We start from the raw sequence: 72,089 nt of genomic DNA on the forward strand, positions 1-72,089 counted from the left end.
AAAACCCCTCCCAAAGTCAGTGCTTCCAGAGCGGGCATGCACTTCTTATCTTCCACAGTGAAGACAGAAGCAAAGAACGCATTCAGCTTCTCGGCCGTTTCCCTATCACCCTTTAGTAATCCTTTTACGCCTTGGTCATCCAAGGGCCCCACTGCCTCCCTAGCTGGTTTCCTACTTCTAATATATTTAAAGAATTGTTTATTGTTTTTCTTTATGTTCTTTGCAATATGCTCCTCATATTCCCTTTTTGCCTGTCTGATCACAGACTTGCACTTTTTTTGCCACAGCTTATGCTCCTTTTTATCAACCTCACTCCGACTAGTTTTCCACTGCCTAAAAGAATCCTTTTTACCTTTTACAGCTTCTATTACATTGCTTGTTAACCATGCTGGCCTTTTCCTAAACCTATTTGTGCCTTTCCTAACCAGCGGTATATATTTAATTTGAGCTTCCAGGATTGTAGTTTTAAATAGTCTCCAAGATTCCCCAAGTGTTTTGACCTTTTTTACTTTCCCTTTCAGTTTCTTCTTCACGTACCCCCTCATCTCAGAAAAGTTACCCCTTTTGAAGTTAAACATGGCTGTGTTGGTCTTATTTGGCAATTTCCTATTTATACATATGTTGTACTCAATAACATTATGGTCACTGTTCCCAAGTGGTGCAATCACATTTACATCTCTCACCAGGTCTTCAGCATTACTGAGGACCAAATCCAGGATCACCTCTCCCCTAGTAGGTTCTGTAACCATCTGTTCCATAGCACAGTCATTGAGACAGTCTAGAAACTCACTTTCTCTCCCCCGATTCGAACACCCATTGGCCCAGTCAATGTGTGGGTAGTTAAAATCACCCATTACAACACAGTTTTTTTGTTTAGCAGCCATCTTTAATCCTGTCATCATTTTATAATCCTCCTCTATTTTCTGATCTGGAGGGCGATAACAAACTCCCACAGTTAAGTTTCCATTTGGGCCCGTAATTTCAACCCATAGCATTTCCAGAAGCGAATCTAATTCAGTTACCTTCTCAATCTTACTGGAATGTATACCTTCTCTGACATATAGAGCCACCCCACCACCAACCCTTCCCTCCCTATCTTTCCGATATAATTTATATCCAGGAATCACCGTGTCCCACTGATTTTCCTCATCCCACCAAGTTTCTGATATGCCCACAATGTCTATGGATTCGCCCAACACTAAACATTCCAGCTCCCCAGCTTCACTGCCCTTCAAGAGACAAGACCCTCCTCACTTTGCCAGATGTTTACCTCAGACACTTCTAGCATTTGTATATAAACACCTGTAACTTCCCCGGCACACTTTGCCTCGAGACGTAGTTAGGTCATCTGCACTGTTTGTCTCCATCTCAGTTGACAACTCTAATCTATCTCCCTGTAGAAGTGTTATACCTAGCCCTTCATCTCTCTGAGATGAACCATCCTGAACCAGAGACACTTTATCTCTTGTCGGCTTTCCCCTAGCATTTAGTTTAAAAACTGCTCTGCCACCTTTTTGATTTTAAGTGCCAGCAGCCGGGTTCCTTCTCGGGACAAGTGGAGACTGCCATACGCAATGTCACTATGTTCCCCTTTTTTCCCCCTTCTGCTGCCACACCAGGCACTGGCAGGAAGCTGGAGACAAGGAGTATAAACCTTGGTTATAAGCCAGTCATAATAGACAGGCTGTACAGTGGAAGGCGTTGATCAGCCAAGGTGGAAACCTCCTGAGATAAGAAAGAAGTTCTGTCTATGTAGAAAGGTAGATATCCTGAGCTGAAGAGGAGGGTTTCACCACAGGTGTCTCTTGCCCTTACACATTAATGGTAGTCATTGCTTTAATCATGGCAGCTTTGCTCATCTGAACAGGGGCTGTTTCCACATGGCTTACCTTATTCTGTAAAATAGCGAAATCTCACGAGAAGACGCAATAATAGCGTTTTCTCGCGAGATTTCGCTATTTTGCAGAATAAGGTAAGCTGTGTGGAAACAGCCAGGGTCTTCTGCAGTTGCCCCTTTGCACATGGGCAAAATCAACAGCTGTCTGCACATATGCATTCTCTGTGGTTGCACCTGCCTTATGGAACAGCCTACCTGAAGAGGTCAGGAAAGCCCCCACTGTCCTGGCTTTCCACAATGCAACACTGAATTATTCAAGAGGGCCTTTTTACTCAGATAGGAGGGCTGAAGTGTCTTCAAAGAGATGCATAAGTAAAGGGTTAGAGACTATAGACTTTACGTCTATGTACTATCTGTTGATGTAAGTATATTCCTACTGGATAATTTGTATGTTAATATGTCGATCTTAAAATTGCGTTGTTTAGCATTTCTTCAACTCTGTATTGGATTTCTGCTGATATTATTGCTTTGTAAATTTGTATTTATATACCTTATTGCATTATTGAAATTTCCTTGAAACTGACTGTACTAATCTTACATTACGTAATCCACCTTGAGACTCAATGAGAAAGGCAGACTATACATGACATAGAATAAATAAAAATGAAAAAGCCTGTGTTTTTGCCAAGCCTGGAAAACAGTGCATCTTATAAGCGGTAAAAAAATGCTGTTTTCACTGATTCAATGTCATACATACACTGAAAGGAAAACAAAGACCTCCACCCCAATCTGTTCAACTGGAAATAACTGCAACCTGAAATTATGTGTAAAAAACTCTCTCTCTCTCTTCTGCTTTCCCAAGGAAGACTTCTGAGATGCCAACGTGAACTTGATTCACATTGAAATAACTTTCATTTTCAGACTGACCATGTGATGAAGATGTAGCCATGAAATAAATAATGATTCCACTCTAATGTTCAATTTTGTCCCTATTGAGCTGCTCAACCAGGTGTTGAAACCAATAGAATTTTCCTTTCTCCCTTTGAAACGCTATCCCAAGTGCTGCATGACTGAAGAATGGCCACTTACAAGTTGTTCAGCACTGCTCTCTGCTCATGCTGAAGTCCCCAGCAATTGTCAGAACACCAGTTTTGCCAATATGAATCTAGTTCAATAAGTTATGATGACCGTGTGGTACCCAATTATGGAATAGATGGGAGGGAGAAACTCATGCTGTGTTGTCTAATGTCACTTTCTTACTACACTGTGGCTTTTTTTTTTTTGCAAAGCCAAGCACAATTATCTTTTGCCTTTGCTTCATATTTTCTATTCTTTGCCTCATGGACCTGGGTCTAAAAATAGCTCAGTGGAGGAGGGAGAGAAAAGCTACTTTTGTGAGGTTTTTCTCTTCTACTGAAAACCATCAGATTGTGACAGAGAGATACAGAAACATCACAAGGGGGCAATTGGCCATTAAGGCCACAGGGAGTAGTTGGTGGACAAGCAGCATGGAAGCTGTCTTGTTCTACTTGAGTAACTTGCCCTTGCAGCAGATGACATTTGCCTCACCTCACCCAGAGTGGTTTCACGTGAGATAATATTCACATTGCCTGGGGCTGCCTTGCACCAGGCAAGATTGTCCTTGCCTCTCCCTGGGTCAGCCTTGTGCAAGACTAGAAACTCCTCACCTACAACTGCCCTTCAAGAGACAAGACCCTCCTCACTTTGCCAGATGTGACTCTGTGTGAGAAGAGAGCCTGGGACTGTACCACAGGAGAACTACAACCCTGCCACCAGCCAGTCCTTCCTCCATTGGGGCATGGCCAGCGAGGGGGAGTGGCCATTTCCTGAGCATTTCACCTTCCTAATTCACATTAATCATCATCTTTAAGAACCAAAACAACAAAGATCTGCAATTTAAGCTAAAACAACAACAATAATATAGAGAAATTGCATTTTTCTCTTTTTTTCCTTCCTGCTCTGCTGGAAGGACTCTCATATCGAGTGACTGTTGATGAATTTTTGGAGGGAAAGTGATTACAAGCCTCTTGGATCTAACAAGGGATCATGAACACAAGGCTTTCTTCATATGCAGATTGGATAGGTGTCTGGTACGTGATCACTTTATACTGTACATCCGTACCCAGGAAAGAGCTTAATGTGACTCACAAAACCTTTCTGTGACATGATTATGGCCTAGTTCACATAGATAAGGAAGTAAACCTGCTTCTGGGCTGTCTGACTGTAGACTACAGTGGTCATAATCAAATGCTTTTCTATATTAAAAAAATCCTTTCCTTGCACTTAAGAGAACTAGCATGCATTTGACATACTAACCTTCTATGATAAAGGAATTTTTAAAAAAATCTGACATTCCCTGTCACTTGACAAAGCCACTTTCTTGGCATTCTCTAAAATGGTTCCGTCTCTAAAAAGGAATAATCCTATTTGCCATTCATTATTCATCAGCAATATAAAGCTATAGATCTAGTTTAAATGTTCACAAACAAGCCCAGAATGTGCATTTGCACTAATATGGGTTGACCATCCAGTTTTTTAAAAATCCAGAATTTTCCCTTTCCTATTCCCAAGTTTTTTGCACAGTGTCATCAGATCCTTGATAGAAAGGTGTAGGTCCATTTAATGTCTACTTTGGGATTTACTCTTTATTATTTCCCCTGTGTAAAAGAAAACACACACACACACACACACACACACACACACAAAGATGCTTTACACTAAGCTCGACCATAGGTCTGTTAAGGTGAGCATTGTTCTCTGTAGCTACTACTGGATCTTCAAAGTCTCAGGCAGAGGTCTTACACATTACCTGTTATCTGATCTTTTAACAGGAGATGTGACTGATTGAGCCTGGAACTATCTGCATGGAAAAGCAGATGCTCTACTGCTGAGCCACAGCCTTCCTCAAGGGGGCCTCTATTACTTCCCATATAATATGTTGGCTGAGCTTAAATAACATGCAGAAATGGGAGATCTGCAATGGAGAACTGCTCTTATTCAATGCTGTTTCCATCCATCAGGGGCAAGTGGTTTCACTGATAGAAGCAATCTTGTTTTCCTTCCATGCTCTGCGTTGAGGATGCCTCAAAGCATACAACCAACAAACTCTGCCTCTCTATAGAACTTCACAAAAACCTTGTGTATGTTGATTTACTCTACAGTGTTCAGGAGTTCAGATAGTTTATTAATCCTTAATCTTTAATCTACTACTGTCCTCCAAGTATGCAACATTATCATTAAATGCCATCTCCTAAACTACAAAAAGAGTTGTCAAGTTGACCAGTGATCCATCTATTCCTTTTTCTATTGTACTAATTGACAGTAAATTGACAGAGGCTCTCTGACTGCTGTCCAATGGACTTTTCAACTGTCACTTGTCCAACATTCCGCCAAGCTGCCTACATTTCCCATCAAAACTTGAGGGAAGCTGACAAGTGTCCAATCTGTGCCTTTTGTCACTTGTGGTTATGCTCTAATCCAGCATTCTATTTCCATCAGTGGCCTGTCAGATGCCATAGGGAAGCCCACAACAAGGATCAACAGACAACAGCCCTCACCTGCTGACTACTCCCCAGCATTTGATAATCAGAGGCTTTCTGCCTCTGAACCCAGAGGCTCCATTTGGCTATCGTGGTTAATAGCCAACAATAGCCGTATCTTCCATAAATCTGTCCCTCTAACCCAGTGGCATTCACCACGTTTCATGAAGTACTATTTTCTTCCATTTGTCTTGGAGACAATCAATTAGCTTCACAGTGTTACTTGAGCTCTAGTGTTATGGGAGAGGGAGAAAAATTTCTCTCTATCCACTTCCTCTACACAATGCATAAATGCATAGATCTGGAGCAGGTTACCTGTCGGTCTGAACTAAAAAGCCCAAATGCTATCTCTTGGATTGCTAGGACTTCTCACCTCACTTTATAACAACCCCTTCCCCCTTCTGTTTGTATCTATATGCATGTGTGCACACACTTTTCCACCAAATGAGGGTAACATTTCATGCATCTGATAAAGTAAGCTTTACCTTATAAACGCTTGTGCTATCTCGACAACTTCACAACTATATTTTTTATTCTAAACCATGGCACTTTAATATATTTGGTAGAGATCAAGTGTCTGTATTGATTTCTTTTCCATCTATAAGCTCAGGATCTGTCAGCAGGGTTTGGCTTCACTTTGACTTTTGTCAAAGTGACAAACCCCAGGACCAACAAATGTGTGTTAATGACTTATGAGAGTCACTTGTTCTTCCATAAGCCATCGTGACTACCAGAAAATGGTTACCTATGATGACTGAGCTGCCATGGATTCATTTCAGTTCTGAAGTAATTGTCACCAATATCTCAAAAAGGACATTGCAGAGATGGGAAAAGTATAGAAGAGGGCAACCAAGATGATTAAGGAGTTGGAGCACCTTTCTCTGAGGAAAGGCTGGAGACTCAGACTTTTCAGTTTAGAAAAGAGATGACTGTGAGGGGATATGACAAAGGCTTATAAAATTATGCAAAGAACAGAGTAAGAGAGAACTTTTTCCCCTCTCACAAAACAATAGAACTTGAGGGCATCCATTGAAGTTGATAGGCAGTAAATTCAGGACGGACAAAAGGAAATACTACTTTATACAAGGAGCGATTACAATGTGATTCACTACCAAAAGACATAGTGATGGTCACAGGCATTGAAAGCTTTAAAAGGGGGTTAGATAGATTCCCAGAGGATAGGTCTATCACTGGCTACAAGCTTGGTGTCTGAAGGGAGCTCCACATTCTGAGGCAGTAAACTTCAAAATCCCAGTGCCAGGAGGTAACATCAGTGGAAGACCTCAGCCTCTATGACCTGCTCTTGGCCCTTCAGAGTAACTGGATGGCCACTGTGTGAGGCAGGATGCTGGACTAGATGGACAACTGGTCTGATCCAGCAGGGCTCTTCTTATGTTCTTGTGTATGGATTGTTTGTAATAAAGTCATACAGGCAGACATGGAAAAGCAGGGATATATTTCTGTTAATGACACTCATAAACAACCATGGTGATGTGTCTGGAAATATAAATGACACTCACAAAGGTAAAATTATGTATTAATTTTCAAGGAAGGAGGAACATCAAGGTTGCAGGAGGAATAATGGAAGAATTAAGATGCATATGAGGAGGAAACTTGGCACCTACATTTTCATCATAAAATAAATTTAATTTAACAGCCAGTTTAGACAACTTCATTGCTTTTCCAACCTGTTTTTAAAATTTACATCCATATGTTGCCAATAGCAGTGCTTTAGGACTCCTGTTCTCTCACCTTTCCCATGGCTTCAATTTTCACCATAATTACCAGATTCACTATGAATTCATCATATGCCTTTGTACACCAGTAGTTTTTCCTCCTAGCAATAGTCCACTTGGGAGCATAACAACACCTGTCTCTCACAGATTACTTGCACTTCTTCCAACTGCTCACCAGGTGGCAATAGTATTTACTTATCTCCCCCTCCTATCATTCTGTTATCTTCAGGGAGGATATAATCTGTAGGTCTTTTTTGCTTTCCAGGATAACAATATGCCTTCCAATTGTGACTATTTAATAGGGTAGAACTCATTTTTTTTCAGAGAGGATAATTATTACAGTGGGGCAAACCAGGTCTCTACAACAGATCAGCTGTTCTCAGTAAAGATCAAATCTCTGCAGCAATTAGCTTATATTTTGTTTCAGCTTTAATTACATGCATTACATACAGGAGAGGTAGGGAGATCAAGAAAAATGCAGAAGAGTTTTCTTTAAAATCTATGAAGATAAGTTTCTGGTGGGCAGCCTTGTTGGTCTGCAGTCGAAGAGCAAGATCCACGGTCAACAGCACCTTAAAGACCAACTAGATTTTCAAGGTATAAGCTTTCAAGAGTAGATCTCCAGAAACACCCTACATTTAAGCTTGGGGTTTTTCCTCACACACCTGTCCCCCTCCTCACCTCAGCTTGAAGGAGTTTTTCCAAGTGAATACCCCCTGCATCATTCCCATCATGCCTCTTGTGATGTTTTGCTTCTTATGCAGCCTTTACCCTTTAAAACTTGCATCCAAATGATCACAGAGGTTAAAGTCCTGAGAGCATAATATTAAGCAGTAAAGGCTGCAATTCAGTATAAATTTACTGGAGAGTAAATTGCACAGAAATAAGTAGGAAGCTTCCAAGTGAATGTGTCTAGGGCTGTGCTGCACAATTAGTAGTTCTACAAACACCACTGCCATCTAGAGAAGGCAGTGGAAGCTTTTCGTGGCATGAAATTAAATGTCATTACCTGATAATTGTTACAGGTCAGAAAGATATTAAAGGGACAGCTAGAGAGGAGCTGTATACATAAGAATTTTCATTGTGGCTGTGCAGGCCAAATCAAAATCAATCTAGTAAACTCATAACTAGATTCCTTAAAATTTAGAGGGTTATATATTTCTGGTTTTAGTCTCCTGTCCGTATTTACAAATCAATAAAATAACTGATTTCAAAATGTACTTTTCTGACAATAACTCCTTTTTTCAAACAAGCTAGGCAGGAACAGTGCTAATTACCCAATATCTATATCTGGCATTATAATATATGTACATGTAATGACTTGGAACTATGCTTGCATTAAGAGTTTCAGAAGATTTAGTGCAAGATCTGCTATAATAAAGATTCATTGCTAGATTGCCCTAGAGCCATAGCTAGCAGTTTTGTGCCCCAGGCCAGCCACAGCCGGTTGAGATGGTTTTCCAGGGTTTCTGGTTTTGGGGGGAGGCGGGGGATTGCACAACAGGATTATCCCATATGTAAACACCCTGAGAAGCACTCAGGTTGCCCATCTCTAGTTATAATTGTGGGCTGTCTTTTCCCTCCTCTTCTGAGAGGGTAGTCTTAGATCAAATCCACTCTCTCAGCACAAAAAAAATCAGCAAATTTCCCCTAAAAGTAACCATCACAATGCCAAGAAAAGGGCAGGCTTGCAGCTTACTAGCCTCACCAGCCCTACTACCTTCAGAGCAACTATCGTGGTGCAATTCTCTCCTGACGTGCTGGCATTTGGGCAGAAATAAACATAAGGGATTTGTTATCAGAACATAAGAGGCATCCTCCTTGGTCACACATTTATTCATTTATACCCTGCTTTTCTCCCCAGTGGTGATCTAAGGTGGCTTACATATTTCCCCCCTCCATTTTATTCTCACAACAACGTTGAGAGATGGATTAGGTTGACAGTGTACAACTGGCTCAAGGTCGCCCAATTTTCATTGCAGAGTGGGATTTTGAACCTGGGGTTCTCAGATCCCAGTCCAACAGTCTAACTGCTACACCACTTCAGACTGATGGTTCATTTAGTCTAACATTCAGTTTCACACAGTACCTAAGCAGTTGCCTTGGAGGGCCATGTATAAAGGTCCAATCCCCAACTACTGTTCCCAAGCACTGAACACAGCCACTCGAGACCACGAGCAGTCCTCTGGAGGGTTGAGGTCCTTTAATTTGTTGACACTTCCCAGTCTCCGGGTTCATTCTGAGAGAACATGCACACAAGTGGTCAGAGACTCCAGACACAGGCTTAAATACAAGTGTGGTTTATTAATTCAGGAAAGTGTATGCAGCACAGGAACTATTCTATGAGGCACAAGCAAAGGGCAGTAAAATAACAACAGCTTACCTAATTCTTGCTAAAACTATCTAACTAGACATAAATGCTTGCTAACTTGCATTTCTCTGAAGCAGCTTCCAGGTTGCTCATACTCACAAAGTCCAAAACCATGCTAGGCCGCTCTGGTCATTGTAGGGCCTGACATGGAGCAAAGTCTCTCACATGCTGATGGAATAAAAGTAGCAATAGAATAGTCAAACAAGGTGTCCAAGTGAGAGCATGCGTTACTGAGTGCAGTGAGGAGCCATCTTTTCTAGGACTGTCAGCCAATCAGAGCACACTTCGATATCAGCGTTACTAGGCCTGAGAAAGTGGGGAGGGCTACCAGAGCTGAGACTTCCTTCCACCCAAGGACATCTTGGTCTGCAACAACAGGCTGCAGGTGCAAATAATTAAGGAGCTTGTTCATTCCATTCCAAGGGTGGCAAGCCAGAACTGGGTCTGTAAAAATTTACAAGCCTGAACCAAAGTGCTCAGGCTAGGCATGTGTATGTGTGGCTTTCCTAGACAGGCCAACAAACAGGACACAAACTCCAGAGCATCCCCCTGATGCTGTCTCCTAATACTGGTTTAATGCCTCTGGGTGTGGAGGTTCCCTCTAGTTATGAATCGATATAATCCCTAGTGTTCCCAGGTATGTACTGGTGGCAGGAAAATTCCTGACAGTTTGCTGCTCTGTCCAGTGATCGCCTGCCACAAAATTGTACAGCATCAATTTTGTCCGAAACTGACTGACTCTTAAAGAATCGGCTCTGTGTAAAGCATGGGAGTACTCCCACAGCCAGCACAATGATATCACTTCCAGAAGTGATGTCATTGCACCCTGCCCACAAGTACATGGGCAAAGCTTGGCAAGTACAGGGAGGCCTGACGACTCTACTAATTCCCCATTAAAGCTCAACCTTATTTCATTTTTGTAAAACTTAAAAGCAGCTGCTGGGTCTGATATCAATGGGGCAGTGGTGATGGCGATGGAGCGTCTAACACTTTTCCTCATGCTATTTCCCAAATACACTTCCCCCAAGCTGCTATTGGTGCTGAAGAAGAAAATAAAAACAGTTATCTGTACGCCCTCCCCCATGAGGCTAGCAGCAGCTTGCGGAGGGAATTTAGATCATAACTCATAAGAAAATGGCATGGCAGAAAAGTTAAACACCTATTCTTCAGTGCTGTTGTCCCAAGCAGTCTCAAGAAAAAATCATTTCCCCTTAGAAAACCCACCCATCATACACACTTGAACAGAATTTCTTCCTGCCCTACTGGTATCAGTTTGATGCTAACTTCCATATCCAATCAACAGCATCACATCATAATCAATGTCTTTATTGGAGCCAGCAAGAGAATAGCATTGAGGCTTCTCATATAAGTTTTATAGTGGTGCATAAAAATATCAATTTTAAAATTAGAAAGCTCTTAATTGCACTATTCTATTTCCAGCTGTTGGGATCTGCAGCATGAATTTTAATTAATGACTAAATTAATGCAGATCTTAACAGCAGGAAACAGCTACATTATTTAAATAGGCTTTGAAATGATCAGATTTTATCTTCCAGAACTGCTCTTAGATTAATACAAAAGTTGTCTTTGTTCTGTTGAAAAGGTTAGAATTACACAAGAGGTTGGAGAGGGTTAGGAGCTGAGCATTCAAAAGGCTGCTTAACTTGAAGCAACTTCTATTTGTTGCACACACAATTGGAGTGATAGCAGAAGTGGCTGTTCCTTCACAAGGAGTGACTGACTACCTCCTGCAGAAAACCAGGGGAAGGGATGTTCTGTGAATAGGGTTGCCAGGTCCCTCTATCCCCTGGGCTAAATCGGGACCAGATCAGCTTGAATTGGGCCACTGCGGTGCACTCCCGTGTTCCGGGAGGCGCATCCCCCCCCCAGCCAACTAGGTAAGCAGGAGTGGGGGGGAGGGGGACCCCCCCTGGCAACCCTCTGTGTGAAACATCAAGGGACCATTGTCACAAGCATGTATACTATCTGAGCCCACTTCACTCTTTGTCTAGACATAAAGGCTATATATCTGGTGGAATATGAAAATAAGCCATAATATGCACCTTTACCAAGCTGGTGGAACTGCTTGGCCTGCATGTGCAGCAAAATGAGTTGTGTGAATTAGAAAATTGTAGGGTTTACTGAACCACTTTAGATTGTCGATATGAGGGTGCCATTTTTGAAAACTTCCACTATTTTTAAAAAATCATATCAAAAAGGTTGTAAGTCAGCCCAGATGTAAACTACCAGAAATTTTGAAGCCATGGTGGGGGAGGAATCCTGTTTGGGAAAGCTGAAATATATGCAATATTTTCCTATCAATCCTAAACTACTTTTCCTGATTAAACAACGTAAAATGCATCATTTATAATTTAACTAGCATTTTAAAAAGTAGTATTTAGCATAGTTATTGAATTCAAAATGCCTTAAACCCTAGGATTAATGCCAAACCTTGCAGCTCCAAAGAATAATTCCTAGCACTTGCATTCTGTAGGCTCAGGGTATATCAAATATGAGTATGAGTCACCTCCTAAGCACACAGACATTCAGTGCAATAGAAATGCAGATGACCTTGGCCAGCAGAAGACAATTGGCAGCCACAGTCCCACCTAAACCACAGAGCTTCAGTAGGTCAAAGTGGAGAGGGGACATTCCTGTAGACAAGAGTCTCCCAATGTGGGGTCAATGGGGAGATGATAAAACCCTGCTTTTGTTAAAGAAGTGACTCAAGGAGCAGGAGGGAATTCATCTTGATTCAGAAAGTAGCTCTAGGCACAAAGTCTTGCAATCACAAGGTGGAACTCTTACATACGGAAATCAAACTAATGGATGATTTCTACAATGGTTGTTGGGGGTTTTCCGGGCTGTATTGCCGTGGTCTTGGCATTGTAGTTCCTGACGTTTCGCCAGCAGCTGTGGCATCGATTTCTACAATGCTTGTAACTCCAAAAATTATCATCTGTAGGGGTATGTATAGAGTTTGGAATTAGAGAAGTGGTAATCACTTTGTGTTGTTCATAGAGAGCAATATTTGCAGTTAGCATCAACCAAAAGAGCCACATTTACTTCCATCCCTGGCATTTTTTATGGTTTTTTAAAAAATTTATTTAACAAGAAAAATAAATAATAAGCCTAATTCATAACATCAGACCATCAGTTAAATTCCAGGATACAGACAGGCAATTTAAAAGTATGTAAACATCCTCAAAGATCAGTGGGTATTCTATTACAAAATTAATGAGTAATAACTTTCTCCCAAGAAGGCCCATGGCAGTAGTGAAGCTCGCAGCTGTGTTATGATCTACAGCATTGCCACCCAACAGCAGCTTCCAGTGCCCCTGATGGAGGGGCTGGGAGAGGTGGCCTGGGATGGGGCCCCAGCTGCTCCTTCATCTGAGCCAGCAACGGAGCACAGTGACAGGGGTGCAGCAGAGCACTAGCGGGTGACTGAGCACTTTTGGTATGGTGGTCGCTGAATGTAGGCCAGAGTCAACCCACATCACTGATTGCATCAGTCCTGTGCCTGCACTCCCAGCACTGCCAAGAGCTCCAAGCCGCCCAACAGGGCCTGGGTTGCTGGCCCTCCCCCGCAAGGTTAAGGGCCATCTCCCTGTCTACGTGGCTGGTTAGGTCTGGCCTGCCCTGTCCGGATGTGCCCATGTGGGTGCAAGGGGGATGGTCAGATCCCTGCTCCCACCCCCTGCTGCTGCAAAGGATCTCAATACACAGATGAGGGAGCCATCCTGGCAAAAACTGCTCTTGGTTGTGCCGTCAGAGAGGAGCTCACAAGAAACACGCTCCAGCAACTGCCGTGCCTGCCCCAGAACTCCTGCAGCTGCTGGCTGGCTTCTCTGAACCACCAGATGCAGCCACTCGCCGCGACCCAAAAGCCTCCCTGGAGATGATGGGCAGGGATGTTGTGAGTGGGTGGCTTATCCAGTTTGGGCAGCCTTTGCACTACCTGAGCTGGTCCAATTGGACCAGCTAGGGTAGCTGCTAGGGAGCTGGTGCGTGATTCCAGCACCACACGCATGCTCCCTCCTCCCGACTGGTATTCCACATGCAAGTACTGATCCATGGACCATGGCCCTCCCGCCACCTTTTTCTTTTCTTTGGTACTCCCTTGGTTAACGGTCTCAGTCAGAACGAGGGAGATCATCCCCAGCCCCCAGGCCACCATAGCTATCTGCCCAGTGTCTCAGGCCTCAGCGGTGCTGGGGGGGCCTGATGGCCCTCCCCTGCACATGGGCAAAACCCTGTGTCCCATCCCATTTATCTCTCTGTCATGTTAGGAGGGATGGGCAGAATGAGGGCAGTTTGTGGCAACAGCTCTCACAAGATCAATGCCCCCCCACTCCATAGTGGAGCCGAGACACCACACAGGGCTGAGGTGCCTGGTGGATCTTCAAGGCTGCTGCTTCTGGGGTGGCCCTGGGCTGGGGATTATCCCTGGAGATGTGCCATGGGGCTGCCCCAGAGAGGAGTGGGGAGGGAAGCTGATGTCAGCTGCAGGTGAGCAAAGAGGCAGGGGGCATTAGTTCAACACAGACTTTGACTACATGTTCCCAATTTTGTGACTGAGGCTGTAGTTGTTGGATTTCTGTCTTGTAGAAGTAGCCTAGCATATTCTAATCTCGTTCTTCCAGGTATTCTATTGATCAAAGAATAGTCTTAATATGAGCATCTTGATAGAAAGGACAACATAGAAGAATGTGATCTACAGTTTCAATTTCTCCTTCATTGCAGGGGCAAAGCCTTTTCCCATAGGGAATTCTATTAAACTACTCATCTAAAACAGAGTGCAGAGGGGAGTGCAGCACACCTTGCAAGTGTAGAGGCCCTCCTGTAGCTATGCACCTCCAAGTGGGACAGATAGGCTGCCGGCTTGACTATATATCCGGTGTTCATAGGGGACAAGAAAGTAGGGACCCTCCCTAAATCAAGCTGGCGTTCAGTGTCCAATATCCTTTGTTTTATGGCCTGTTTTGCCTGGTCAAAACCCATGGTTAAAATCATGGAAGATGAAAGGCCTAGGCTCACAAGTTTGCAAAGGACTGTCTTAAGCCATACAGATTGGTGTTCATCCAGGAGGAGCAGTGGGGTCAAGCCGTGCTGAAAGTAGCTGATCTTAAGCCAGTAATTTAAAGAGGCAAGGCACACCTGAGCTTCCACTCTGACAGTGCCGGTCTCCAGACGTAGCAATGCATTTGGTACACAATTTGGGGACTTGCAAAGCCGCTCTTAGGAACTTTGATTGGACATGCTCAAGGGGGGCAAAAGAAGATGATGTTGCCCCTATCATGGTTCCATATAGGGGTTGGGCCAAGGCTTTCACTTGGAAGAGTTTTAGGGCAGCAGGGATGCAATGTCCACCACTACTATGAAGAAATCTAAGTATATTGTGAACTGACTATTGCCCAATATCTGCTGTGTGGGCAATGTGTGCTTTTTTTGAGCCGGAGGCATGGAATACTGTACCAAGATATTTGAAAGTCTGCACCTGTTCAGTCAAATGGCCACCGATGGTCCAGGTTCTAGACTTCTGTTTCTTGCCAAAAGTCACTATTTTTGTTTTTTGATAGTTTATGGTAAGAAAGTCTTCCTTGCAATGCTGTACTAGAGCCTTTAGGGCTCTTCTGAGCCCAGTTGAGGTCCTTGACAAGATGGCTGCATCATCTGCATATAATAAAATCGAGATCTGATGATGCTGTAGTTACAGAGGATGGAAGGCCTGGTCACTTAAGGATTTGACCAAGTCATTTATATAAAAGTTGAAGAGGGCCACTGCTAAAATATAGCTCTGTTTCACATTTCTCAGGGTGGGGATTCTAGGGATTTTTACATGAGGTCACTTAAAATGTACCATTCAGTCCTATATCATGTCCACAGCCACAATCTGAACCACTAATACCATATATCCACTCCTTTGTGGTGCCACCATAGCAGAAAAACGTGGATCCAAGGCCCAGATCCTCATGGGTCCTAGGGATTTTTAAATGGAGTCAATCAAAATGTACCATTCAATCACAGATCATGTCCATAGCCACAGATGGAACCACAAATATCAGACATCCACTGCTTTGTGGCACCGTCACAGAGGAAAAACATGGATCCAATGCATGGATCCTCATGAATGTTACATGTGCTAACCCAAATCTCATTATACAATCATGTATCACACCCAAAGCCACAGACTGAACCACAAATATCAGGGTCTGCCACTCTGGAAGTGTCTCCACAGCACAAATAGATGGATCCAATGTATGGATCCTCAAGGATCCTCAGGATTAGAGGAGTGGAGTTTTTTTTAAAAAAAGTAGTATTTGGATCCAGTTATCTGGAATACCATAAATGTTACGTATTCCTGATATTTGGGTCCCATTCCCTATTCAAAACCATTTTTTCTGGGAATCTCAAATATAATTGGCTGTTATTCCCTATGGGGCAAATTTGGGGGGGGGGATTAAGGAGGTCTTTTTCAAGTGAGCTCCACTAAAAGTGCAGGGATCCTAATCCTTCTTGTCCACTAAAGACTCCCCAAGTTTCAAGAAAGTTAGACACAGGGATCGAATTCTATGGATCCCTGGACAAGCTATCCCCAGCCACTCTCTACTCTTGCCCACGGGGGTATTCCAAGGCTTTCCAAGGCTAAGATACCTTAACCAAGCACACTGGGGCCAAAAGCCAGTCCCAATGCAAGCTAAACCAAGAAAGCTCAACAGACACAATGTCAGACCAGAGAATTTTGCCAAAAACAAGCTGAATTAAGGGACGCTTAATAGAACCAGTATCACTCAATGATACCAGGAAGAACCCAGGGCCAATGTAGGAACACCATAGAATCAAGTACCACATCAACTATCCAGCAGAACCACCAACTTGGCACAAACACTGGCAATGGAAAACAAACACATACAGTAATATAAGATCCCTCTCATAGGGAGGGTCTCAGAAAGTGACAGGAAAAGGAATAATTTTGGGTAATCCATGCCCTCCACTCTGCAGTCTGCACAGCCTACAATATAAATCACTGGCTCAAAGGAGCCTCGAGACAGAGATGTGATTTTTGTGGTTCAGTCTGTGGCTATGAAAACAATTGGGATTGTATGATGAGTTTTGGGCAACCCTAGGTAAAAATCCTTAATATCCATGATGATCTGAGCTTGGGAACCACATTTTGCTCCATGGCGGCACTGTGAGGCAGAGGGTGGTTTGTTTCGGTGTAATCTATAGAATTGTATATGCCCTACAATATGACAGTGTTTTAAATTTTTTTCAGTGCATAAATCATATGAAATCATGAGGATCCATGACTTGGGATTCATGTTTTTGTGCTGTGGATACACCACGTATTTCTGGATCTGTTTTTTATAGTTCAGTCAGTGGACCTGGTTGTGATATGTGATTTTTTAAAAAATCACACCCATGTGTCCTATTTAAAAAACTATAGGGTCCATGTTCTAATTTCTTCTAGAATTGCACTACACGACAAGTAGCAGACACTCTCTCTCCGCCAGTGAAAATAGTGAGTTCAAACGAGATGTTGGATGCATGGGATCCGACGGGTTTGGACTGTTTCCTACCCATCATGCTTAAATCAGCCTGGCGCCGGAGGCGTGGTTGTCTTCATGATTCAGCAGTGGTGGCTACTGTCCCTCTGCAGGGAAATGACGAAAACTCACCATCACAATAGGCGACGTAAACCAGGCGAGGCAGTTTGAACACTGGACACCTCACAGCACCTGCTGCCTTATTGCAATAAAGCATGTACCGCCGCAACTGGCGTGTGAAAGCGCGCAACACCCGGAGCGATTCGCAAAGAATCCCGCGCGTACATTTTACGAACGAGCGACGGCGCAAATTCTTCGGAAGCGAAAAATCCTCTTAATGGTGCATGCGCAGAACGACATAGCGGTTTGGCCGGGGTTCACGGAGGCGGGCTTCGGCGCACGCGCTGTGCGGGATAGCGGCGAGCTGAGGGCGTGGCTAAGGAGAGAGGATCAGCTGACTTCCTAACGGGGGCTGAAGGGACGGTCGTCGGCGAAGGAGGGCGGCGTCATGGCGACCACTGTGAGCACTCAGCGGGGGCCGGTAAGTGGCAGCGGCGGTTGTGACGGAGGTGACCTGGTCGTCGGCGCTCTCTGGAGGGTCGCGCCTTGGGTCCTTCCTCCGATCCCCCTGGCTTAGGCGAATGGCTCCTGCGTGCGAGTGACCGGAGAGCGGCCCCTTCTCCCTTGGGGACGGAGGGAAGGAGGGACCATGTGCCTGCCTCTGCCCTTCTTGCCCACCTACCCCTTCTTCCCTCGGCCGCCCTCCCATCTGGCCCACCGGGGGGAATCCAGTTCCCATTGCTCAGATTCTCAGGCGCATCAGGTAAGCCTGCGGGCTGGGATGGAGGCGTCGAAGGGTCGTGGTTTCAGCCCGGGGTCCCAGCGCTACTGGCTGGAGCAGGGCTGGGGGAGGGGGGATCGCGGCTTGGTCAGTGGGTCTGGGCTGCTACCTGGCAGCAGCCCAGACCCACTGACACGTCAGTATGTCAGGATCATCGGGGGGGGGAGCGGTTATCACCCTCCTCCGGACTGCAGTCGCCAATCTCCCTTCAGCAGAGAGGGGAGGTCTTCAGTTCTCTCGTTGTGATCTTGTGCACCAGGGCCTAACGTGTAGATTGGGACACAGTGGACTAGGTCCATAGGGAAATCTTTATAGTCCTGGTCACAAATGTATAAAAGATAGTCACCCTTGCACAAGGATGCATGGATGGGAACTTTCCACGTGCTTTGTCATTCTGGTAATCAGAAATTTGACATAGGAAACTTGGAGCATGTATTTCTTTCCCTGCTCCTGCATTATGAACTTGTGTATAAGATGCAATGCGGGATTCAGTCCTTGGCCTCAATGGTCAAGAGCTTGTATACGAGCATTTGTGAGACTAGGACAAGAAAATCTCTTAAGCGGATACAGGAGGCTAGTAGACAACCTTCCTTTTTGAAACAATATTTTACTAGTCATGTGCTACATTAGCTTTCCTTCCCCATGGTCAGCATGAAACAGAGGGCTATGCATTTTACTAGTAGACCTTTTGGCTTCTTAGATATTACAGGGCATGCACATATCCAACTTCTGGGAGGGAGCACAGTTGTAATTTTATGTAAATTGTAGAAACCTTTAGCATCTCTTAAAAATATGCCTGGTCTGTTAATCTCTATAGTATTTTTCTAGTGTGTTTCCTTTGTGCCTAGAGGGGACCTGCCTGCTCTACTCTCCCCTCCCCAAATGGCAGATACAGTCTCCTTGGATTAGACATTCCTGACATTAGCCAAGACTGTTAGTCAAGTTCTTGTATGGATCATCTGATTATGTCTTAGTCATGATTGATTTTGGTGCAGAGGGAGGCCTGGGATGTTGATGCACAAGCATTCTGCTCTGTCACTCATCCCTATAGCTAAACTCTGTCTGCTGAACGAAGAATACTCTTCACAAGAAAATACTGTTAATTTGGTCATCTAATTGTCAGTGGTAATAGAAATAGTGTTCTATATGATATATTGCCCCTTAGTGATGTTTTTATAGAGAAATAATCTGTCTTGTTGATATTCCTTAAATAACAAATTTGCTAAAAAAATTATATGAAAAGTTTAGTAACATTGAAGACTGGAACATCTTGCCATAATTGGCAGATTAGAATTTTTAATTGGCTAACTTTTCTGATATGAGCTATGATAAGATCTACATAAAAAACTATTTTGCACAGGCTCTTCATTCTTGCTCCCCAAAGAATATCAAGAGCAACCTTTTAAAAATAAAATATGCATTTGAATGGCCTGTGCTTTTGATGTCTCTCTTGTGTGGAAGATAACAGTCGCCAGTTCTACCTTATATTTTGGAGGACAGTTTCTAAAACTGTAGTGCAGTCAAATGACCACTAAATGATGCTGAAGCGTTAAGTGTAATATTTCTTCCTGTTACAAAGCTGCAAGATGCTCTGTTCTCTGAGGGAATCTACATTTAAAGAATGCTTTCAAACATACTAGTCTGACCGTTTATTCTAGCCACCTTGTCAAATTTGAATCTTTCTCCGTATTTGGTGAAGTCTTAGAGTAGGTGATTCTATGGAGTCACAACAACTTGGAAGGCCCTGGTCCAAGGTCTAATAAACCTTGTGAGTGAAAGGTGCTTTGTTTTGAAGGCAGTTAGAAGCCTTCTGTACTGATTGACATCTTTTATATAGAGACTAAACGGGTGGAAAAGACTTAAAGTATTCTGTGGAAAATAACAATGAGTAGTTGTGCTTTGGATACAGTGCCATCTTGTTTCTGTGCTGAAATCTTTTGCTTTATAAAGCAGAATGAAAACTAAGTCATTTTTCTATCAGAAGCAACTGTGATTGTATTATGACTATACCTCCCTGTTGCAACTCAGTCAGTTAATGTTTTTGGATAGAGATGTTGGTTCCCAATAGCCAATCTGTATATTTTCTGGGTAGTGCTCAAAAACGATCTGGAAGCTAGGTGACTGCCAGCAATGGCAGCTCTATGAACTCTTGCCCTTTGAAAGATGAAAAAATAGATTTTGTCCCCTTATTCTGAGGCAGAGCCCTTGCCTCTATTCCTAGAAAACTGAAAGGAGTCTGTTTTCGTGTTACCAAGATGGCACAAGGAAGAGCTTGTCCAGTGTTCTTACAAAGGTCTGGTAAATTCCCTGAAGTACCCTCATGAATTTCAGCCTGAGAAACACTCGACTACTATAAGGACTCTCCTGCAATTTAAGCAGGGTTACTTCCAAGCAGGAGTATGGGCAAGCAAAATCATGTTGTTGGTAGCATATGTTGAATGAGATTGTGAGCTGTTGGACTAGAGAGACCATGTAGGTTCTGACATGCTAAAAAAACTGCTTATGCAAATTACCAGTGTAATGCCAGAGTTATGTAGAGGTGTAACATTTCTGGAAATTTTGAAACTATAGGGGAGAACTTTCCCCATTTTTTGTAATAAAAAAAAATAGAAATTTTGGGAAAGTTTGAAATATGTGCAGCTAAACTATCACACCTAAACTAACTTTACTAATTTAGTGAATTAACTACTTAAAATGTATCATTTATAATTTAGCATATAAAGTTATACCGCTTGATATATTTATGGAATTTAGAAGTATAACTGTCTTGGTTTTCTGTGAGGAAAATTACATATATACCAAAGATTATTTGCATCCAGTGTTACCTTACTACCTTACCTTTGTTTTTATTTACTTCATTTATGTTTTGCCTTTCTCCCCAGTGGGACTCAAAGCAGCTTACATTGCTTTCCTCTCCTCCAATGTATTTTAACTTTGTCATCTGAGAGGTTAAAAAAATTGAAGGTAAAAAACAAATTTTGTCGTAAATAAGACATGTATTTGAAGAGAAACACTTGCATATAATTATATTAATAGGACTGCTAACATACTTGGATGTTAAAATTTAACATTGAAAATACTGAATTCTTTAATTCATCATCATTAGACATTTTATAGCATATTAATTGTTTCCAAAATTATTTACATGCTTATTTGGATCATTTCTGGTCCACCTTTCTCACTGAAACTCCAGGCAGATTATGTAAAGTAAAATACAGTCAACAGAATGGGACATTCAGTAAACAGTGTAATAAGATTTGGCTTGCAGAAATCTGAAACCAAGCTGAAACAAGCCTGAAACAAAGCATAAGCATTTAAATATGACACATTAAGTGATGCAGATATTACATAGTAGAAGCATACTTATAGCAATGGATAGAACATAGTAGTATAGTCCACAGTTTCTAGCTTTTTTCAAAGCATCTTTCTGAAGCATATCATTTTAGTACAAAGCCCTTCTGAATAATTCGGTTCTGCGTAGTTTTCAGAAAGCCAGGAGGCTAAGAGCCTTCTTAACTTCATAAGGTGGGGGCCACAACAGAGAATGCATGTATGCAGGCAATTATTGATTTTGACCATTTGCAGGGTGGCATCTGCAGAAGGTCCTGTTCAGATGAGGAAAGCTGCCATGGCAGAGCATACAGAGAGAGGTGGTCGGCAGATATGATGAATGATGGTTATGAAGGGCTTTGTATATGATAACCACCACTTTAAATTGAGCCTGGTAACTGATGGGCAGTCGATGGAGTGATTGCAGATTGGGAGTAATATTCATGATTCTCCAAGCTGTGACATTACAATAGTGTCAGTGTAACCATGGCAGGGATCTAGCTGGCCAAATTGGCTGTGTCAAAGTAGGGGCTGTCTCACAGGCTAGACTGAGTTGAAAGAAAGTGTTTTTTGCAGTTGCATTAACTTGCTTATCTGGCAGCAATGCTGGATCCAGTATGACCCCTATGACTAAGTCGGCACTCTGCTAGTTTGAATCCCACTATTCCCATGAGCTCAGGAGGTGGCCTTGAGTAAGCCAATCCTCTCAGCCCCAGTTATATTGTGAAGATAATAACACTGACGTGGGTAGAGCTTTATTCTTTCTAGAAAAGTGGTATATGTGCAATTACTACTAGTACTGTCTTGTCTGGGTTCAGTTTCAGTTTATTTGCTTTCAGCTGTGTAACCACAGCTACCAGCCAGGGTCAACTGAACCCCATCAAAGGGCACAGTGTCCTTTAAGAGCTCTGCTTTACTAACCAGCATCACTTCTGTCTTGGTTGGGTTCAGTTTCAATTTGTTTGCTTCAGCCAATTGTCAAGCAGTAACTCAGTATCTCTACTGGATCACCAGCCAATTATCAAGCAGTAACTGTGGGCCAAGCTACAAGTGATAAATGACACTTGAACGGCAAGTGTATTTCTCCCTGTTCACTTGCCCTCCACTCAATCCACTTGCTGTTCAAGTGTCACTTGTCACTTGTAGCTTGGTCCTCAGTATCTCTACTGCATCACCAGGGGATTTGAATAGTGAGCTATAGAGCTGGGTGTCTTCCACACATTGATGACATCCAGTTCCATAACAATGAATGATTTCTCCTAAAAGCTTTTCATAGACATTAAATAACATGGGAGGATAAGATTGCACCTTGTGGAACACCACAAGATAATTCTCACACTGAAGATATCTGGTCTCCAGCTATACAGCCTTTTCATTCTGATCCATGAGAAATGATTTAAACCAGCCCAAGAGACATGCCCTGGTACTCATTTTTGCCTCTAAATGCCTTAAGAGGATAGCATGTTTTATTATATCAGAGGTTGCAGATAGATAGGAGCAACAACAAAACATGGCCTTTGTCTACATTCAGATGTGCATCATCCACTAAAACCATCAGAGCCATCTTTTAAGTATTTAAAGAGCAAACTTGAAATAAGCTAATTTTGAGACAGAGTTCAAAATTTATAAGGTATGCAATCAAAACTGCAATACAATTTCTTCTGTAAAGAAAAACCTAACAATCCTTTTAAATTTTTGCTGTGTAATGGATTAATTCCCCCCTGAGCTGGAGAACTGCTAATAATTGGAGTTGTTAATATCTGCAAAGTAGCATGTAGTAATAAGAAATAACTTAGCAATGAAGGGTGTTTCATTGGACATACTTCCTATGTTCCCCAAGTATTCTGTGCATTTGGTGTGTGTGTCCAGATTTGCATCTCTGTAATTCTTGGGGAACCCGTGAGTGAGATCTGCCTGTGGCTGAATGTCCTGCCTTGTTAGAGGGCCAGAGACAGTTTCCTATGGTGAGCAGTTTGCAAGCCTGTTCAGATCAGACCTTGACAAAAATCATTTTGTAGTTTTGTCACTTTGCATGGACTTTGAGCTTCTCTAGCACATGAAATCTTCCTGTAAGCTGACAGTGGGCCATCTGCTATTACCAGTGCAGCTAGAGCGCAGACAGGTTTGTATCATAAAGCTGCATGGCCAGACTGGTGCCAGAACCAGCAAACATTTCTCTTTATATAGGCATTTGGAATATAGCACTAGGTCCTCTGTGCTGTTGCTGTGCAGCAGAACTGGGCTATAAGGGCTTTTATAGTTGATTTAAGAAAGCAAGCTTTAATGTAGCACCCATACAAAACCTCTTTAAATAAGTAGTTGCACAACCTGTAAGCCCTTCCTAAAGATGTTTTTTGTAAGAAAGATAGGTTCACTGCTTTGGGGGCTTTTTTAATGGGGTGGAAGGAAAGATGCACCTTGGCTGAGAAGGGAAGTGCATGACCTGAGAATCTTGTTTTAAAAGCAGTTACCACATGGTGGGGAAATGCACATGGAATAGAGGTATCACCACTGAGCTAGCTTACAAAGAGAATCCTTAACTCAGCTAGTCCAGCAGGAAAGTGTTGTACTTAAAAATAAAAAAGCAGTATTAAAAAAGACAGAAGCATGTGTGAGTGGGTAAAGAGACCAGTTTCTGATGGTACATGCACAATTAATATAGAATATAGGGATGTGCGACTTGGATTCACTATATAGAATATAGGGATATGCAATTCGGATTTGGTATTTGGTAAAAATTACCATATTTTACCTGATTCGGTAAAAATTGGTGTTCCCAAACTTAAATCTATACTACCAAATAAATTTGGTAATACCAGATTTGTTCACCAAATTTATTTGATAACATTTGGTAAAATTCAGGAAGCACAGAAATGCTGTTCCTTGCTGTTTCTTTGCTAAGGAACAGCAAAGAAACACTGCTTCCTGCTTTTTTTTAACCAGAAGGGAGGAGGAGTGAGTCAGAGGCAGGAGAAGGAAGAGGGAGGAGAGTGTGAGTGGCAAATCCTTACAGCAGTTCTCCTTTTCTGGCCAATGGGATTCTCAAGAAGGCAAGTCCCCTTTTAAAACTGCTGCAAGGAGTTAAATTAGGAGGCTTGCCTTAGTCAGCCTCCATTTTGCTCTGGCTGGAGACTGAGAGACGCTGCCTCCTTGTTGCTGGATGTTGGTTCTCTCTCCTGGCCTACTTGGGCCTGCCACTGGATCCTTCTGCTCAGTGAGTGGAGTGGATTCCTTGCTGCTGCCTGGTCTGAGAGTCATAGACATACTGGGTTTTTTTTCTTGGGGTTTGGGGTTTGGCTTGGTATCTGGGAGGGATACGAGGAAGGGAAAAGTTTTTTTAAAAGATTTTGCATTTTAAACACTGCTTTTTGCTGTGTGCAGTGGGACTTTGGTTGGGTTTTTGTGTAGAGGGGAGTTTGATTTCTGGCTTTGAAGTCGGTTATATTTACTGTTCATTTTGCTGCTTGTTCTTTTGGGGGGGACTGTTTTATCCTGTTGTGGGTAAGTTGCTTGGAATTTTATAGTTCTTGTTAATTTTATTACATTCACTTGTTCTTCGGGGGGGGGGGTCCCTGTTGTTGGGCTTTCTTTACAGAAATTTGATTGGTGTTTTTTTCCTAGGTTTTGTTTTTTGTTAGCATAGAAGTATGGTTTGGTCAGGTGTTCAATTGTTGTTGGTTGTTGTTCTTATGGGAGGGGGTGTTTGTTGGGGTGCTTGGTTCAGCTTGCTAATTTAAACTAGTGTGTTTGGGTGTATTTTTTGGGTATCCTGAGAGAGTTGTGAAGTGTGAACTTTTAAAAAGTATTTTTAAGATAGACTATTTGTAGGTTTTCCCCTTAGGGAATAATGAATATTGTATGTGGGGATAACTTCTTTGTGAGGGGGGCATAAAATGCCTCTCCGTGGTCCAATCTTCATGAAACTTGGGGGGAGGGTCATTAGAGGACAATTAGGAATAGTTTCACTGCTAATTTGGTGGAATTTGCTTGCAAAATGCCACCCCTATCCTCCTGGATATCCTCTATAGTTTTCCCCGTAGAGAATAATGGAGATCGTAGGTGGCTGAGGGTAGCTTCTTTTGGCAGGGGATAAAATGTCTCCTGGGGTCCAATCTTTATGAAACTTGGGGGAGTCATTAGAGGACAGTTAGGAGTAGGTACCCTGGAAATTTGGTGAAATTTGGACCCAAATAATCCCCCTGCCCCCAGAAATTTCTGAATTGAGTTACTCTTAAGAAACAATGTCTGGATTTTACCAGATTTGCTCTGTATAACTGAACTGAACTGGAGAATGAATTTGGCATCCCCCAAATTCTCACCCCCCCCAGTATTACCGAATGGAATCAACCATTTTTTTTTTCCTGTGCAAACTCCTAAGAGAATATGCAGTTTTAAGTAGTGTGTGAAAAATGCTTGAAATTACAGCTCTTCTTTAGCTTTCAAGCTGTAACATTTTGTTTGTAGGAAGATACACTCCTTGCTACCATCCTCTCTGATTTATCTGTAATGAGCCAAAGAATAATAATGCATATATTCAGATGTTTATTTTCTTATGTTGTGTTCTGTTGTGAAATTTTTTTAAAAGATTATCTGGCATTATGTCTGAAATCTACTGACAAACCGGAAATAAAGATTCAGAGCTTTGACTGTTAATGATCATAGCCAAATATTGTGAAGTTAAATGTATGTTGTGCATGATTGGAAGTTTTTGTGACCCTGTAGGCAAAAAAGGGAGATGATATTAACAAGAAAGTTTAAAATAAGTCTAGTTGAACTTGAAGACAATAATAATTAGAATTGTATATAGCACCTGTGTGGTGTAGTGGTTAGGGCTTGGATCTGGGTGGTCCAGATATGAATCCCCATTCGGCCATTCTGGAAGCTGGCTGGGTTACCTGGGGCCAGTCACACCCTCTCACGGGGGCTGTTGTGAGGATAAAATAGAGGAGGAGAACAGTGTGAGTCACTTTGGGTTCCCATTGTGGTGAAAAGTATTGTATAAATAAAGTGAATAAATAAATAAAGCAGGTTAATAATTATACCTATATTACCAGTGGGGACTGAGGCTTAGAAAGAGTACCTTGCTTAAGGCTCCTTGGCAGAGGGGCAATTTAAACCATAGAATTCTAACTTGTAGCCCAGTATTTTAAATACTGCTGCATATTACTTGTTAGACCTCTGTATCTTCAGTCGTGTTACTGTATTCTCATTTCAATACCTTTGGTCTCTATTTTTGGCAGTTTTCAGTGTAGATTTTTTACTTTTCTCTGTGTAATTCTCATTATTGGATTTCATCCAATGATCTGCAAATGGAAGTGTGTTCATGGAACAGATCTCTTCTGCTGCACTCACTTGTCTCCAAAGGGTTGAGAATCCCTTGCGAATTGCATGGCATGCAACATGAGGTAACTACAGTTCACAGAGGAAATATGTGGAAATTATGGGGAGCCCCCTCTCTCCCTTAGACAGACAGAAGTGCTTTTAGTCGTGCAAGGACTGGTTCTGATCCAAATCATTATGAAATGATTCATTCAGTTTGTTTGCACAATTAAAGATCCTGTTGTACTACATATGTTACAGTTGTGTGGTACACCTACCAAAACGTCGAGTTTAGGGTCAATATTGTGAGGCACATGTAACAATTTTTTTAGTAAGTTGGTTAGATTGTTAGAAGCCACAATCTGGCATTTTGACAAACCTTTAAGTATCCTGATTTGTGGGGAGGAAAATGAATTTGCTGAGGCATTTGGCTGTCACAGCAACTTGGAACTTTAATCAGGATATCTGAAGCCAGGAAGCTTTCAGTTGCTGTCCACTTGTGAAGCAGGGTGGGGTGGGATTGTGAGAGTACAACAAGTTGCTTGATTCACAAATGAGTTAGTTGTGGTGTCTGAATGCCCCCATATTGAGACTCAAGAATCTTAAATTGTTGGGTAGGAACATCATTGGTGGCAGTCTTGAAACAACCTATAATCTGTATTGTGTTTGGCTCTCTTGTGTAGTCTTTATAAGAGGTTGCTTTCTGTCTAGTGCTTGAATATAAATGCAAGCTTTTCTCGCTGTTTGCTGATTGATGCTTGTACAGTATGGCTTGGATATAAGCATATTGCTTCTGTCCTTTTCACCAAACTGAGCAGAGTGGTAAGTAAACAGGAGCAAAGTTTAATGAATTTTAAGGTACTATTTGGCACAGAAATATAGAAACCATTGTTCTCTCTGTAATTGAATTTGAAAAAAATAGTATTTTAGGGGAAGAGCTATGTGTTTCTTACTAAGCTTTTTCTAGTATGCGCAGTGCTGCCTAGGAAATGATTTATTGTTTCAGCTTTTAATGTAGCATGAAGTTACACAAATTCTACACCAATCTTTGTAGATTTTAATCTTCTTTCAGGTTTGAATTTTTTTTCTGATTTATGAAGACTATCAGAGAGAATGAGAAGAAACAAAATTCCTATCATTAACATTTTGGTTATGGCATAGGAAAACCTTGCAGCTTTTGTAGAGTTCCAAACACAGCAAAAAAATGTGACCAACTAACTAAAGTAGAATGAAAAACCTTGACCACAGTTTTGCAAAAATATATTTATATTAACTGAATAAATATCGTGCAAAAGTTAACGTGTGTTAAACTCTAAGTGGAAACTCAGGCAAAACCAACAAAGTCTTGAAGGCGCAAGCCCCTAAAAAAAGGAAGGAGGGGGGAAGCGCTACAGACAGACACAAGAATCCACAGAGTTAAGAAACATAGGCTGATGCTTTCAAAGAAACAATCAACAATAATTTACATGGCATGAAACAAGAAGCTGATTCAAAGGTAAGTGAAGGTATGTGAGCCTTCTAGGTCTCAAACTCACATTGGTACAATACAAAAATGGAAACGCTTGTGACAGGAGTATTTCATACAAACGGCCAGAGCACTGGTCCATTGCCAAAAATGCAATTCATATAATGAAACCATTCATAAAGTTGGTAACAATAAATTGTAACCGCAACGGGTCAGCTAGCAAGTAACAATCCTGTTTCTGGCTTCCCCTTCTTCCAAGCAGTTACAACTGAAAAAAATAGAAGGTTATTAATAAAATGAAATACAATATTGCACAAGTCCCACATTCAATAAATAAATACTCACAGGAAGTGAATCAGTACAAGTTATTGCCAAAGGTCCATGCATAATAGCGGCTCGCTCAGCGGCGTAAGCCCAGCCCATTGTAATCAACAAACTTAAATAGCAGTTTAACCATGTTGTCTCCAATTTCTTAAAGGGCCAGAGTCCCAGAAAGTCCTCACAAGAAGGCTGTGAAATCACAGTTGATATTCAGCCCATGTGGTTCCACCGTGTGCAGTTTATGGATCCACCATGCCTCCTTCCTCATGAGGTCTCGTTGAGCGAGGGAGGCATCCTTGAATTGACTGACATGCAAAACTGAATACAAAAAGTCGGTGTCCTTGTGATTTTTCTCCAAGAAGTGTGCCACCAGCGGCGCGTCTTCCACTCCTCGGCGCAGTCTTGAGCGGTGTTCTTGGATTCGTGTCTTGACTACTCTGGTTGTGTAACCTATATACATTTTTTTACAAATACACACAATCATATAAACCACATTTTGGGTATTACATGTGGAAAAAGATTTCCAATACAGCCCCAGTTCTTTGAGTTGTTGAGGTGACATTACAAAGTCACAGGTATTACAACGTCTGCATTTAAAATGCCCTATTGGTAAATCCCTGGATGGGTTCTCATTACTGATGTCAGCATGCATTAATAAATCGTGAAAGCTTCTGGTCCTACAATATGCTATTACTGGTTTTGTCAGCCTTCTGTTAAACAAATTGACTCCTATATACAGGACACACGTGACTTTATTCGAGCGGTCGAAGGTCTTGCTATTCCTCAACAAGCGGCTTTCGTCACTTTAGATGTGGTATCTTTATACACAAATATTCCCCATGACGAAGCCCTACACACTATTAATTCAATTTTGGAACAGCAGGAATCACAAGTCCCTTCAACTCCATTTCTTATGGAATTGCTGGACATTGTTCTCAGTTATAATTACTTTAGGTTTCAAGAACAATTTTTCATGCAGATTCGCGGAGGGGCGATGGGATGTTCAGTCGCGCCGAGTGTAGCCAACTTGTTCATGGCGCGGCTGGAAAGAGAGTTCTTTCAGAATCCCAACCAGAACCCTTTTTTCAAAGATATTTTATTTTATCGTAGATTTATTAACGATTTATTTCTGATAGTGGCCAACAATTTGATAATACCGGATTTATGTAACTGGATGAACAGTGTACATGGCAACATCCACTTCACTTGGGTGACCGACAATGACTCTATTAATTACCTTGATGTCACGGTCTATCGTTCCAAGTACAACATGGTAGGCGTGCGCCCCTTTAGAAAGCCCACCGACCGCAATGCCTTTTTGTATTACCACTCATTCCATCCGCTGCACTTGCGACGCAATTTACCTTACAGCCAGTTTTTACGCTGTAAATGACCACATCCTCTTTGCAATACACTTTTCCAGATTTTTTCATCACCATTTATTCTTTTATCTTTAGCATTCATGTTCTAGACTGAAATGTATGTGTACAGCAATGCAGTGGTTCTCAAACTTTTTGAAATAAGATCTACTTCTGAACTTATTGTTCGACTTTTAATCATACTGTATTTTTGGGAACTTGTAAAACAGCTCAGTACTTTCCCCCACTCCAACATAAAAGTGCAGAAATAAAACATTTATATTCTGTTTTTCATCTTTAGTATTTATAAATAGAGATGGGCACAGACCGAAATATGAACCAAGTTCGTGACGAATCGGGCTAGTTCATGGTTTGCGAACCAGCATTTCGTCAGAGCCCATTTCTGACGAACTCCTATGAACTTTAGGCTGGTTCACTTGGTTTTTTTTTTTGGTTCGTCACTGCAGACAGCCTGGCGCCGATCAATCAGTTTCCTAGGCAGCGGGGGGTGGACCTCTTGCAAACCTTTTGCTGACCCAGAAGTTGCCTTCTGGCCTGGAAGTGATCTTCTGCTGACTCGGAAGTGACGATTTGCTGATCTGGATGTGATGTTTTCACAAACCAAACGAACCGGTTTGTGAGCCGGGGCAGGTTCGTGAAAGTTCATGGTTCGTGAAATGCGACGAACCACACAGCTCTTTTTCCCCCCAGTTCGTGCCCATCTCTATATGTAGCATTACTGAGCAACAGGCTCCATTTTTTGGCCACTTTACACATTTTGCAGAGACAAACTCAGATTTGCCATTGTACCTCCGCTCCCACTGTTCCTCCTCCTCCTCTCTTGCAACCTACCTGCATATAGTTCCAATCAGTTTTAGGTCCCAACCCATTTGGGAACTGCTGCAGTAATTTATAATATCCAGAACCATCAGAAACATGGACTGTTTCTTTTTCTTGCCCATCTGTAATTAGTTTCACAGGAATATCATTTGCAGTATTTTGGATTTAGGCAGAAATTAATTTCGGAGTTTGTATTTTACATTTAGCCAGAGGAAATCCAGAATATTGTTTAAAGCATGTTGCTCAGCTTCTCTAAGACTAGTGGCATAGATACAGCTTGTCGTAGATCTCTTTGTATGTGTATTTATAAGATATAAAGCTCCTGATTCTCATCAAAGCCAGTGGAAGACCAAAGCAAGATGTTCTGGATCTCAGGAAAGTAGAGATGACACATAAATTTAGGTGAAATCTTAGTTTTTCTGATATGATTCTAGATGAAAAAAGGAGCACTGGCAATAGATAAACAGCATGGGAAAAATTTTGTATTGCCAGCAGATCTCTGAAAGATGACAAAAAAGTGTTGTATGGAAACTGATTATTGGGAGAGGAATTAACTTGGATTTTTGTTAGTTAGGGTTAGAAAGGCTTTACACGGCAGAATCCGCTATGCAGAGTTGCTTTTGGATACTTGAGGTTTTCACCATTCAGCTGAAATTTTAAAGGTGTTCTCTGCTAGTCTTTGATCTGGCAGCATATAGACCTTCAGTATTCTGCTTCATGAAACTTTCTCTGTTTATTTGAACTCCTACTTGCAGCATTTAATCTTGCTGAAGTCGTTAGGTTCTTGCTTAGGAGCTTCTGCTAATTAAATTTTATTTTAACTCCTACGCTTGTAAGATATGATCTTGGAGAATATGACTTTGCCATCTTCAAAAACTGTAGCTCAAGGCCTTTATTTTCCCTGAAATGCTATTTATGAAGATGTATTTGCAAGATTGGCAAAGTTGAATACTGTGGGGGTATACTCCTGCTGCTGTTTCTGTTCTTTTATTAGAATCTGCATTGCCTCATTTTATATGGAGCAAGGTTAGTAGAACGTTAAAGTGGGCTTTTCATGTAATACGCAGTTAATGTAGCCTTTGTATTGTGGACTGTTAAAAGGTGCAGTTTTTACCCTTTTCTTTATTTAAGAATTTCTATCATGAGATTTCCTTAACCCATTTCTATCAAAACTATTCTACAACTAGAATTTGGCTTGACATTTATAGAATGTTGACTCGTGAGAATTGCTTTCTATGAGCTAGAGCATCACAAACTAAAAATGTTATTTCCCATCAGAATTTACATATGTAAAGTTTAAAAAGGAAGATTTCCATAGAACAAGGCAGGACAATTCTGGGGTCCAGGTCACCGTCATAACCTGAAGTTTGCTTTTAGCACCCAGAGCCTGGGTGGCCTTCAACCTGTAAGTTTTGATAGAGTCTAAAAGGAGGAGGAGGAGAGAAAAAGGTGGTCTGCCCTTAAAAGGAATGGCCTGCAAAATGTCTAGCAGAGAGCCAATTTGTTGCTAGGATATGAGCTCTGCTGCAGACAGAGTTCCCTCTTCTAGCATGCTTAGCAGCAGCACCATAGAAAAATAAATTTTTTTGCTTCTGTTGGGAACTTCAGCTTTCTCCTGATAAAGCTGGGGAAAGCTGAAGGTAGTCAGCTGGCTATGTTTGCAAGACGGGCAAAGGTAAGAGATTCTCTCCCCAAGGGTGGGAGCAGGGAGGGGGCAGAGAAACATGGCCTGCCCAGAAGGAATCATTTAGAGCTCAAACAATAGAGAAGATTGTGAGTGGTTTTATATTCAGGCTTCGTGGACTAAAGCACACAAGATTATGATCCACATTTACTGAATCACTGAAGTGGGTGCACCTATTTGAAATCTAGTCAACCCCCCCCTCCAGAATTCATACTAGAGATGAAAAAATAATAATTTTGGAGTATTATTCTTTCCATTTTAGTTACATAGCAGTCTAATAGTAGCAGTTGGCCCACCTTATAGCTTTAGTTTGTGCGAAAAAAGCCTTGAGATTGCAAAGGTTTATGCTGCAATACGTGTCTTTTAGGTGTTAGGGTTCTTGTTTTTGATGATAGAAACTTAACATGGCTATTCCACTGGAACATGTTAATTTAGGCCCAGTTTGTTTACATTCAACTGAATCATGGTGGGTGTATTACACAGAATAGTCAATGTGCGTGATGCTTTACAGAAGTACCTAGCGACTGTAAAATTTGAGACAAGAAAGATGACAATGGGGAAGAGAAGAGGGAGGTGGGGCAAGCTTGGGAAGAATGTATGTTCATTTCAGTGGCAAAGGCATGCTTAGTTCCTGTAGGAGAATGGAACTAAGGTTTGAGCAAAAGTTTTCAAATTTTTTGTGTTGTTCCTTTTCAGGAAAACCTCACATCCACAAAAACATTTTGTATCCCATCTGAAATATGAGGAAGAAGCAACTCTACTTATTCAATTTAGCCAGCTGCAGTAAAGGCCTTATTAGTCACAACTAATTGATGGTTTTATTTCTTAGAGTAGTGCCTGAGCCAGCATGGAGAAAAATGTCCTGTCACTTTAATAAAGGCTTAATGTGTAGATACAGACTGCTGACACAGAGTGGTAAGCTGGAGTACTGCAGCCAAAGCTCTGCTCATGACCTGAGTTCGATCCTGGCGGAAGCTGGGTTCAGGTAGCTGGCTCAAGGTTGACTCAGCCTTCCTTCCGAGGGCGGTAAAATGAGTACCCAGTTTCCTGGGTGTAAAGTGTAGATGACTGGGTAAGGCAATGGCAAACCACCCCGTAAAAAGTCTGCCAAGAAAACGTTGTGATGCAACGTCCCCCCACCCCCACATGGGTCAGTAATGACTTGGTGCTTGCACAGGGGATTATCTTTACCTTTATGGACTGCTGAAGCTTTTTATGTCCTGGAGGTAAATTGCATCACCTGATAAAATATCACTAATCTTCAATTAAAGGGACAAGATATTTTTCTCCAAGCCTGTTGCCAAACCCATTAATAACTTAGAGGCACCATTAAACTTGCTTAACATGACAGAGAAAAAGTTGTATTTGGTATGGTTGAGTTCTAGGCACCTTAATTTTGGAACAGGCTGTAAGGTCTAAAGAATATTTGTCAAGGTCTGCCATAGAAAGTTATAACCATTTTAAGAGTTCGTGAGTCCTTTTCTCTGCAGTTAGTTTCTTTTTACATCAGGGAACAAAATACGATGGTAGTATAAACATTTGCATTTTTGCTTCCTAAGGGTTTTCATGAGATTTGTGTTGTGTATAGGTTAATTAGCCATGGTCTCCTGCAACATGTTCATATTCCATAATATAATCCTCTTTATTCCTCATAAATGGTTAAGGAACATCAGGAAAGAATTTTGGGGAGTGTTTGGAAATGCTGGATTGAAAGTTTGCAAAAAGGTTCAAGTTATATGGTGTGTTATGAGAGAGGCGGCTAATGGTGAGAAGCAAACTGTTAATTAAGATATTCAAGAGTGGGATCCAAGTATGAAATGTTTAAAGGAAGTACATGAGAGAAGGCAAGGCAAAACAAAGGAGACTTTTCATCTATTACATCTGTATGCTTTCTCTGCAGGTATATATTGGTGAACTTCCTCAGGATTTTCTCCGCATCACCCCAACACAGCAACAACAGCAGATACAATTGGATGCTCAAGCAGCTCAACAGTTACAGTACGGAGGAGCAATGGGCACTGTTGGGAGACTGAGCATCACTGTAGTACAGGTATTTAAAACAAATATCTTTAATTGGCTAAATTTTGTTTATTGCTAATGCCTAGAACGTACTGCTAAAAGTATTGTTACCAAGGTAATTGTGCATAAAAATTAACAGCAGTCTGTCTCTAGTTTCTTACCTGATTAGTATATGTGTATGAGGTGACTGTTGTAGGGTGAAACAGACAACACACAGTGATAAATGCTGCTTACATTCATGATTGTGTAACTTTAATGCATATATCATCTTTTGCTGTACTGTGAAAGGAACAGAGCTAACATATGGTCCTTATTTGTGAGTTTTAACTTTGAGTACTTAGAATGTGTATCAAGGATTTAAAATAGAACTCTTTATCTAAATACGGTATTTATTTGAATTTCAGCATGATAAGCCTGTCATCAACTTGAAAAGGTGGGGACATCTTGAAATTATGCTCAAATATATAGTTGTAATTAGAAAATTGTTCAATGAAAGAACTTCAGGAACTTTGGGGACTTGCTGTTTAAGGCTGTACATTTTCAGTGTACATACATTTAGGAAGCAAATACCAAATCTTTATCAGTGTTTGCCAAACCTTTGTCAATAGTTGTGCTGACATAATATCCACTACTAGTGGGAAAAAATTCAAGGCTACTATTGGTCTTGATTTAATTATTTATTCTGATCAGTTTTGTCTATAAAATTGTATCTTCTCACTGGTTGATAGTAAAGAGTCCTGTAGCACCTTTAAGACTAACCAACTTGACTGTAGCATAAGCTTTCAAGAACCACAGTTCTCTTTGTCAGATGCTTCTGATGAAGAGAACTGTGGTTCTCGAAAGCTTATGCTACAGTCAAGTTGGTTAGTCTTAAAGATGCTACAGGACTCTTTACAATTTTGCTACTACAGACTAACACGGCTAACTCCTCTGGATCTATAATCACTGGTTGATGTAACCATTAAAATGCTGTTCACAAATGAAAGACACATAAAGGTTTTCAATCTAGGTATGGTACCCAAATGACTAATTCCCTTTTGTATGTTTGTTTTTTAGGCAAAGTTGGCAAAGAACTATGGCATGACACGCATGGACCCATACTGTAGGATACGACTTGGCTATGCTGTTTATGAAACTCCCACAGCTCATAACGGAGCCAAAAATCCCCGCTGGAACAAAGTTATTCAATGTACTGTTCCCCCTGGGGTGGACTCTTTCTATCTTGAAATATTTGATGAGGTTAGATCAATATTAATTTTAAAGTATTTTTATACTACTTTTCAGCATCCCCATGCTTATTATCTGTGGTTTGTCAAGAATAGCTTTGGTGATGGGGAATGCCTTTTGGATACAATTATTGGTTTCAATTCATCTTGAAAGGTAATAATCTTTTGGGCCTCTAAGACCACTTAGGCAGTATTTTCTTCTTGCCTGAGAGAGTCATAAGAGCATAAAAAGCATACTTAATCAGATTGGTCATCCAGCATCCTAGTTCATATATCAGCCAACCAGTTCCCTTAGAGAGCAAACACAGGGCATAGAGTCTGAGGCCCTCCTTTGCTGCTGTCTCCTTGCAGTGGTTATTCAGAGGTCTGCTGCCTCTAAATATGGAGGCTCCCTTCAGGCTCCATGCCTAGTAGCCATTGATGGGCCTCTCCTCTATAAATCTGTCTAACCCTCTTCTAAATCTATCTATATGCTCATGGCATAACTACCTCCCCTGATAGTGAATACCACAGCTTAATAACTTACTGAGTGAAGAATTATTTTCTTTTGTATGTTCTGAAACTATTGCCATTTTGATTGAGACCCCTGAATTCTAGTATTGTGGGAGAGGGAGCGAAAGCTTGTTCTAGTCACCTTCTGCACCCCATGCATAATTTTATAAACCTGTATCATGTCTCACCCCTTTACTGAAAACTCCCTGACACTCCTTTTTCCCTATACTGAAAACTCCCTGAAACTCCAGCCTTCCCTCATAGAAAAGGTGCTCCAACCTGTTAACCATCCTGGTTGCCTGCCCTCGTCTGTATTTTTTCCAGTTCTCTAAGAATTACTTAAAAGTAGGGGTATGCTATTGCCCATCTGATCAAACCCTTGGAGTTGACCTTGAGATGGAGAAAAATAAGGGAGATGACTGAAGCAGACAGTAGTGTTATGCTGGGTCCCTTACACTGACTAGTCAAACATGTGCTTGAGTCATGCCATAGAAATGAGATTCCTAGAGATGAGATTCCTTGGAACAGCTGGCCACAGAGCCAACCAGAGGATTTGGTTCTTAGCAGGGCTCAAAACCTGCTATAAGATCTGGATATTGTACCAGTTGGGAGCAGTGAATACCATGCTATGAAGTAAGGGGTTGAAGCACCTTTTCTGTGAGGAAAAGCTGAAGAGTCTGGGGCTTTTCAGTTTAAAAAAGAGGTGACCTAAGGGGGAAATGATAGAGGTTTATAAAATAATGCATGGGGTAGAGTGGGGGACAGAGAACTTTTCTTCCTTCTCCCATAATACTAGAACTCAAGGGCATCCAATGAAGCTAATGGGCAATAGATTCAGGACAGACAAAAGGAAATGTTTCTTTACTCATTGAATGAATGGGAAATTTGCTGCCTGAGGATGTAGTGATGGCCAAAGGCATATACAGTTTTAAAACGGGGTTAGACAGATTCATGGTGGATAGGTCTATCATTGGCTACTAGACATGGTGACTAAAGGGAACCTCTACATCCAGAAGTAATAAACCTCAGAATACCAGTACCAGGAGACGGCATCAGGGAAAGCTTTGGCCTTTATGCACTGTTGTTGGCCCTGGAGAATAACTGGTTGACCACTGCATGGGACAGGATGCTGGACTAGGTAGACCACATGTTTGATCCAGTGGGGTGGTTCTTATGTTCTTAAATTCCTTTCCAGTTTACAGTCTTACATTAACTCTTGATGTCCCATAACATTTCTCTTTTTGAATGGAAACTTCTTCCTTGAAAGGGAAACTGGAATCCTGCTGAGGAAAAAATTTTTTTTAAGAGTGCCCTTCTATCTTTTTGATGGGCCTGCAAGATGGAGATGTTCCACCAGGCATATAGTTGAAGCCACTCCTATGTTATCTGATGAGCCTCCCAGTCTCCTGTCAAGAGGGAGCCGTAATGTCATCTTGGCCTCTGTATGAACAAACTTGAGCCCCCTCCGTCCCTCCCCCCCACCCCGTGTATTAGAGGCAAGGAATTGCTGTTGGTGAAGACTGCCACGTTGGTGATTGTGCTCTGTAATTTTATTACAGAGCACAATCTCTGTAATAAAAGGTGCCCCTATCCTCGCCTTCTCCATTATTTCCTATGGGGAAAAAATGAAGAGGCTTGTGTGGCTAGGGGTGGCATTTTGCATGCAAAATGCCCCCAACCCTCAGGGGACCTCCTCCCACCTGTCTTCCCACCCTCCACCAAGGCTCAACCTGCTCCCACTTTGGGGGCCATTTTATGGCCTCCCAAAGAAGCTTCCCTTAGCCCCCCTCCTTTTCTCCATTAGATCCTATGGTGGGGTAAATGAAGGGGCTTGTGTGGCTAGGGGTGGCATTTTGCATGCAAAATACCCCCAACCCTCATGGGACCTCCTCCCACCTGTCCTACCACCCCCCACCAAGGCTCAACCTGCTCCCACTTTGGGGGGCCATTTGGGGGGGGGCTAACCCTAACCCCCCCAACAGCCCCACACAGAGCCCTAAAGACACCCTCCCCAACATTCCTACACATGCCCCTACCCCAAGAGCAGGCTGGCCAGCCATCTCCCATTGTTCCCTATGATGGGAACGTTTAAACTCTCTTTCCCAGGGCAATTATGCACATCCCAGGGGTGCCATAATGGAGGGCACACTCCTGAGTGCAAGCTTGTCCCTGTGAAAGCACACCTGAACCACAGACACCCTCCCCAAAATTCCCCCACCACCCACAGAGAGGGCTGGCCAGCCTGCCCCATTGTTCCCTGTGATGGGAACTAAACACCAAGGAACAAAACCACAAACACACACTGAATAAAGTTTAAAATCTTTATTTTTCAACCTCACTTACAGAAAAAAGGCACAGTAGTGTGATCCAGCACACCATTCCCCCCCACCCCAAACGAACACAACTCACTACACACCAGAGAATCTGAAAAACACAGTTACATGCAAATAAACTTTATTTCCTGTTGGGATTCAAGTTACACAGCATGAACACAACACCGAGGGCATCGCAGCCGCCACCCCACCCCAAAGGAACACAACTCACTACACACCAGAGAATCTGAAACACACACACACCAGGAAACACTCCTCCCCCCCTAACCACACACACACACACAAAATGTAGAAAAAAATTATTTTTTTAAAAAAAATTCACTCCCACCCAGTCAAGCCCCTAATCCTCCCCTCCCCACACCCACCAAGACAATCCCCCCCAAGAAAACTTAAAATACTTTAAACAGGTACAAACCCCTCCCCCAACCAACAACAGTAAAAATGAAACAAGAAAAAATTCTGAAAAAATTTAGAAAACAAATTAATTTTTTTAAAAAAATTCACTCCCACCCAGTCAAGCCCCTAATCCTCCCTCCCCTCCCCACACCCACCAAGACAACCCCCCTCTGAGAAAACCCTGTGAGTCACTGACTCACTCACCACTCCTGCAGTCCAGTGATGGTCAGGTGACAGGCAGGAATTCAACGGGGGAAGTCCTCCTCCACAGCAAGACTGCAGAGATGAGATGCTCTACCAGCCACAGCAGCAGCGGGAGTCTCTCAAGTCTCTAGGAAAGAGCAGAATGGAAACTGGTTATTAAATAAGTATATTAACTCTTTAAAAACTACTTCTAAATTCTAACCCCTCAGTCCCAAAGTGTGGAAGCCAAGTAAAAAACTAGGCCAAAGCCTTGGCACACACGAGGGAAGCCACCCACTGTAGAAATGAAAGGCAGGCACAGTAAAAAAAACTTTAAACAGAGCAGCAGTGGGCCAGCTTCAAGTTAACCCCCCACCACCACCACCTAGGTCAAAGCCTTGGCACACACCAGGGCTTGGCATGAGTCTGCCCCTGGGAAGCCACTGTTAAATTTAAAAATAAAAATAAAATGCAAACTTTAAACAAATCCTTTCCCAAACCCATTGCCCCCCAACCACCCCCTCCCCCCAACGATCAAAGAATCTTGTGAGTCAGTGAGATGCAGGGCCAGTCAGCAGCGCTCCACAGCAGGGTCTTCCTCTTCCAATTTCTGTCCAGGCAAGCCACTCTGTCAATGTCAGGGTAAATCGGAAGATTCCTAAAGGGAAGCCTCCAATTTATAGCCCTTCACTGCAGCATTTTAAAAAAGGCACTCTCCTTCCAGAGAATCCCCATTGGCTGGGCTGGATGGAGAATGCTTCTGCAGGATTGGCCACTCCTAATCCCTCCTCCCCCTTGCACTCATTGCAAAGTCTGCAAACAGTGCAAAGAATCCCTCCAAATGTGCAGGTTTGGAGGGATTCTTTGCACTGTTTGCAGACTTTGCTTGCTGCTAGCATTGGCAATGGAGATCAGCAGTAGCAAGCAAAAGCTCCTGCCACTTTTTCAGGGATGGGAGGGGGAAGGAGGAGGTTAGAGTGAGTCACTCACGACCCTTCCCCTCTCCAAAGCCAGAGCTGGAAGCCTTGAATAGGCTTCAAAACATTGCCTTTTTTTGTTTAGCACGGGAAGCTTTTGCTTGCTGCTGCTGATCTCCATTGCCGGCTGCTTGCAGTTGCAAGCAGCCGGCAATGGAGATCAGCAGCAGCAAGCAACAGCTTCCTGTGCTAAACAAAAAACGGCGCTCGCGAGGCTGCTTGCGCAGCTGCTCTGAAGTGACACGAATTGCTTCAGGTTGCTTAGCTTCGGTATTTCCCGAAGCGGGGCCATCTTGCTGGCCCCGCTTCGGGAAATTCCGAAGCTACACGAAGCGCGAAACCCGAAGCGACCAGCCCTAATTGTATTTTATGCTTGATGTAACCTGCCCTGAACCTGTTTGTGGGGAGGGCGGAATATAAATCGAATAAAATATAAACATAAACATTGTGCAGGAGTTTAGGCTAGGTAATACTTCCTGGTACTCTACTGAGCATTGCAGTGATGGAGCTCACTCCCTTTTGTCAAGTGGGTTGGTAGGAAACAATGATTTTGTATGAATGTTTCTTGACAGTGTAATTCTGCATGAAGGTACTACCATCTAAGCACATTGATTTTGATGAGCTTAATACTGAAATATCTTTTTGTGGGATTGTATTGCCACTGTATTAACTTTGATCTGGTATGAGCTGCTCCAAAAGGAATGACTTTAAAAATATGACAGTGATGCTTAAATTGCAGTCCCTTTTAAGATACTTTCCTTTTTTTGAAAAGTTATGAATTTCTACATTTAATTACTTAAATATACTGTTACTTTTCAGCGAGCTTTTTCAATGGATGATCGCATTGCTTGGACACACATTACTATTCCAGAATCATTGAAGCAAGGAAAAGTAGAGGATGAGTGGTATAGCCTCAGTGGGAAACAGGGAGATGACAAAGAAGGAATGATTAATCTGGTCATGTCCTACACAGTAAGTTAAACATAGTATTAACAGTGGATGCAATACAGTCTGTAAGGATTTAATTTTATTTATTTATTCACATCATTTACAGGCCACCTTTCTCAGTGGAACTCCAGACGGATTACACAATGTGAATTAATATGAACAACAGCTGGGACGTTCAATTAATAAGTGTGCTAGGGCATGCAAATACAAATTTGCAGAAATTTGAAACCACATTCCCAGTGCTGTTCAAGTTTTAAACTTAAAAGTTGCTCCCATTATCCTTTATGGATAATGCCATAACACTTTATGGAGTAGCCATAATGATTGCATTGGTTAAGATAGAAGATACTGGCTTAGATCCAAAGTTGCATAAGTGGAGCTCAGCAAGAAGAGTAGAATACCACCCCACTTTTGCTAACACAAAAAGATTCAGACCCAAGTCATTGATTGTACTTGTTTACTTAAATTTAATTGATGTTACATTTATTTCTAGAATATGTATTGATTTCCAAAAACTACACTTCTTAGTATGGATGGATATATATGAGTGCAGGACGATTGTTGGTAATTTTTTCTGGAGACTGAATGATAACAGCAGCAATAATATTAAACTAGATGAATTTGAGGAGCTAAAAGAACTGCCTGCATACTAATCTGTAATGGATGAAATGCTCTGTGTTAGAAGTAGTGAGGTGAGGGAGCATATCTATAGGGTGTATGCAGATCCTTAGGTAGGAATAAGAATTACGTGCTAAGTTAATTTATCTGAGAAAAGACTATTATTAATTATGAAAAACTGGGGGTTTGTCATGGGAATGGGCGAATTGATGGAAATTGCCTACCTTTTCTGTTGGTTGAAAATATCTTTGTGTTCAGCCTGTAAAATGTGGAAATGAAGCTTATTCCATTTCTGAGAAAGTAACTTTGTATGTAGATGCTGATATTATTCTGGAAGCTCGGTATTTTTCCCATTTTTTACTTTCTGATGCGAAGCAGTACCCAGATTGCCTAGAATTTGTCACAAAAAGCCTAGTTTGATTTGAGGGAGGTGGGCCAGTCTATTAATAGATTATAATAGTGCCTTTGAAATGTCAGTTAATTCAGGGACACTGTTGATTTTCTTGGGAAGTAGTACTTTGTATTGACTGGTGCCAGAAAATTGCTTGCTGTACGAAATAGTACAGAGTTAACTGGCAAAAGTTAAAAGGCTTTTTTTTTTTGCAGATATCTTGCTGTTTTGTTTTTGTTCCTGGAATAGTTTTCTAAACATGCATTTGTCTGTTATCTTTTGATATCCAGTCCTTACCTGCTGCCATGATGATGCAGCCTCAACCAGTGGTCCTAATGCCTACAGTGTATCAGCAAGGAGTTGGATATGTGCCTATAACAGGTATATTCCTCTTCTTCCTTTTTAATGTGAGCTGTGAAAAATACAAATCTAGACTATTGCTAGTTATGTATAAACTCAGTCAGCTTCTGTTCTTTGAAGTATCTAGCATTTAACATCCAAGTGTCTTGTATGAAACTTTATATTCTAAAGATAAATTTGAATGCTCAGGCTGTGTACAGATAACTCAATAATGCTGCCTCTAGATATCCTAAAAAAATATGTCATTCTGTGTAGTACACACATTCTTTTTTTATAGCACATAGCTAACCCAGGAGATGCTTGCAGTCTGATCTGGTCATGTTAGCCAGTATGTTGATGTCTATCAGACTAGGAAGCTACAGCTAGCAAGTAGAGAACTCTTAACAGCCCCTGTGCAGCCAAGCTGTTCCTCTTGTCTATTCCCTTTGTAAAGTTGTCAAGCTATGAATGCTGTATCATGGCTATATGCTCCTCCCATTGATTTTTGAAAATGATTGTACACAGTCTCCAGTGACATTCTCCCATGAATTTCTTTTAGTCATTCAATCCCTAGGTTCTTCCAATATTATTATTGGAGAATAATCTGTTACAAGAATAAACAGGCAATAAAATGTTCTGTATAGACCTAAGGCAGGATATTAACTTCATAGTCTGAAACTTTTTGGTGTATTTCTATAATACATCATTTTCTGTAATAATATTGTAAGTAAATAACATTGAAATGCATATTGCAGTTGTCATGGCTGCATTTTTTGCTCTTGAGGCTAGTGTGTGCAGTGAGCTATATATTCCTATATTTCCTAGACTTCTGGTAGCTGATGTTCATTTTAAAATACATAAAAAATTAGTGGGACACATATACTGACATTGTTTACTTTTTAGATTTGTCTAAAAGGCATTGATTTGTTTCAGCTATGTTATTGCTGTTCACCACTTCTAACCTCACAATTCTTAATAGTATTTATATTAATTAACTAGATTAGCAGCCTCTTTAGTGCCTGGCAAGTTCTGCCCCTGTTGCAGCTGTCTGAGAGAAGCCAAGACTAGTTCAGTTAATCCTCTGGAGATGGATAGGGCAACCTTTTCTGTGGGTTCGAAATTTTTGATTCATTGGAACCTTGACCTAGTACACAGTTTGGGAATTATTGGTATATTTCCAGGCAGATTCTGCTCTCCTCCCCCCCACATTGCTACTTCATTTTGTAGTGTATCAGTCTAAAAGAGGGATCTTGCTTGAGTGCCTCTTGAAATAGCTCAATACATGCTTTAAGCTGCAAATTCTAAAAGAGTAACTGTGTTAGGATGTTGCAATTAACATAGACTCTTGCAGCACCTTGAAGACTAACACTCATTGTGGCATTTCATGGGCTACAGATAATTTTGTCAGATGTGCTTATTTATAAATTTTGACTCTCCAGTAGATAGAGGCAGTTTACATTTAAAACCATATATAAAAAATGACACCAGCGTCACAGATGCCAGAAGTGTTGGTACTTAACAAGCATACTTAGATAAAAATTGTACACAATGGTGCTGAAAGACTATGAGCAGAACCACAAGTGACAAAAGGCACAGATTGGACACTTGTCAGCTTCCCTCAAGTTTTGATGGGAAATGTAGGCAGCTTGGCGGAATGTTGGACAAGTGACAGTTGAAGAGAGCGAAGCTGCGAGACCAGGATGCCTACATTTCCCATCAAAACTTGAGGGAAGCAGACAAGTGTCCAATCTGTGCCTTTTGTCACTGATGGTTCTGCTCTTAGAAATCTACTAGTTGCTCTGAAGTGCCCAAGTATACACAGGTATAATGAACTCAGCCCATAAGTAAACATAATTAGTGATGATAGCTTTCTGACAATGCATTGGTAATTTAGTACCTGTAATAGGGAGAAGAGCCCATGGGCCTGATTTAACCCCAAAGTGAATAGAATCCAATTTGCTGATAAACTCCAGCACAGCAATTTACTAGACTATTATAATTGAAGCTTAATGTTGATCTTGCTTGTTTTATTCAGCCTGTGTAATAAATTGCACTTTTCTGTGTTCTGACATCAGCACACTTGCATATCCCATATCTATTTCTATTGATCACTGCTGTTTCTATCATTTATATTCTACTTTTTGTTGCTTTGCTTAGCAGAAAGTCATGTCAGTTCTGTCTTTCACTCAAACCAAGAATATGGAACTGCATAATTTCCCCCCGCACACCATTGTTTCCCCCTGACATGACTTCTTCCATCCGCCTGCAAGCCACACTTCACTTGCAAGATGCTACTTTTCACCTGGTCGAGTGGGAGCAATTCCCAGTAATGAACAACTTTTTTTTTTGTTCAAACCAGTAACTACTAGATGAGAAGGCTTCTCTTCATGTTACTTTGACCTGGCTGGTGTCACTTCCTGAATCACTTTTCATGTAAAGTGATGCTCAGTGGTACAAAAAGGCATGAGTTGCATTGATGTTTAGGAGTTCTTTCCATTGAGGACAGAAAATCATTCTTGAGGCCATGCATTATCAAAGGGACCTCCAAAGCATTCTGCTTTTAGACCAGCTTCCCTTGTTCTCCAAGTCCAACGATAAAATGATGGCTGTCCCCAAAACGTATGAAATGCTGCTTTTCATATATGTCCTCATCTAATTAGGAAATGGGAGATTGTGATGTATTGGCATCTGGAGTGATTTTCTGTTTCCTGATGTGAAAAGTACTAACCAGCAGGGGAAGAAGGAGCATGTCAGGTTCTTCAGACTGGGTTCTAGACTCTTTCTTTTAAGGTTTGGTGACAGCATTGGCTGGTAGCTTTCTTAGCTTTGGGGGAATTAGCCAAACTAAGCTGAAGAAGTTGGTCATCAACAACCTGAAACAGTTACTTGTCCTACTTGTTGCCATTTTTTTGATTTCACAGCTCACACTTAATGTCCAGAAAGATACCCCTAAAATGATAAGTAGAATGTTAATGAGCAATGAATTAGTGAAATAATACTCCTCTCACTGTATGGATCTTTTGGAGGAAATTTCTTGTCAACATCTGTCGACAAAAGGAGGTCCCAGACAAGTTCTAAGATCTAGTACCTTAAAGGGCTTCAGAACACTAGGAGATCTACTGGAAGGCTTCAAATGACTTATATCGTATTCCAGGTAATCTTAGGGTAGTAAAGCTTATTCTCAAAATTGGATTGGATTGTATTTGGTATCAATAAATGTAGATTATTGAGCACACAGGTGTGATGTGCTCTTTAGCAAACCTTAATTATACTATAGAAATATATTTTCACAGTACTGTAAGATAGAATAGTCTTCTGACAAACCAGAAACTAATGTGCAAAATACCTTGATGGTCTTGCATATGTATGTGGGTTGCTGCACCACTGAACTATTAAATATAACACCACTAGCAGCAGGTATTTAGTATGTGGTCAGAAAGTGTCAACTTAAGCCTCAAAGTTTGAACAAGATCCAGATGTACTGTTTAGCTCTGCAATCTTTCTTTAGTGAACTCTTAGTCTAATAGCACCTTAAAGACCAACAAAGAGTTTCCAGGGTATAAGTCTTTGAGAGTTGAGCTTGATGAAGGTTGACGAAGGGAGCTTGACTCTTGAAAGCTTATTCCCTGGAAACTTGGTTGGTCTAAAATTCTACTGAACTCTGCTCATCTACGGCAGACTTAACACAGCTACCTACCTGAAACTACCTTTAGTGAACACGTCACTGATACTCCTCCTTTGACCATTTTGTTCCAGTGAACCATAATGCCAGTAATAACTGCGAAGCAGTTCATTAGAATCTAGTTCTCAGTAGTAACTTCCTTGCATAGCTTAATTATTCATCTTTTGTTTATGGCAGGTTCAAGACTTTGATTACTCCCTTTTTGTTTTAATAAAGAAAAAGAGAGACTTTGAGTCTCTTGCTGTATGCAGCAGCAGTGACAGCACACGCCAGAATAGTTTTTACTTAGTGATAGGTGTGTATAATGAGAGTGAGGGAGCCTCCATGGATTTAAGAAAAAATTGCATCTCTAGATCCATCTTGCAAACTGGTGAGCAGAAGTTGGGCACAGTGTTTGATAGTGTTCTGCTTATTTATGGAAAAGCTTATAAGCAAGAGAAGGTGCACAGTAGTTGTGGTTTAACCTGGGCAGGAGGGAGGAATAAATAATTATATTAGGTTATGGTTCAGAAGGCAGAAGGTGTACTAAGAAGTTAGAGGGGCGGGGGGCAGCACAAGTTGCTGTTTGGCGGATCTGGATTTGGAAAAAATATTTGTATACATTGGCTTGCATGGCTAGAAGCTCGATTCTGAAGGTCAGATTCTGTAAACAGCCAAAAGTGTTTGCTAGTGATGGCAATCTTGTGGCAGCCTTACACAAATGTATTGGTCTTCACAGTTGATAGGTATTCATACCTCAAATTCGTGATGCATTCCAGTGATTGAGGAAGCATTGTCAAACCCAGAAGTATAATACCAAGATAACAGACACTATGCCAAACATACAGACACTGTAAAAGGGGTGGGTGTGATGGTTAGCACCTGGCTGTCTCCAGTTTTTAAAATATACTCTAACTCCAGGCTTTGGACTGCCACTAATTTTGTTTGTGGTGCTGCCTTGTTCTGATGGGGAAAAGATAAGGGAGAACTGCCTTTCAGGTAAACTGCCTCTTTAGACTGAATGCAATCTTATTACCCCCACACTGTGGCTTCTCCTTTTTTTCTGTGTACCCTAGCTGCCACAATATGAATTAAAAAGAGACAAGCTTTTATTGATTGGATGGTAGCGTGTAATTTTGTATTCCTTAAAGGGTTTTTATTTTGTGACCCTAATAATGTGGTTCTTGATAGTGAGGTGATTAGAAACTCCTTTTCCACAAGCTATTTTTGACCAGAAAGACAGCAAATAGTTTTAACAGAACAGCTAAAGATTTATTTATAGGAAATAAGTTATAGAAACAATTAAAGCTGTAGTGTGGAATGTATAATGAGCACAAATGTGCAACTGGTTTTCAACTTCACTCTCCAGAGGTTATGTTCCAGGCCACACTATTAACTTTTACAGAACCTGGCCTTAGAAGCAGTTCAAAGTAACTAGATTTTGGTGGGCCCTTCAAAAAGGGTGCTTGTTTACTTCATTAAAACAAGAATCTTACTGTGCCTTGATCCCTTCTCCCAAATCCTAACTGTGAACCCAAAAGAAAAGCCTGTATCAGCTTACACCTTTGTCCAAGACCACAATCTCCCTAACCAAAGGAATATGTATCAAAGCTCCCCTTTTAAACTGAGGTGATACAGTGGCTCCCAGACAGTGAAGCTCCAGGAGCATTGTGCAAGACAAGAAGATAAAACTCAGGGAAATGATTAACTAAAATAGTTGATAGTTTGGGTATAAGTAACCAAGGAGAGGGAAGGAGAGCTATTACACAATTAAGTTGCGTTGTTATTATATTCGGATTACATCTTTTTATTAGTTTAATTTAATTTCAAATGTAGTGCTTGTATAAGTTTTTGTGCACTTTCTACTGTTACATCTTTTTAAATAAAATTTCTATATATTAAAAAAAAGAAAACTAGAGAGGATTCTCTCTCTCAGCCACTGCAACACCTACGCATACTTTTTATTTATTTTATTTATATCTTCATCCTTCTCCCCTTGTGGGGACCAAGAATTGCTTACCTTGTTCTCTCCTCCATTATGTATTCATAACAACCCTGTGAGGTAAGTTAGGCTAAAAGTGTGTGACTGGCCCAAGATTATCCAGCAAACTTCTTTTTTTTAGACATTTTTTATTAGGTGAGAATATTAATATACAACTTTCAAATAGCATCTCATTATCCTTTCCCCCCCCTTTCCCTCCCCCCCTTTTCCAAGACTTCCAACAGCTTTCCAACCCTATAGCCTAATCTATTCCCAATTTGTCCCCTTTTTCTGTAACTCCTTATCTCATGTTTACTTACTCTTTTATTCAACTAAGCCCTATCTATTAACTTCAAAAATATTGTTATAAATTTAAAATCTATTATCTATTACTTTATATTAGCTCCACATATATTTAAATTTAAACTAACTAACAGTCGGATAAAATATCTACTTTAGTAATTCTAACAATATCTATTAACTCTAAGTCCACTTACATTTGGGCTAACAATTAGCTAATACTTCACTTCATATGGTAAAGACTCTATCTCTTCTAATAACAAATCCATTCTAATAATTTATTATCCAGCAAACTTCCATGGAAGAGAGGGGATTTCATCCAGGGTCTCCAAGATCCTAGTATGACACACAAACCATTACATCCTGCTGGCTCTCACTAGTCTTAGGTAAATAGTAGATAAACTGCAGACATAGAATCTGTTCATTCCCACTGACCAATGATATTCAGAGATTTCAAGCAATTTAGCCATATAACTCCTATTGGTATGGAAAGTCATAGCTGATGTATTGTGACCCCCTGGCAGGGTTTTCCTGACAAGAGACTAACAGAGGTGATTTGATTTATTTGATTTCTAGCCCGCCCGCCCCAGCAGACTCAGATGGGTTTCATCATCATAATCACATAAATATAATATAAGCATATATAACAAAACAAAAGTCAATAAATATACATCATAAAATACAGTATAAAATACATTTAAACAAAAGTACTCCAAGATAACATACAGATCAAGTAAACATTTGAAACACTGTGAGTTTAGACCGTGGGCAGAGATCCACCACGATCCAAACCAGCAGAAAACGGCACAGAACCAGAGCGAGAGGGCCGTTAGGATAGTTCACCAGCACCTCAGCCACAACCATAGGCCAGGCAGAACCTCTCAGTTTTACAGGCCTGGTGGAACTGTAACAGATTCCACAGGCTTGGATCTCAACAGGAAGAGTGTTCCACCATGCCAGTGCCAGAGTGGAAAAGGCTCTGGCCCTGGCTGAGGCCAGGTGAATATCCTTAGGGCCAAGAATCACCAACAGATGTTGATCAACCGAATGTAAAGCCTTCCGGGGAACGTATTGTGGTTTGCCATTGCCTGCCTCTACAACCCTGGTCTTCTATCTGATTATTAACTAAGGCTGACCCTGTTTAGTGTCTGAGGTTTGATGAGATCAAGCTCACCTGGGCCTATTGGTAGGAGCTTTAAAAAACAGTCTTATAAAGTCTTTAAAATTTCCAGTATATCTGTAATAAAAGAATGGTCACTAGTATATCTGTAATAAAAAGGCTGGCCACTAGGTGTCGTCATGATCTTGCAGTTATAGCCCACAACAATCCATTGACTGAAATGTCTTCTCAGGTTTTTATGGCAATTAAGGATTTAATGTGAAAAACCTCTTCAGTAGAATTTGAGTAGTTTTATTTTTGGATAACTGCTTCAGTGATGTTTTCCCATAGACAATTCTGACCTGTTTATAGTCTATTCTCCTTGAACGCCCCCTTGGTAACAAACTTAGATTTTGTCAGATATTCTCCCTTAGGTTGTGCATTACCAGAACCTTGCTATTTTCATTAACATGAGGAATATGAATAATAACTCTTGTTACTTAAGGTATTTACTAAGTAATATACTCAGGAAGGCTGTATGTAACTAATTTTACTATTGAAGGTAGAAGAGTCTTCTCATACTGGGTTACTGGCTGATAAAAAGCAAGATTAAGGGACAAACAGAAACAAGAGGCGACAAAGCACAAGAATTGAGGCTAGGGATTGTTTGTCAGTAGTCTGTAAAGCAAAGATAAATGGACAGTTGGATCTGAGAAAGATTATCCGTATGTTCCCCATGCACCAACTATAGTCAGGGTGCTGCCTGCTGCTTGCTCCCTCACTCCCTTTAGGGTGGTCCACTCGGTATTGACTAGAGCTTAATCCATTTCCATCATGGCTCCCATACTATGGAATGGGCTTCCTGAGGAGGTGAGGGGAGCCCCCTTGTTGGAGATCATTTAGGAGGCACTGCAAGTCTTACTTTTTTGCCAGGGCTTTTGATGGGGTATAAACAGCAGGCATGTTTTAAGTGGGAGGAGAGGTTTTATTTGTTTTTAATCTGTAATGTTTTAATTACCATTTGTAATCTGCTTAGAGCCAAGAGGAAAAACAGGGTATAAATAGTTTAATAATCAAAGGACAGAGGCGAGGGAAGTGATTTTTACCGATATGGGGAGGGGGGAGGAAAAAAGTACTAGGTTTGGGGTGGTGTGGTGTCCCTTATCAGAGAAGAATCCTTGAACAGCATTAGATGAAATTAAGTAAATGTAGACCACTGGAGTTTGAGTGAAAATATTCTTAGTATTGCGTGTGGCTAATTAAAATGTCATGCGGAGTCGTACTTTAAGGTTTAAAGTATAACAGCATCAGAATTTTACCCAACTTCCTTTCTTGGGGGTACTTCCTGGCAAAAAGTAGAATAATATTTTTTCCATCTCTTGTTCCTTTCCCCACACTTTCATCTGTCCTCAGGGCTTGAGTACTTTGCTCTGGGTAAGTTGCCTTAACTCTTTTTTTTTCATTCCATCTAATTGGAACAAGAATTCTGCATGAGACCATGCAAAATGCTTTTTATTCACATATAATGTGTTGCAATACAGGACATTGCAGGTGGATGTCACAATACACAAGACTTCAAAATTATGTATTCTTGACATGTTACATTTGAGAGAGGAATAAAGCTGTGCTGGAAAGCATGTAGGGCAATTCCTTATAACGCATGTCACAGTCAAAACATTAGATGGATAAATTTAACATATTTTGCAATCTTCCTTTCTCTCCCCATCTACATTTGTGTCTTCATGTTGTCATCAGGGAGAGTATTCCTTAATGGTCATGTAGATTCCATCAGACCGATTTATTTCTTCTTGTTAATATGATGAATTGGCTTTGTTTGTTATATTGTCGAAGGCTTTGTTTGTGTTTTTAAAAGGGGGTTGTTACTGGTAGGGACGCAAGAACCTAATATATTAAGATATTTAGTGTATGTCTTTTTAAAACTTGAGCTTCATTTGTGTAAATGAGTGTGTCCCGTTCATATATGAAATTTGACTACAAAAGAGTGAAGGTGCTAGGGTTGTTTCCAGTTTCGGGGAGGAACATGAAAAAGATTCTTGTAGAAGTTTAGGCAGTTGTGGGCCAGAGCCTCCTTTATCAGATTCATAAAGTTTGTCCTCATTTGGTGGTGATATACACTGGCACAGAAAGAAAAAGCTATGAACAGAGGGACCACAAGGCAATGAAACGCAAGAGGATACTATCTGTGACATTCCTGTGTTTGTCTCAGTTGTATGTTGCAGTGTTTGTGTATGCAGCTGAGATTTGCATAAATTCAGAAATACAGTTGTGTGTGTACACGTGCATGTGTTGGAAGGAGTTATGGTTACTATTTCTATCCCATTCATACACTAACAGGGGAGGTTGTTCTGAATGATCATTTATATGCACTTTTTAACAGATGTTGTATACTCAGAAATAAGCTGGAAATACTTGTCCTGTTGCTTTTGAATATAATCCCAAAGTACCAACATTGCCTGTTCCACAAGTCAGTGCTTTTTCTGATGAATTTTAATCCCGAACGGATTGCGTGACCCTGTTATATTTCTTCCTTCAGCGATGTATGTTTGTGTTTCAGGAAGTCTTTTCAAGAGCAGGCACAGTTTTGATGCAGGGTTGTCGAGCAGTTCACACAATCTTGACACACTCACAATCTCCATGATGAAATGTTGATGTGGCTTTTGTCCCTTAAGTTTTTACTCTTTGTGCTGGTGACGATTTTACCTCTGTCCAAGGCTTCCATAGTGGGAAGTACAGAGATTGTTCTACAGAACAAACATTTTAAATATTAGAGGAAAATAATTGTGGCAGCCATTTTTGTCAAGGTTCTCCAGTGATGTTTAAAAAACAATACTATGTTTTTATTTTGCTTGTCTGTTGAACTTCATTCCATTTACTTTGCTTTTTTTTTCTTTTTTGCAATCCTTGTTGATCATGCTCCTTTGGGGAGTGTTGGAAACATGGCTTTTTCGAGACATCTAGAGAGACATACAAAATGTGCAAATGCTGTTAGCCTGTTAAAGACCATTTTGGAAAAAGTATAGCTGAAGTGTGCAGTATAGCTGAAGTGTTAATTGAAATCTGCAAGGGTGTAGATGTCAGTTTGCTAATCTGCCTTTCCTTTTAAATGTATGTAATTTCCTTAGAACCATGTCTACTGCTTGACTACTTTACCTCTAGCTTGCCTTTCTCACTGTAATATGGGACTGGTAGATTCTCCCTGAAGAGAGTTCTATATGCTCCAGTAACCATCTCTTGCTATAGAGCAAGATTCGGGCCCAGTAGCACCTTAAATATCAACCTGATTTCCAGGGAATGAACTTTCAAGAATCAAAACTGCCTTCAGATACTCCTCATATCTGCTGCCGGACCCAAATCTTGTTCTTCTACTACGGACCAACATGGCTACCCACCTGAAACCATCTGAGTTCACTGTGGGAATAATCCACAAGTACCACCTCCTGCATTATGATGTTACCTTCAATCAGTTGATAGAGATACAAAAATTGTAAAAAATGGAGCCACAAGGCCTCAGAACTTGAGAGGCAGCAGTATATGCTTTAAGAGTCCAAAAGTATCCAAGAACAATGAATAATTCCCAGCTTCAAAGCTGATAACTAAGCACTTTTTGCAGCATTTCCCCCCTGCTGCTTTGATGTTGTGTCTCAGTCACTCTGATGCTAAATCTGCTATCCTGCACTGTTAGAATCTGAGTATTGTGACATCCTCACTGTTAACTGTGGAATAAAATGCCCAGTCAAGTGTCTTTATTCTCTTTTTGCTCTCCTGCTAAAATGTTCATCGTATCTAGGGTTCGAGTGGTAGAAATAGTAAATGAATGGAACTCAGACTTTCACCATAGGAATTCAGCTTGGCAGAAGAGTACAAGGACCAATTTTAAGTGAGCTACGGATGTGCTGATGAAAGTTGGCTTTTCTCCTCCTATTTATGGCATTTGCCAATGTACAAATATTTAGTTTGTGGAACAAATACCTATGTTTTTGTTGAGGGTTTTTTTTACAGTATATTTGGGTGGGGTGGGATGTATTGGACAATAAAGGCACTTGACTGAACTACAACATTTTTAAAATTAGTAATGCTTTCTATAAAAATTTGAAAGAATTTATTTTTCATACTGTATTTGCAATGCTTGTTCACAAATAGCCAGTATGTGCTATCAAAATGCATTGTCACTTTACATGCACATTTCATTTTAAATGCCATTGTTTTGCCTGAATTCTTTTAACTGCAGCAACACCTGGCTCCTTTGGGACAAAATCTGTTTTATAAAATCTGTCCCTTGTAAGCAGGAAAAAAAATAGGGAAGGAACAGTGCTAGTGGAACTTTTATTCAGATGAGCCATCTGATAAATAATTGAAGTTTCTCTCGGTCTTTCTTTCTGTCTATCTTGGTAAAAAGTATACTTTATTGTTACTTCTCCCTAATGTTGATATTCATGTTATTAGTAGATTTGTTAGTTGCACAGAATGAAAAATGGAACAAATGAGAACATGCCTCTTTGTTGGCCTTGCATATCACTTGGAATCAAGCTAGTGAGTGCTATAGCTGGCAGTAGAGTTGGGCACAAACTGAAATATGAACCAAAGTTTGTGACAAACGAGGCCGGTTCGTAGTTTGTGAGCCAGCGGTTCGTCAGAGCCCATTTCTGATGAACCGCCATGAACTGGTTCGTTTGGTTCATTTTTTGGTTCCTCACTGCAGACAGCCTGGCGCCGATCAATCAGTTTCCTAGGCAACAGGGGATGGACTTCCTGCAGACCTTCTTCTGCTGACCCAGAAGTGGCCTTCTGCTGACCCGGAAGTGACGATTTGCTGACCTGGACATTTTCACGAACCAAACGAACCAGTTTGTGAGCCAGGGCAGGTTCGTGAAAGTTCGTGGTTTGTGGTTTGTGAAATGCGACGAACCACGAACCACATGGCTCATTTTTTTCCTGATTCGTGCCCATCTCTAATTGGGAGTCATTGAATGTATCCTGAGGTAAAATGCATTTACACTTTGTCCTACTGCTACCAAATGGGAATCTGACTTTAGGACCACATTCCCTGCAATGTTCTTTCCTCTGGTACCTAGGGATAATGTTGGCCAGTCAAGACTGTATGGAGAAGACTGGTCTAAGAGCCTAAATTGCTACATAAATTGCTTGGCCTGTTTGAGCAGTTGTTAACTTGTTTAGTCTGTATAATCTGCTAACTTGTCTGCATTAATAACAGATCAGTAATGGGTGTGAAGAGTATTTTAAATTAGTTGAACTTAGCTTTCAGTACATAGAAGACCATATATATTTAAGCATGGCCCTAAAAGTGTATTTACTTAGGAAATTCCTATGTTTCCTCTCAGATTCTTGGCATTGGTAGCCTTTTTTTTTTTAATGATGGGATTTTCCATAGTACTGGAACTGATACTTTTATGGCATGTTTGATTAAACAAGCTCTTGGATTTTATACACACACATACATATTTATGTTTTCACGTACAAAACATAACTGCATTGATAGAGAAGGGAGGTTTTTACACAGAGTTAATTATATGAATCCTCTGAATTGTAGTTTAAGTAACTTTCCAGATACGATGTTTTGAAGCTGTGTGTTTACTTCACACCGACATCAGTTTTCCTTATTTTCCTATGTCTTCCTATGTCTTTCTAGGAATGCCTGCTGTTTGTAACCCGGGCATGGTCCCCGTGGCAGTACCACCTCCTGCCGTCAATCCTCAGCATGTGTGTAATGAAGAGGATCTAAAATCGATCCAGGACATGTTCCCCAACATGGACAGAGAAGTCATCCGTTCTGTTCTAGAAGCCCAGAGGGGGAACAAGGATGCAGCTATCAATTCTTTGCTTCAAATGGCTGAGGAATCCTAGATGCTTCTACACATTCCCCATCTTCATTGTTACCCTTGATTTGCCAAGCCAGGGATTTAGCTAGAGGAAGAATTTCCTGAGAAAGCATCCTGTCTGAATGATTGTGGTCCCTTTATTTTTGTTGTTGTTGGACATTTGCACATTTGTTTTACATATGATCTTTAGAAATCTCACCCATTTTTGGTAATATGAGTTCAGCTGTTAATGGCTGCTTTTTTTGCGTGAAAGGTAGAGTTGGGGTATCTGTCCTGCTTCTCATTTTCCCAGTTTTGGAGCGAACACACACACACGTGTGTGTAGACAAGCATATTTGCTGTTCAAAACTATGCATTGAATTGGAGGGTGAGGGGGTGAAGTGAGGTGAGAGAAGACTGCTATTCTACAAAGTGCTTTTATCAAAAGTTTTCTCTTTAGTAAATGCCCCTGTTCTGTAAGGAACATAGAGTGCTTATATAGTTCCCCTTGGGGAGAGGTGTTTTGTACTATCTGAACATTGCAGCAATTTGTAACAGTTCTTAGTGTAGGCAAACTGGTTTTCTAGTAGTCTTCACTGTCCTCCTGATAAGATTCCCACATATTAATTGGGTACTGATGCAATATATTTGCTTTTCTACATTTTGGGCCAATTGCTATCATCTGGTGTACTGCTGGGCTTCTGAAATCTGCAGCTACTAGTTTTATCAGGACACAGTAGCAGCATAGGTTAGAGGAAAAGTGCAGTTTCCTGTTGTGTTTGTGTTTTTACTTGCACTGTTCTTGCTTCTACATTCATGTATATTTGAAAGAATGAAAAGAGAAATTATACACCTTGGAAGTTTGTTATGATGACTCAATACATTTTCTTATGATCAGTTGACATAATACTCTGAAAAGAAACATGTTGTTGAAGCATGTATGAATGGAATATGTTAGGGGGTTTTGGAACAGAATTTATTTTCAAGACATAACTTTTTAGGAGAATGTAGATCATAATAATTCAGTGGGCCTTAGTTTCATCAGAGGTGAGACATGTGAGTCTCATTTGTGACGGTGGGAGGAGTCAACATTAAAATTACTAACCCCAAAACATAAAAAGAGGGTAATTGTACAAATTCACTGTATGTGTTTTATAGCATAGGCATTTGTATAATTTTGGAATATGATAGATCAGAGTGTGAGTTTGAAAAAGTGAAGGGATGCACTTTAATATGCACATTTTTTATTATAATGTGCAGCACGGCTTTTTGATGGTTTTTAAAAAAAACAGTACTTTCTGTATTTCAGCCATACTTCTCAAGAATTTGAACACCGCACACAGGCATTCAAATTGGTTGTGAATTTTATTGCTTTGGAAGAAGAGCTTATGGTTACTGTTTTTCATCTGTTTTGCTCATCTCCATCAAGCATTTTGTTCTTAAAAAAATTGTTCCCTTAATTATTTTAGTATATCACCACAAAAGCTCCTGGCATGGCCAGCTATAGTTCAAATATTTATTTTTTTATGATTAAAGTATAAGTGAGAAAATAACTTTTAAATACAGTACCAAAAATAGTGTTTCTTTATACTGTTTAATGTTTATAACTTAGCCATCCTCCTATTTTATTAGACTTGCAATTGTGTTTATTTCACTCTCCTTCCTCCTGTTTTGTCACTTTTTATATTTTGTCACTTTTTATGATCATGGATACAGTTAATTGTGAGGTGGGCTTTTCTGTAACCTGTTCTAGAAGAAGTGTATATTCATTAGAAAATTAACTTTGTCCCTTGCTTCATATTCTACAGAACTTCCAGATTAATATTATGATTTAAAGATGTACATTTGTCATTAGCATCATAGCAGGATAACTCTTGTGGCATTTAGATCTTTAAGAGGAATATTACTCAAAAGTTGTCAGGCAAAACCTGGAATAATGATTCGTTCAGAAAATCTGCTGTAGAACAATATGAATAGAATGAGTTAGTTCAAGGAAACTACATTTCTAGATGTTTATGATTACTCTGGGGTAATGGGGAATGTTTGAAGAGTTGCTGGTAGTTTAGGGATGACCTCAGATTGCCTATTTGATCCTTTTACAGCTGCATTGTGGGCATATTGAAAAAGGATATGAGAATGCACTTTCACAATCAGGGCACAGGCATGGAAATGTTAAACTAAATCTAGTTTCTAGAAGGTTCCAAGGTAGAAGATACGTGTAAAACCTAGGGATTCAGTGAATATTGAGTTGCTTTTTATGTAATAAATCAGAAAACTTTTGAGGATTGTGAGTAGTAAATGGATAGTTAATTCCTTAGTAATATCTTTTAACATAATAAATAAAATGAGAGTACACAATCTCTTATGAAATTAACAGCTGGCATCACTTTGTACTATATTTTCTTTGTCCTTAAAGGTAAAAGTGTAGCCACACTTGTATGCATATCTCTGCTGGGTTGCTGCTTGAATCCTATCTAAAGCATGCAAAGGGAAAGCAAATACTTGAAAAGTTTCCATAGATTTTAGTTAGAATTGTTTTTCAGATATTTGTTGAATAAGATTGGGGTGCAAGTTGCTGATTTACACAGCTGAAATGTGCAAGTCTATCATTTAAACTAAATGCTGTATCTCACACAATTCTTCATATCTGTTTTATATGTGCTCCTCTTAACAGAATAGCATATTTTGTTTTGTACATCTCTCTGTAGCTCAGAAGCTGCTGTGGAACTCTGGTATTTGCTGGAAGTTGTTGGCACTAGCTTCAGTCCTGCCAAGGTCCTGTGAGTGATTAAATCCAGGAATATTTTTGTGTAGCTAGATGCTTACCAACTTTTTCTCCATTACTGTTTGATGCACGCTAATGGTACCAAGTGTTTCTGTTTGCAGACATTACTGCTTGTGTTGGTTGACCTATAATACTGTATAGGGGATGTTTCACTCTAATAATTCTGAAGACATTGGGCTTTTTTACTGTATTGAGGTCAATATGTTTTGTGTCTTGCATTGTAAACTTTTCTTTTTCCAATTCTATTTAATTTAATAAATGTGTACTATATACCAGGCCATGAAAAAATGTGGTCCTTTACAGTAGGCATCGTGCTTCACAGCAGAAATTAATTCCGGAGACTGGGAATTGTGTTAAAGAAAATATGACTATTTTAGCATAGGATTTGTACTTAATTAAAAAATATCTTGTGTTACAGTACAGGGTGGCTTTGATTTTTGCATTTGGTAAGATTTTAACAGAATATACCCATACTTTGCTTAAAGGATATTTCATTTCAATGAATGCATTCCAGTGACTGATATTTTGCATTTAGAGATGGAAAATCTGGGTTTAAATCCTTCAGTCATGATCACATTGGTGATGGGGAAAATCATATTTATGCCCTTGTTTTCCCAGTCAGTGAAGTAAGAATAAATAACTTAGCGGGTTATTGTAAGGAAAATAATATGATCATAGAGCTCTTAGGATGCTATAAAAGTTATAAAAATACACAATTTTATCTTCTTTGTTCAGTACTGTAATGATTTTAAGTGTATGTGTGTCTTTAAATGCTTGGTGTGGTACAGATGAAGAATGGGGATGAAAGAGAGGGGTGAGTGAGTGAGATGATTGGTTGATGACTGAGAGTGTGGGCTGAGTGAACTGCAGTTTTTAGTTACTGAGTAGAGAGAGAACATTCAGTCTGGGCAAAGCAGGCAACCTGTCTGGAAGCCTGAGGGGATTTGCATTCTAGTTCATTTAGGCAACTGTGTGGAAACCTGAAGTGTGTGTCTATGAGAGAACTTTCATTCCATCTAAAGCAGGCAAACTCTGTGTGCGCCTGAGAAAGTCTATGTATATTTGAGTGAGTGATTCATGTATGTGAAGCAGGCAAACTGCGTAGGCACCTGAAAGGGAAAGTTTGTATATCTTTATGACCGAGCCTATGTGAGGAAATTTTAAGAACTAAGAACTGCCTTTGAAACCATCAAGCTTAAGTACTAGAGTGAAACCGATATGCTTCTTGTAAAAATAAAAGGTGTTTTTTTTATCCGAGGGTATCTGTCATTCCTATATATCCCGTTCCTTTCCTCAGGGCTACATAGTCCCACAAAGGAGCCTGATGCTTGGGCACATTATTAAAAGGGAAATTTAAATTACTTGTTTTGGAATATAATTCCTGGTGGCAGGAATCTACCTAGTGGGTGTAAGAAGAGGGTTAAAGGAAAAATCTAACTGAAAAAGAAAAGGGCTCATAACAAGTACTTATTATTTAGTTTGTACAATTGTGATATGTTTGTATCTAGACTTCTGAGACAATGCCTGCATTATAGAAAAAGTTCAGTGGTTTTTAAATGTTCATGTTTGGCTCTTGAGCTGAAGTACTTAACATAATTCTTATCCTCTTTTCAGTCAGAATATTTTACAGTATGAATTAAAGTTGATAGTGGTATGCCCTAATATGATTTCTCTAAATAGCTTGTGCAAATCCCACTGATAATCTGAAACTAGGCTTTTTCATGTTTCTCTGGTGCGGGAGAGCTGATTAGGGAAACTGAAGCTGCAGTTAGATGTTAAGAACAAACTCCAATTCAATTGTGGATAAGAATGATCTAGGAAGTTAATCTGCCTCAAGTCCTTTGGGACAGAGGCAGGTAGAATTTGTTTCTAAATATTAGTCCTTAGCTATGTGCACTCTTTCCTCACATGTGACTCAGAGATTAATGACTAGCAGTGCAGTCCTAAGCAAAGTCACTCCAGTCTAAGCCCTTTGAAATCAGTGGGCTTAGATTGAAGTAATTTTTCTTAGGATTGCACTGTTAATCATCTTGTGAAGTTTGAATTGGTGCGAAGGGGAACTGATTTGTTCTCTTGCTGGCAGGCTAGAATTATAAGCTGCAGTTTAATGCTAGTTTAGAGTCCTGGTTTATAGACCAGAAAACAAACTGCTGTATATCGCTTTACCTGATTCAGGTGTTAAACAGAAAACTTCAAGGAAGAGGGGAGGAATGCACCGGCCTGAGGACAGCCAGGCCTTTTCTTCATAGTCTCTATACAGGCACACACTGGCTTTACTAAACTAAGGTTTTAGGTGCCATCTCTGCCCATGCTGATCAGAGGATGCTGGCATGCATGCTTAAAGGGACAGAGCTTTGCCTTTCAGCTTGATACTCTTTTGCCCACCCCAGAAGCAGCACTTATTTATTGAAATACTTTATTTCACTGTTTTCCCACACAGAACTCCATGTGGCATAAAATATAAAATGTGTATTAAAAATACAAAATTAGATTACAAATATACACAGCCCAATAATTCTCAAGTCAAATTTAACATTGAGCCATGAGAACATCATGGAATGGTGCTGTTTTTGCATAGAATGGTCACACAGGGCTGAGCTTTTTGACTCGTGCTAAAAGCTTGCACCTTTGTCCAAGCCCAGGCTGCAAAATGTGGAGGACCAGCCCTGTTCTTATTTAGTTAGCTCAGGTCTTTCTTTTCCTTGTTGGGAACTTCCTTTTTCCTATAACTGGAACAAATAAATTTTTTCTCCCGACCAGAACTTTACCAAACAGATGGATCATTGCTGATTCACCTGCATTTGAGTGACTTTGTGGGAACCAGGCTTTACTGATCAGTCTTATCTAGCTGTCACCAAACTGATACATTGGGTACCAGCATCTCCAATAGCAGTGTTGACTTCTGAACCTCCAGCCACTGGATCTTCAGTTCTGAAGCAGCACCTGAACCAGGAATCTAGGCCCACTTAGTCAAAGTGTTGGAACTTTTCCCTCTTTGGAATCTAGGAGAAAGAAGAAAAGAAACAACCAACCACCTACAAAGTCTCAGGATGTGTCAATGAAGAAACTTATGTTACCTCCCCTAACACTCACTGTTAGTGAGACTTCAAGCCTTGCAAGGCTAATGCCACTTCTAGTATTATAAGCTGTTTGCAATTTGTGCTAGAAAGGATTCAGTGCAGTTTTGATTTCCAGGACTCCCTCTGCAAGGTAAGATTGATAGCCTAGCTTGCATCTAGTGCTCTTCTCAGAATATCAATTGGACAGTACTTCCTGGGAAATATGCATGATTCACCTTGAATCAGAGCCAATTCAATCCCATTGACCAAAGTGTCTGTCTCCTTCCATCTTAGTACCAGATATCTTTCCAACACTGTCTTCTCAGTGGGTTTAGATCCTCGACTTGACTTGATACTAGCTGTTTTAAGTACTGTAGTTGCGGATGCATATCCTTGAGATTGTTACCACTCTCCTTAATGGGATGAAGCAATACTTTACAACTAATACTGGCATCTTTATTCAATTATTAGCAGCCTGGATGAGAGAATCAAAGCCTAGATGAGGCATTTACCAGATTGGTGTACACATCAGACTCAAAGCATAGATTAGCCATTGGAATTGTCAGCTACAATGTAAAACATGAGTCTTCACGAAATCCAAAGGATGATCCACATCATTGAAACCTTAATCCCCATACCTAGAATTTGACACCAACTGCCGTGAACCTACCTATGGCTCTTGGATCTTCTGACAACTGACTTAACTGCAGACCTTTCTCACAGACCCAGCAACAGTTTCACCAGAGAATTTGGCTTAAATGCTATTAATTTCTTATAGGACGTGTTCATAGTTCATCTCCTTGTCCAACAGGAAGGGTACCAGTTCATCTGGTTCAGAAGACTGATAAGGTTTCAGACTCTTCCCCAGGACCATTGCTGGTAGACCAAAAAGCTGTATGCTGAGCAACCAAAAAGCTGTATGCTGAGCAGCTCTTTAGGCCTGGACATGAAATAGCAACCTCTTTCAAAGAAGGATCCTGTCTTTCAGCTGGTACATTCTGAAGTACTTCACTAACTGTTTCACTTCCTATGTATGCAACTTTTCAATAGGCAGTGGACTTGTCAAGAAAGTTGTTATCCATACTTTTTACTTCAAGGAGTGTAGAGAAGGAGTGTAAGGTTGCTTGAGACTCAGCAGCCTGTACTGAGGGGAGGAGAGTTAGGAGGCAAGGTGACAAAACACACCAGACAATTGTGATGGAGTTGAAAGAGGCCACAACTTTATTGATTTACAGATCGTGGAGTATTGGTGCTGCATAGGGCACAGATCCCAGCATCGGCTGACCTGCCTGCCAGGTGATGACCTCCATGCCCCCTCAAACCCCAGCTGAGGGGGGGAACCATGAGATGACAGTTCGTGGGATACCACGTGGGTTACACCCCTGTGTGGATCCCCTGCCACCTGAGAGTGAGGTGGATCTGACAGCCCCCAAGCTGGGCATGCGCCTGCCATGCCTCACTCTCCAGATCCCTTATGGGGATCCCCATAATAGGGAAACTGAGCTCACAGACCCTGTTTCCTCCCAAACGGATCAGTGCCCAATGCCCAGACTGCCTACTTGGCTCCAAAGTTGTGACAAAAGGGGCTGGGTGGGATGCCAGACACCAGGCAAGTGCCGAGGGGCAGGGTGAGCTTCCCCTCATAAGGGCTGGCCGCGGACCCATGAGGAGACCATGCCTCCCAGGTCCGCAGGCTTTTCCCCGCCTCCCGCTACTGAGGCTGGCCAGCTTTAAGTGGCTGCCCTCAGCCTGACCCTGCGTAGCCTGCAGCCAAGTCCCCCCAGTCAGTCTGGGGGCCAGTGTTTCTTTGTGAGACTCAGTGTCATTTGGAGACGAGTGAGCAAATGAGGGTAGAACATGGGATGGGATGCAGATTCTGCATCTCTTGTGTTTCTTTCCCTCCAGTTTACTTACTGCTTGGTGTTTCCTATAAGGAGAAAAGGAGGAGAAAATCCTTAGGTCAACTTCTTTCCTCTAGACAAGAAAAATCTTGCTCTCATTTTTAGAATGAACTGAAGCAGTATACTTGATGAAGCAGCAAATAAATACTTTTGTAGCTGACTGCACACCCAAGACTATGGCAGGTTCTGTTGCCTTCAGATGTGCCTGGCTATACTCTCCTGTTCTGACATCAGGTGCACTTGCCAGCTTAGAAGATTCTTCTCTGAAGAACTTGGTCAGCAAAATGGACAACACACTTACACTCACTCATCCAGGAGCTCAATCTGTTGTTTGCTCGTGACAGTCTTACCTAGGCAACATCAGGAGGGTTCATCATGAAATGAACTTAGTTATATATCCAAATATGATGGGATCTGTACCCAAGTATTTTCTCTGATGATTTGCTCCCAGGCTAGTAGGTGATGAAGACAGAGGCTGAAAGGAGATTACAAACTGATGGAAATCTTCAGATGAGATGCCTAGGACATAGAGATCATTGCAAGGTAAACTGAGTCTTAAAGTGTGACTTTGCTGTATGCGGCCTTAAATGGCTTTTTGTGTCACATTCCTGGAGGCAGTTCATGTCAACAAAGATGAAATTTTAGCATGGACTATCCACTTAAGTGGACCTGGTTGCAGACATTTCAGTTCACTTTTTTGAATTGCCAGTCACATTAGAGACAACTATTGTTTCTCTGTAAATGTGCAGCTTCTATCCAAGTACATGATTGCATGGAGAGAGCAAGTGCTGCTTATTGTTCAGCTTTAGCTTTATAGTTTAGGGTCTCTTGTTTTAATTCATTTATGAATGTTTTCTCCAAGAACTTTGAGGAACTGCATTTTGTTCAACTTCTCATCTTTGATAAGGAAATTACTATGGATAAAAGGCATCAGTTAGATCCCACTATTCTAAATAGTTCATGTTGCCTCATGCACATTTTTGCAATTGTGTTTTTGATGGTGAAAAGTACATAAAATGGCTTTAGCATTTGTATGACCGCAGCACTTACTGTGCTTGGTTGTATAGATAGGGTTTGGCAAAAATATCTCTGTGAAACTTCTCATACCTCATTAGCAAGCTGCTTTGGTTATTAGAAGCTTGTTGTATAGACAGAAGATGTTTATCCCCCAAAGCAGAGAGTTTTGCTCTAATTAAGCTTGAAGCGGCTCCAGTACGCCACACAATATTATGTCAGGATTGATTAATAGCTGTACAATGCAGATGGCACATAGAGTTTCCAGCTGTTGTACGTAATTACAGATTTTACTGTAAAACTTTGAGAAGCCAAGAATGAACTCCAAGCAAGAACAGCAGTGACTAACGGGGGAAAGAGTAGTCAATTTTATAAACACAGGTTAAAGTTACATTTCTATGCTCTTGCTTACAGGTAGGTAAAAAGTGCATTACCAAAATATAAGGGTTCCAAAAATGTCAAGGAAATCATTGGAGTTTACATGTGCAAGGCCCAGTTTCCATAGGTTGTCAAAAGGATAGATTGCATTGGACTTGGACATGTATCATGTCTCTGCATCTGTGCACACCTTGCTTTCTCCCAGGAGCTGAAATACCCTGAGGCTTATTGGGTGCTGGGGAAAGGAAGAGTCCAGCACATTCTGTACCCAATGTAGATGTTGGACCCCTTCACCTCTGTCAATGTAAGTTCTGTTTTGGTACAGATGCAGTTGATTTCAAATTCTCGTTGGATATGATTTCCAAACACACTATCTGTGTATGAGTGAGAGCTTCTTTTGCCCTCTTTGTTGCTGCCTCAATCCCCCACTGTTACGGCATTGTCATGTGGCAGAGAAAGGAATGTAATCAAATGTTCTTCTGCATGCCCAAAGATAAGAAACTATCAGCAAAGACTGCCTTTGTATATTACCTGAATTCCCAGTAAGCTGAAACAGCCCAACGTAGAGTTTACTTTGCCCTTAACTGGCCTGGCCTACCCTGATTCTCATGGGTTGGAGGTCCATTTTCTGTATTAGACAGCAATTACCTTTTAACTAGCACCTTATTTTGAACTGAGCAAGGACTGAAGGACTAACAGTGCTGGCTTTCCTCACCTCTCCTATGAGCTATGGGCAAAAGGCTCTTTAACCCTCCTCCCTAGGGGTGCCAGCTTCTGGTTGGGAAATTCCTGGAGATTTGGAGGTAGAGCCTGGAAAGGGCAGGGTTTGGGAAGGGGAGGGACTTTGGCTGGCTGTGAGACCATACAGTCTTTTCAAGGCAGCCCTTTTCTCCAAGGGAACTGGTCTCTGTCACCTGGAGATCAGTTGTAATTCCAGGAGATCTCCACCCACCACCTGGAGACTGGCAACCCTACTTCTCCCTAGTGTGATCAGCAACAATTTTTGCAAAGCTGTCTCTGTACCCTCTTACTGATAGTATATGAATAACAGCAATAGTCAATGTTATGAAATAAGGCTACTGTAACTTTATTTTAAATATTATTGCAATCAAAATTCATTAACAGTATGCATTTTCAATGTAAAACTCATCAAAACAATTCTGAATAGTTGCAGATCAGTGATTTTTTTAAATGAAAAAATTAAATAGAGATCAAACAAATAAACCCCTTCAAAATCACAAATTCTACAACTGTTTCCATGTTACTTGCCACTGCCCATTACAAGGCCTAAACAGAGTTTGGCCTGATCTTTATGATACAGAGATGGGGGTTCCCTTCAGGCATCCAGTACATTAAATAAATGCTTCTGTGTGGTCTTCCTACACTCAAGGCTAGCTCTGTAATGAGACAAGCTGAGGTGGTAGCTTTATGCAGTCGATTTTGAAGAGCGGTGGCCTTCATCCCTACATCATCACCGCCACTCTGCAATCAAGGACCTGGAGCAACTAATCTTGTGAGAGTTCAAGAAGTCCTACTGGGCATGCCCAGCTTGCCATGCTGTGTTTAAAGAAAGCTGGAGGAGGGAAGGAGCGTTAGTTGCTTGGCGGAGAGGAATGGAGGCAGCGGTGTGATCTCAAGCGCACCCCTTCTTGTGCTGCTGCTGCCTCCATTATCCAAAGGTTCTTGAACTGGAAAAGAATAATGACTTATTTCCCTCTATCTAGCTTCCAGTAAAGAATTGAGAATACTGAGTTGGAAAATGGCAGGAAAGGTCTTCAGATGCATTGTCTTGATGAGGTTAGAATGCTGAACAACTTAGGGAAACTCATTTAGTCCTGACCAGTTCTATATAGTCAAAGAGGGCACCTTTCTTTGTGAAGCTCATCTTTAAGCCCTTCTGTGTCAAAAAGAGTATTGTAAATCTTATTCCTAAGAAGAAAAGTCTGAGAAGATGTTTGAATTTAGTTTTAAATAATTGTTTTATAACTGAAAGTAGTCAAATGCCCGTTAAATTCTATGATGCATTTTACTTCAGAAAAAGGAAGAATGGTTTTATAGGGCTGTATGCATGATGGAGGGAAAAACTGTACCGCATGCCTGCTGCAAACCTCGGGGCACAGACTCGTGTAATTGTGTTTCATTGTCCTGAGACTTTTTTGTTAGCTGAAGCAAGAAAACTCTTCATTTATTAAAGGGACATCATGACAAAGTCCAAAATTTAATATCAGATCATGTTTTCAGACTGCTGTCACCACCTCTCACCAGACAAAGCAGTCTGGGAAAATTGAGACATCCTGCTTAATGTACTGTAGCAACACAGTCAGTTGTGAATGAACAGCAGCATCACAAGGGCTGCATTGTGCCTGATTCTCCATAAAAGCAACCACCAATTTGCTACCATACAGCATATTGGAACACAGCATCTTTTGTTCTTTTTGACACTGGTTGTATGCTCATTTGTCCTCTTATCAAAAAAAGGGGGGGGGGAGAGAAAAGTTAACAGGAGAGGCGTTGGAACACATTCTATGCTGTTTGTTAACTAAGAGGCTTCCAACATGACTTATCCCAGAATCTCCCTCCCACCCCACCCCCCGCCCTAGACTAGAAGAGTTCTGTACTCAGACACACATGCAATGCCTTGTTTCTCCAGTGTTCATCCAATTGCCAATGCAAGGAAATTTGGGAACATTTTGAATTTTTCTAAAGGATTCTTTCAATATGATCTCTGTATCTTCAGTTAAACATGGGCTGTTTCCTTTTGTGTATTGCCTTAAGCTGAAGAAATGATGTCTTGTGACAATGGATAGGGTTGTCCCTCTGGTCCAAAGTCTTACGTACAAGGTTTGGTCATTTTATGAAAAGTAAATTGACCTGCTGTCCTCCATGGCGGCCCTAGGACTCTCCCAGTTTGTTTCGGCTCCCACACATCAAGCAGGTCACACGCTGGATTTGATTTTGGGGGCAGGAATGATGGTGGTCCTTGATGCCTATGACGCAGTGCCATGGTCAGATCACTTTGTTCTGAAGGCTCGTCTGAGCATGCTGCTCCTTTCCCGGGTGGGCGGTGAGCGGATTTACGCTCGCCCGCGGAGACTTATGGATCCAATTGGTTTCCAGGCGGCTCTGCGGGATCCGATGCCCCCTGGCAGTATGTTAGATGAGCTGGTGGATGATTGGCATGGCCGACTTTCCGAAGCCATCGATGTTATTGCCCCCTGCCGACCTCTCCGAGCCCGCAAATGGGTAGCTCCTTGGTTCACTGAGGAGCTTCGCCAGATGAAGCGGTCTCTGAGACGACTAGAGCGAGTGTGGAGGCGGGGGCACGACGAAGAGGCAAGAACATCTTATAGGACGTTTATGAAAGCCTATGAGGTGGCAGTGAAAGCAGCAAAGGGATTTCTTTGCTACTTCCATTGCGTCCGCTAGCTCACGCCCAACTCAATTATTTCGAACAGTTCGGTCCTTGGTCTCCCTCTCTCAGGGAGACCGCCAAATTCTTAATTCAACTATTGGCTGCGTGGCTTTTGAGAACTATTTTGTGGGCAAAATCTTATCCCTTCGCCGTGGCCTGCCACCCACTGTTGATACAGTAAGGCTACTGGAGACCCCTTGGCCGTCTTCTGGGTCCGTATTAGATAATTTCAGGCTGCTCTCTCAGGACGATGTTGACAGGATCCTGCAGGGGATGAGGCCAACCACCTGTCCTCTGGACCCCTGCCCATCCTGGCTGGTGAAGGCCAGCTCGGAGGGGCTACGGGACCATTTGGAGGCCATTGTTAACATCTCCCTGAGCTCTGGGTTTTTTCCAGGAGCGTTAAAGGAGGCGGTAGTGCAGCCCCTCTTGAAAAAACCGTCTCTGGACCCCACCAACCCGTCCAGTTACCGCCCAGTGTCGAACCTCCCGTTCCTGGGCAAGGTGATTGAGCGGACGGTGGCAGTACAACTGCAGGAATTCCTGAATGATGCTTTAGTCCTGGACCCATTCCAGTCTGGCTTCCGTCCTGGACATGGGATGGAGACGGCCTTGGTTGCCCTCACAGATGACCTTTGCAGGCATCTGGATCGAGGCGGGTCAGCACTGCTTGTGTTACTCGATCTCACAGCAGCGTTTGACACAGTTGACTATGATTTGTTGGCCAGCCACCTTGCCGATGTGGAGATTAGGTGGACAGCCTTACAGTGGCTGGTCTCCTGTCTCCAGGGTCAGGGACAGAGGGTGGCGCTCGGGGGAGATCTATTGCCCCATCACCCCTTGGTGTGCAGGGTTCTCCAAGGGGCGATACTCTCCCCGATGTTATTTAACATCTACATGCGCCCCCAACCCAGTTGGTGCGGAGGTTTGGGCTGGGCTGTCATCAATACACGGATGACACCTAGCTTTTTCTGTTGATGGACAGCCGGCCAGACACGGCCCCAGACAATCTGGCCAGAGCTTTGGAGGCTGTGACGGCATGGTTGAAACAGAGCAGGCTGAAATTGAACCCAGTGAAGACGGAGGTCCTGCAGCTGGGACAGGGGCTGCCAGATGTTGGAATCCAGCTCCCTGCCCTGGATGGGACACCACTGGCAACTTCGCCAGTGGTAAAGAGTCTGGGTGTGCTCCTGGATGTCTCCCTATCGATGGAGGCCCAGGTCATGGCAGTTGCCAAGTCCGCATTTTTCCATCTTCGTCAGATCAGGCAACTTGCCCCCTACCTGACACCCCAGGACCTGGCCACAGTGATCCATGCAACGGTCACCTCCAGGCTAGATTACTGTAACTCACTCTATGCTGGGCTACCCCTGGGCCTGATCCGGAAACTACAACTGGTCCAGAATGCGGCGGCACGGGTCCTGACTGGTATATCTTACCAGTCACATATCACACCTGTCCTGCGCCAGCTGCACTGGCTTCCAGTTGAATTCCGAATCAGGTTCAAGGTGTTGGTTCTTACCTTTAAAGCCCTGAGCGGGTTGGGACTGGCATTTCTCCAGGACCGCCTCTCCCTGTACGTTACCTGGAGATCGCTTCGATCAGCGAATAAATGTTTACTTGTGGTCCCCGGCCCTAAGGAAGCCCGCCTCGCTTCAACCAGGGCCAGGGCCTTTTCAGTCCTGGCCCGAGCCTGGTGGAACATTCTGTCAATGGAGACCCAGGCCCAGCGGGAAAAATTATCATTCCGCCAGTCCTGTAAGACAGAGCTGTTCTGCCAGGCATTCGGTGGTTGAAGGGGGCGGTGCCATGTCGGCCTCCCACCTTTGGGGTGGGGGAGGGGTTCTCCCCACCACTGCACTTCGTTAATTTGTTTCATTGTTTGTATATTGATTTTAGTTTTGTTGTTTTCTTGTTTTTATCGATTTTAAACTGTTCACCGCCCAGAGCCCCTGGGGATGAGCGGTATATAAATTGAAATATAAATAAATAAAAATAAAGAAGTTGCACTGATTAAAAATATTCAGGTTTCATTGAACTAACACTCCTGAACTAAAGGGCAAATGTATGTTTCCAACCTGTAAAACACTTTTTTATTTTTTTGAATTACATTATTTTAAGCATTTGTATCCTTCAAAATGTCAACCAAATTTGACTCTTTTGCAGTTTAAAAGTTTGAGTAAAAGAAAACAAAATATTGATGTATGCTCATAAAAACTGGCAGAGCAGTTTAATAAAGAATTTAAATGACAGCAGTCAGCACACATAATAAAACAGCAAGGAAATAGAGTCACGGTAATATAGCCCAACCAAAAGAATAAAGCCGTGTATTACTAAAGAAACTCTTAAAGATACAATTAATCAGAATTAAACCAATTTCAACTGTTCTTTATACAATGTAATAGTAAACAGACCAAAGAAGGCATACAGGTCTGTAATAGCCGGCTATAACCACTTGCTCCTGGGCACGTCGAGCAAGCGGTCATTGCTCCTTGTGATTTACATGTGAATTGTATGATTTGATCTTTGTAACTGCCATGAAGAAGGGAAACTGAAATGAGATATTTTCTCGCTAGCAGACCTGTCGTTCCTACGAATGCGATAAATCAAATATGCATTATGTACTATGAAGATACTATTGATTGTTCAATGTTTTGTAGATTCTAACCTTGAATTGTACGATTTGATTATTTATTTGTATGTTACTTTAACAATTTAATAAGAAGGCAAGGTCACTTTAATGCTGGCATATGCACTTCGTATAAAAAGAGTTTATAAGCACTATTGCACTTTGAATATTGGATTTAAATGTGTTACGGTTATAGCCAGCTGTTATAGACTTGTATGCCTTCTTTGGTCTGTTTACTCTTACAGTGTATAAAGAACAGTTGAAATTGGTTTAATTTTGATTAATTGTATCTTTAAGAGTTTCTTTAGTAAGTAAGTCATGGTGTTATTCGTTTGGTTGGCACATAATAAAACAAGCAGCATAAAACAGTTTGGTGTAGTGGTTAAGAGCGTGGGACTCTAATCTGGAGAGCTGGGTTTGATTCCCCACTCCTCCACATGAAGCCAGCTGGGTGACCTTGGGCTAGTCACAGCTTCTAGGAGCTCTCTCAGCCCCATCCACCTAACAGGGTGTTTTGTTGTGGGGATAATAATAACATACTTTGTAAACCGCTCTGAATGGGCATTAAGTTGTCCTGAAGGGCGGTATATAAATCAAATGTTAATATTATTATTAACATGACCTGCAGATTTAAAACATGAAACTCCATTGTTCAAGGTAAAATATTGGCAAATATAGCAATTCACATAGTAAAAACAACTGTCTTAAAGCAATGGAGATACTTAAAATTAAGACTACTTTCCTAAGTATCAATAGACAAATCCTCAGAATATCTGGCAGGATACATGTCACCTGCCACTGAGGACTTAAACATATTGCCAGGCAAATGGAGGGAAGGACATTACAGAAGGACATTCCAGAAACAGGATGCCACAACCAAGAAGGCCCTGACCCTTGTCACTGTCTATCTCATCTCTGACAGTGGAGGAAGCCAGAGCAGGGTTTCCAAAGTAAAGTTCAGTTGCCTGACAGGTACATTTTTCATTTTCTGTGGGGAATACACTTCTGTATAAAACTTCTAGTGTACTGTTTGGATGATATTCTCAGGGGTTATGCTGTCCCTCTAGTGGACCATCCCTGTCCAATTTCATACAGGGGATGAAAATTTGCCCTTAAAAATAAGACAATTAAAATTTTTGCTGGGTACAGGGAATGGGTTATCATTGCAAAAAAAGACAGGCAGAATTGCACTGCAGATACAAGGGCTTGTAATATTTGAAAGAAGTAGGTGGTTCTGCAGAGGGAAACATCACAAGAAAGTCAGGTGGCAAAGCATAGCCTGTGTGATCTAGTGGTTAGGGTGTTGGACTAGGGCCTTTGACGACCAGGTTTGAATACCTGTTCTGCCTCAGAGGTTTGCTAGGTGACCTTAGACCTGCCACAGTCTCTTAGCCTAACCTATCTCACAAGGTACTTGTACTAATAGGGTAGAGGATGGAAGAACAATGTGATAAGTTGCTTTGGATCCCCACATGGGAGAAAAGCATATAATTTAAAAAAAAAACATAAAAATAAGGACAATATAGCTATCAGCCCTGCCTCTGTCTTAGGGCTAACGCCCTGGCTGTTGCTCACTGCTCACATACTTGAGTGTGCAGAAGCAAGCACTGGAACAATAGTACTTGTTGGGAATCACTTTAAGTGTACTGCTAGGAGTGAAGCTCACACAGCACTAACACAATGTGTGCGCATTCAGTATGAACAATACAGAGTATTCATGCTGCAAATAATCGTGTGTTGCTGTGTGATACTAAAATGCATACAAGTGGAGCAATGACTTAGACTTGAGCTAATTCTTATGGGAATAACAGAGAGCCTCATTCTCACTTAACAGCAACACAGCTCAGTCACATAGTTGCTTTGCCATTGGTGAAGCCAGAACCGATAAACACACTGAAT

General features: G+C 41.3%; 1 protein-coding gene across 1 annotated transcript; it reads left to right on the forward strand.

The window, feature by feature from the left end:
* Positions 1-17,504: 17,504 nt before the first annotated feature.
* Positions 17,505-58,908, forward strand: TOLLIP (toll interacting protein). Its single transcript, XM_054972399.1, has 6 exons — positions 17,505-17,595; positions 34,113-34,262; positions 35,288-35,470; positions 40,658-40,810; positions 42,086-42,176; positions 54,844-58,908. Exons 1-6 carry the CDS (start codon positions 17,563-17,565, stop codon positions 55,056-55,058), a joined length of 825 nt encoding a protein of 274 aa, XP_054828374.1. The 5' UTR covers positions 17,505-17,562; the 3' UTR covers positions 55,059-58,908.
* Positions 58,909-72,089: the final 13,181 nt, after the last annotated feature.

The sequence above is a fragment of the Eublepharis macularius genome, chromosome 2 (genome assembly GCF_028583425.1).
Source record: "Eublepharis macularius isolate TG4126 chromosome 2, MPM_Emac_v1.0, whole genome shotgun sequence".
Lineage (NCBI taxonomy): Eukaryota > Metazoa > Chordata > Lepidosauria > Squamata > Eublepharidae > Eublepharis > Eublepharis macularius.

Excerpts from the sequence above, each read along its gene's own strand:
- TOLLIP (XM_054972399.1), top strand. The coding sequence starts at position 17,563 with ATGGCGACCACTGTGAGCACTCAGCGGGGGCCG. Across the intron at positions 40,811-42,085 it reads ATCTGGTCATGTCCTACACA|TCCTTACCTGCTGCCATGAT; the intron begins GTAAGTTAAACA and ends TTTGATATCCAG. Across the intron at positions 42,177-54,843 it reads TGGATATGTGCCTATAACAG|GAATGCCTGCTGTTTGTAAC; the intron begins GTATATTCCTCT and ends ATGTCTTTCTAG.